At 36.5% G+C, this 72,089-nt stretch overlaps 2 protein-coding genes and 1 non-coding gene across 3 annotated transcripts; all 3 read right to left on the bottom strand.

Annotated features, from left to right (window-relative positions):
- Nucleotides 1-20,878: 20,878 nt before the first annotated feature.
- LOC111910695 (protein CROWDED NUCLEI 4) lies at nt 20,879-25,769 on the bottom strand. Its single transcript, XM_052770636.1, has 8 exons — nt 25,453-25,769; nt 24,917-25,126; nt 24,591-24,844; nt 24,234-24,504; nt 24,077-24,160; nt 22,567-23,996; nt 22,351-22,450; nt 20,879-21,311 (listed from the first exon to the last, which is right to left on the bottom strand). Exons 1-8 carry the CDS (start codon nt 25,648-25,650, stop codon nt 21,243-21,245), a joined length of 2,616 nt encoding a protein of 871 aa, XP_052626596.1. The 5' UTR covers nt 25,651-25,769; the 3' UTR covers nt 20,879-21,242.
- A 32,020-nt stretch (nt 25,770-57,789) lies between these two features.
- LOC111910696 (uncharacterized) lies at nt 57,790-61,125 on the bottom strand. Its single transcript, XM_023906526.3, has 10 exons — nt 60,648-61,125; nt 60,346-60,532; nt 60,108-60,241; nt 59,895-60,007; nt 59,528-59,651; nt 58,828-58,992; nt 58,590-58,745; nt 58,407-58,486; nt 58,128-58,177; nt 57,790-58,047 (listed from the first exon to the last, which is right to left on the bottom strand). The coding sequence occupies exons 1-10, from the start codon at nt 61,017-61,019 to the stop codon at nt 57,908-57,910; spliced, it is 1,521 nt and encodes a 506-aa protein (XP_023762294.1). The 5' UTR covers nt 61,020-61,125; the 3' UTR covers nt 57,790-57,907.
- A 6,162-nt stretch (nt 61,126-67,287) lies between these two features.
- On the bottom strand, nt 67,288-67,394 carry LOC111910700 (small nucleolar RNA R71). The gene has a single exon (XR_002856606.1). It is a non-coding gene; the product is annotated as a small nucleolar RNA R71 (small nucleolar RNA).
- Between the last annotated feature and the right edge of the window lie 4,695 nt (nt 67,395-72,089).

Below are 72,089 nucleotides of genomic sequence, written 5' to 3'. Positions count from 1 at the left end.
CAACCATGTTTGCAAACATGGTTGGGGGTTTAAGCTTCTGAATCACGTCATGAAAGGAGTCACTAGGCAGATTTGGGTTGCTTTTGCATGCATGAAAGGTCCCATGTGCCATATGAGCTTGTTTCATGTCCTTTTGAACTCAAAGTCCCATGCAAGCACGTAAAGTTTGTAACTTTACGTGCTAGATCGATTGTAGAAGCTTGGATCTATCTTTTGATCAAAGGAAGTTCATCAAAAAGCAAAGATTTAGGGAATGTACGTAACCAACTTGGCGAGTTCGTTCTTGGAATCAGCGAGTCTAGGGGGTTCTGTCCCATTCTGTTGAGGGTCGAAAGGACCAGTTGAGTATGGAAAGTTTTAAGGGAGTATCCGGGGAGTGACCCAACGTTCTGGACTAAGCCATTGATCTGGAAGTTCATGGGACTCGACGAGTGCATGAAGGTGCTCGGCGAGTCCAAGGCAATCTTCATAGAACTCGACGAGTTGTTCATACAACTCGGCGAGTCGAGGACAGAACGTGTTCATCGGATGAAGATTAACTCGACGAGTTGTTCATACAACTCGGCGAGTCGGATGAAGGACCATTGGGTATCAGTTAGGAAGTGAACTCGTCGAGTCAATGCCTAACTCGATGAGTAGAGACGGGAGTAAGGACAATCAACTGGATATGGACTCGACGAGTTGGCAAGCCAACTCGGCGAGTCGGGTCAACTAGAAGCTGACTTTGACTTTGGTTTGGAATCGGTCAGGGGTAAAATAGTCATTTTACCCTAGGAATAGTATCAATGTCTGATTAAGTGTTTTATGGAAATATAGTTGGGGGATCACCGGAGCAGCTGTTAGACATTTGTAGATCAGCTTTTCAGCAGCCAGCCTTTTGAGGTGAGTTACCTTCCAGTAAGGGTGGGTCTAAGGCCACAATGCCGGCCCACCAAGTAGGAGTATTTTAGAAGATGATTGTCTTTGTGATAATTATCTTTGTATGGATATGTATTTGGTTATGAGATATATCTGTATGATATGTTTCGTGTGTGATAGGGATAGTTTTCCCTGATAGTGGTCCTTAGGACCGAAGGGTAGGTCAGTACTCGGACATGCCTGATTGTATGCTTATACCTTGTTGTTGTATGCTAGTAGTAGGGGGTGGAATAGACCCAGTTACCGGTTGAAAGATACCGATGATGATTACCGGTTGTAAGATACCGATGAAGACTACCGGTTGAAAGATATCGATGATGATTAACGGTTGAAAGATACCGATGGTATTGTATGGTATGTGGTATGATGGGGGAACTCACTAAGATTTGCGCTTACAGTTTCAGTTTTTGGTTTCAGGTACCTCTTCGTCTAAGGGGAAGGAGCCGGCGGCGTAGCTTGACATCACTCACACATCTGATTTTCCGCACGAAGTTTTCTAGGATTGTACTCTGATATGATATTTGTCTATGACATGGGTTTCGAACATGATACATTGTTTTATGAAATGTCGTATTGGCACAGTATTTTCTAAAGAATGTTTTTATGAAATAAATAATTAAAATGAAATTTTTGGGCTTCAATTTTGGGTTGTTACAGTTTTGAACTGAATTTTTTTAGGTTTAAACCGTGTTTCAGTTAGAAAAAAAAATATGTAGTTGGGTATATTGAGTTGAATCGGAGTTGGATCAATTTAGACTGATAAAGGAATCATTTTCTTTTCACAACAAACATTTGAAACTCCCATGATTTTTCAAATTATTTCTAATAATATTGTAAATAAGTTACATAATTTTATATAAATATAAAACAGCATCTACCTAAACCTAAAATTATAACTGTTTGAAAAATCACTTTGATTCAAAAGCACAAAATATATACAAGCCGGGTTTTACTAGAAAAAAATATATAGTTTGCTATATTTAGTTGAATCGGTCCGAGTTTGATCTATTTGGATCATAAAAGAAACATTTTCCGTTCATTACATACATTTGAAACTCCCATGATTTTTCAAATTGTTTCCAATGATATTTTAAAAAAAAAGGTTACATAATGTTATATAAATATAAAAAAACATCTACCTAAAAATAAAATTATAATTGTTTGAAAATTTGATTTGATCAAAAGCACGAAATATATACACAGATTATATTTTATAAATGACTTCTTTTTATAATGAACTTTTGAATCTTGACAATACATATAAACAAGCTTTCTATATTAAGTACCTAACTGAATTTATGATTTTAGAATTGAACAAAAAGTTATTCAATAAGAACTTACTTTTTTGGATAGCAACTTACGAGATTATAGAAAAATGGAACTATTGAACAATAAAGAAAGGGTAAACAAGAGAAAGGGTGTTTTACTAAATAAGTTGAATATTGTTTTATTAAAAAAGAAAGCGTGTTTTATTACAATGTCGTCATCCCACATCGATGGTGAGAGTAAACAAGAGAACGTTTCCTCTTCTATAAATAGGAAAGGTTGTGAAATATTTCAAAGGGACCAAACCATGAGAACTTCCTTATGCCTACCTTTTTAGGATGTTGAGGGTATTCTTTGGTGATATTGTCTTTATTGGAAACTGTCCATTTAAGTTTTAGAATCCCGAAAATGGTTTTGAACAAGATTTTTTAGGTTCAAACAGAGTTTCAGTTGAAAAACCGTTATGTAGTTTGGTATATTGAGTTGAATCGGTCTGAGTTTGATCAATTTGGACCGATAAAGGAAGCATTTTCCTTTCAGCACATACATTTGAAACTCTCATGATTTTTCAAATTGTTTCTAATAATATTATAAATAAGTTACCTAAACATAAAATTATAATTGTTTGAAAAATAAATTTGATTCAAAAACACAAACTATATACAAACTGGGTTTCAATAGAAAAAATGTTATGTGGTTTGGTATATTAAGCTGAATCGGTCCGAGTTTGATCAATTTGGACTGATAAATGAAGCATTTTCCTTTCACCACATACATTTGAAACTCCCATGATTATTCAAATTGTTTATAATAACATTATAAGTTACGTAATGTTATATAAATATAAAAAAATCTACCTAAACATAAAATTATAATTGTTTGAAAAATCACTTTGATTCAAAAGCACGAAATATATACTCGATTATATTTTCTAAATGCATTCATTTTATAATGACATTTTGAATCATGAAAATACATATACACATAAAGATCAAGAATTAATCTAATCAATTATTAGCACATAATTTCTATGATCTTCTAAACTCATATGTTTATGAATGTTCATATCAAAAATTTCAAGAGCATAAATAAACCACATAAAAAAAACTTGAAATTTTGATAATAAACATTTATTTGGATGAGAATAAACATTACCATTACATCAAAATCAAGTTTTATGAACAAAAAAAACTTGGTGGTAATAATTCTAATCCAAAACAGGCCAAAAACTATTTTTTTTTTACTAATAGCATCAAGTATCAAGAAAACAAACCAGGCTCTGATACCACTATTGAGTTTTTAGCATTCTAACACTCCTATGGTGTACATGCAATCCTAGAAACCTTGGATCTATGTTTGACTAAGATACATGAAAATAACTATTTTTCCAAGGTTCTCAACCTAACTAGCATGGCATGGGGTACTTGAATCAAATAAAGCTAGTAGAGTTACTTACCTTTTAGTAGTGGTGGATTGCTTGAAGTTTGAGAGCCTAGCACCAATAATGTGGATGCCTCAAATGGAAATCAAAAATCACCACAAACTTGGAAACTTGAGAGAATAGCAAAACCTCTTCTTGAAATTGGCCCTCTTAGTTCTCACACATAAACTAGTGCAATTTCTAGAACCAAAGCCTCTTTTATATAGTGTGGTGGATTTGGGTTACATCCATGTAAACCCTAATACCCATGTCTTTTCATTTCCATGAGATCCATGGGTTAAAGCTCCATGGATTATCCATGGACTTTCCTTTCAAGCCTAGCCCATTCCAAATAAGCATTAGCCCATATTTAATTAGTCATACTTTTGATCACTAAATTAATTCTAAATTAATTATAGATCAATACTAATTAAATAATATGATTTTATATTAATATATTAGAACTTATAACATATTAATAAATCATAACTTATACTATTCTCAAAAGATTATCCATAAATTGTTCGGGTGAAGTGCAACCCAAATGGATCATGCCGGGTCCGGTCAAGTACATACCAAATATAGTTATGGACTTAGACACTATATCCAACAGAAAGCGCTTGATCGAAAAATGTGCAAGCTGCAAATTTCACTTTGCATTCCTCAAAACATCCGCAAATTTAGAAAACCGATTCAACTTTGTCTATCCACCACTTTAAAGTTATCATGGCTCCAGTTCCATTGAAGAGTCGAGGCTTGGCATTTGTGAAATCTTTGTAGGTACAGACCTTTGCAGGTCCTTGGTTCATTCCTTGGTTCGAGCTTCCAGTTCCTTGCCCGTTACCGCCACCGTTATTTCTGTTGTGAATGTGTGCCAGTGCTGCTGTGACTGTAGCTGAAACTGCTGCTTGAAATGTAGCAGAGTTCACCTCTGGTGGAGGCGGTGGTGGCGGTGTATCTGCGTTGTTGTTCCTACGCATTTTTCTTTGAGGTATCTTTTGTCATAAGCACAGTGAGACGATAACACATATTATATTTTGGTCTCGAGATCCTTGAGTGTATAATGGTTTCGGTGATTCGGTTATGCATATAAATGATTTCATCTAGTATCATGAAATATGGAAAATAGAACACATAGCAGATAACAGCATCACGATAAAACATATAACTGTTTCCACTAGTAATAATCCTTTTAGTACATGAAAAATTACCTTTATAAGGCATACAATACATAATGGAAATATAATCCGACAGCATAACAACTCCATGAGTAGTGTAATCACTTAATCATGAAGTCGCTAGTACATAAAGTAGTACATAGAAGGAAATCATAATAGTAATAGTAATGGATGAAGTCGGTCCTAGTCGCGGTGAGAAGCGTCTGGTAGGGTAATCAAATGCTAAAATGTCACGCCACAAGGTCAGCCAGCTCACTCATTTCCCTAGTGATCTCGTCCCTCTCCTGCTCTACCAGTACTGCTCGAGTTTCCGCTGCGAAAAGTTGTTGTCTAAGGGTGGCAACCTTCTCCTCTAAGGAGCGCATCCTATCAGTGGAATCCTCTGGTGCTGCGGGATGGTCATGCATCATCTCTGAAGAGTGAAACTCACTAGGGGCTTCCTCAATGTCCCTTACTTCTTCCGTATCCTCATCGGATTTCTCGTACTCCTAGTCTGTCTCCACATACTCCTTAGGTGCTAAACCTGGATCTGCCCCTTGAACCATACGAGGCTCTCCCTAATTAACCCATTGGCCACCAAGGCCTGAGAGTAAGGGATGCCCTGTTTTAACTCTTCCATGATGAATGTGCGAGAAACGGAGGGGTGAGAAGTGTGTGAGGAGTGTTTATAATTTAGCATTCGAAAATACTTCTATAATATTTTAATTGTTAAGTTTGTTTCTAAAAGCTCTTTGGATCATTAGATGGTAAGTTTTGATTCATTGACCATCACGATCATTCCGAACACAAGTTGGTCGTATTTTAAATAAATGTAGTTGATCAGGCTACATTTACCCCCAATACGACAACATAATTGTCTGGGTTTAACCGCGATGTCTAAATCCTCCAAAGACTTTTTATTTCTTGTTGTTTTAATACTCTAAAATGCACATATAGGCATGTATTTTATTTTTTTCAGAGTATTTGAATCCCAAAGTATTTATAGTTGCATATCTTGTATGACTAGATATGCCAATTCACTATAAACATTGCTCTGATACCAATCTGTCACACCCTCAAACCGAAGGACATCGGCGGGAACATCCGGGGGTCGGGTGACTTCGTCTTGGAATATCATTACAGTGGATATAAATGAAACATGACAAACACCATCATCATACATTCAAAATACAACCATCATTGTTTACATCAAGTATTGTATTAAAAAGTTACAGGCCAACAACATAAAGTATATGATAGCAAAATGAGTACAACAAAAGTCCTTATGATCCTGAAGTCCATCTCCTTAACGATTTCCTAGAGAATACAAGTTAGTTTGAAAACGTCAACATATATAATGTTGGTGAGTTCATAAGCATGTTTGAGTAAAGTGTTTTGTATTCCTATGTAAACACCATAAAATCCGATATTTTCTGAAAAATGGTTTGTTTCCGATCTTGTATTAATGTATGTGTGTTAACGTTTGAAAATGTAAAAAGTGAGTAATCCCAAAAAATCTGATATTTTCTGTTGTAAGTATAAGGTATTGAACAGTTGTTTGTTTTTCCCAGACAATCCGATATTGTCTGCTTGTAAAATGTTGTGGTCTTAGCACCCTAAGACCAAGTACCATTGTATGTATGTTTCCATGTTACCAAACTGTAAATGTATTCTGTAAATTTTAAAATAGAGTTAGTTTCTCTGTGAGTTCGTTATAACCATACTTGATATGACTAATCTGCCTATCATGACGTTTTTCAAACGCCGACTTGTTTAAGGAAATGTTTGTCGCCCTAAACTAGCCTCGTGTAACTGTAGCGAACAACTCAGGCATAGGGTGTTAACCCCGTATAGATCTATACACAAACTCTCGCTCTCCCACCAGGAGACTCTGGTTATAACTACAGGACTTAAGGTTGTACGCTAGATAGGTACGGATGAATATGTGTCTCACAAGAAATTTAACTAAATTTACGCGAATATTGTATCACACTATTTAACATAGTAAATAATGTTTTTCCGAATATGTTGTATGTATACAAGGCCCAACATGTATATAAATGAATGTACAAAATCATAAGCATGTAAATGGACTATATGGACCCAATTAAACATGTAATATAAGTTTCAGGCCCAATAACATGTAAAAGGACAGCTAATGCCCATTAAACATGTATTGTATATTCCAGGCCCAATAAGCATGCAAAAGGACAGCTAAGGCCCACTAAGTATGTATATTATATTCCAGACCCAATAAGCATGCAAAAGGACAACTAAGGCCCACTAAGCATGTAATATGTATTCCAGGCCCAATATACATGTAAAAGGACAACTAAGGCCCACTAAACATGTATATTATATTCCAGGCCCAATAAGTATGCAAAAGGACAACTAAGGCCCACTAAGCATGTAATATGTGTTCCAGGCCCAATAGACATGTGAAAGAACAACTAAGGTCCACTAAACATGTATATTATATTTCAGACCCAATAGAAGTGAATTTAACGTATTTAACCCGTTTGTTATTGTATTGTTTATCACTGTTCCATTATTTACCAAAACGACATAAAAGGCCCACCTTTTGTAATATTGACATTTTTGGTCCATTAGACAAAAAATTTACAATTTAGGCATGTTTTTGGTAAAAATGACACTTTAGGTCCCTTAAGACCAAAAGTGTATTTTTTTAGGCCTAGTTTCAAATAAAATAGCATTTTTAACCAACTTTTGTTAGAAATATCATTTTTGGCCCAAAGTTTATGAAGTTTGGCAATCTCAGCCCACTTGTACAAAAATTGACATTTTTGGCCCAAATGTATAAAAGTTTACCTTTTCGATCCAATTACATAGAAATGTGCCTTTTCGGCAAAATTTTATGAAATTGACGTTTTCGGCCCAAGTGTATGAAATTTTATGTTTTCGGCCTAAAAGCCCAAAATTTATCCTTTTTTGCCCAAGTTTGATAAAATTATCATTTTCAGCCCTTATAACCGAAAAATAATATTTTGGGAACAACTTTGTTTAAAATGACACTCAAGCCCATACAAGTCCATAAAACTTACAATCTTAGCCTCAAAACCGTGAAAGCCCAATATGAGGCCCATTTGTGAAAATTTACACTTTTAGCTCTTTTAAATTTATAAATACCATAAAGTTCTATTTTTATTCAAATAAAAACCTTTCAAAACCGTAAGTTACATATTAACTTCACTTTTTTTATTATTTTGTCATTTTTGGCCCTCTTATGCAAAAAATTTTAGTTTTAAACAACCTTGTAGTGTTCTAAACCTTTTCTTTGCATAAAAAGTTGTATCAAGTGTTATGTTCTACAATTATCATCATATTTTAGTATATTTTCGAGTTTATGAAGTTTATACCACTTAATCATAACATATATCATGAAAAACACACATCATCATGCATATGCACATAGATCTACATAAAACAACTTGTATTCTCCTCCACAACATAGTAAAAACCGAAAATAGGGGGTATGAACTCACTTTGTTTGATGGATTCAGTTTTGGTGAAGAAGTGAGAGGGATTTCGGTCGTAGAAAGCTCCCTTGAGTGGATCTCGAACTCAGGAAGTTCTAAGATCATAAATCACGAAATTGAGTGTTAAGAGAAGTAAGTTTATCATGAACATGAAGTTAAAAATCTTAATGAGATGTAACTTACCAAGAATAGATGGTTTTTGATGAAGTATTCTTGGACTCACACAAGCACACACGAAAATTTGGGAGAATGGATGGATTTTGTTTGGAGTTCTAGAGAGAAATTGTGTGACTTGGAAGTGAAAATGGAGGTGGTGTTAGGATGCACCTTGGCCGACATTAAGAAGAAGGAAGATAGCGCTTTGAAATGAGGTTATTAAATGAAGGTTTAGAAGATTTGCACCTTGATATATGTGGGATAATTAGCATGGATAACCATAAAATAATAGTGATGTGTCAAGCCTTAATTAATCACACACACACACACACATATATATATATATATATGAAACCGAGAATGGGAGAGGAAAGGGAAGAAAAAATACACTTTGGTCTTTGAACATGCTAGCCATCAAAAAACATATGGCCCAATAACAATTTTCAGCCCATTGGGCCCACGTTCGTTTTTACGGCCCAAGAGAATGGGTTTACGGCACAATAATTGTTCAAGAAAGTTGTTTACGGCCCAATAAGGCCCATGTAAATAAAGTGAGTCATTTTAGGCCCATCATGGCACAAAATATTATGGTTTAATGAATATGGGTCCAGCTAGAGCCCAAATAGGGTGCCTTGCCCCAACATACCGAACTAGAAAGTTTATTGGCCCATTAGGCCCAATAAATTCTGAGATGGAACCGGGACATTAGGGTCACAAACCCATTGTTGAGTGTATGAAATGTGTTGAATTAGGTTTTGAACTTCACGAGTGAGTATAGGTTCAAATAATTGTTTTTATATGATATTATGCATAACAACAAGTTACACAAGAGTTGATTACATGATGACAAAATTTCCTAGCTAGAAATGCTAGTTGTGACATACCACTCCCTCTAGCCTTAGAAGAAAGGATAATTGATTCGTATTTTCAAAGATAATCAAGGGCTTGGAAGAAAAGTGAAAAAGAGTAAAGAAGAAGCAACTCTTGTTAGGATCTTATAAGTATGTGACGGATCGCCAAGGTCCATATATTAGCCGTTAGTTGTTTATGATCACCATATTAGTCGTTGAACCCTTTGTTACTATTAACACAATGTAGCTCATCTCTTTACTCGTTGATGTTTCGGATCGCCATATTGTAGATCCGTGAAAAATGGATACAGATTGCCAGCGTGGCTTGCATTAATTCTCCTATCTGGTTCGATTATAAATCACACAATTCAAGTTCATCTGACGTTTAGACGAATCTAATTCGGTCCGACTTTTTGACCATCTAATTTACCCGATCTAAATTGGACTCCTTTTGCCCCACCATAGTCGATTACTCCAATTGGTTATGAGTCATGCTACAAATTAAAATTTAGTTCCGACCATTGGTGAATAATATATAAGTCCATACAATTAAATGACATTTGGGTGAGTTAGACGACCCAACCTCTTTAGGAGAGAGTCCGCAATGGTAGCATTGATGTTGCAAATGTTAGTAATAGCAACATTCGTGTGCTTATTTTACTCATCTTGTATGTGCTCAAATTTCAATTTCCCAACTTAATTTGAATTGGATGACCATTCTCGATTGTTGATATAAAGTTCCCAAATTTGATTCCTTTTAGAGAACATACTTCACTTTTTTACGTTGTTTTCCTTAGATGTATATTGTGTATTGAAACCACTACAATCCAATTAAAAAGAAGATAATTTCACCAACAACACATAAAAACACGTTGACCAGAATCTTCTTTGAAGTTTTCTTAGTTGTTGTTGAGTTTTGCCCTGAAGCTTCGGTCCTGTTTTCTAACAATTCTAGCCAATACTTTGAACTTGGGATTGCTTTTAATAATATTGGATTAAATTCCAATGAAGATGGATTGAAAAGTTCCAATCTTTCAAGTACATAACACTCAAAATTCAAAACAGAGGGATCGCAAGAAAAGAAAGAGGAATTGAGAAACTGAGATTTCACATATGATGCAGAGGAATTAACAAACTGTGATTTCATAGATGATGCCACAGATAAGTTCACGTGTGATGTAGAGGAATTGAAAAGTTCTGATCATTTGTTCGACTAACAGCAGACTGAGGTGAGTTTGCTCACTATACTATAGGACACTAGGATATGTTATGTGCTTGTAGTCTTTCCGACTCCTGTTGTATGTGTTATATGTATGTTTTCCTATTTTTTATATGTATGTGGGGTGAAATAGACCCAGTACAACCTAATGCTGACATATGAGTGGAAATAGACTCGGGGGTGAACTAGACCCGACATGGCTTGGGCCGACGCATGAGTTGCAATACAGTCGGGGATGAAATAGACCCAGGAGTGAAATAGATTCGACACAACCTTGAGCTGGCAGACATGTATGGTACGCGGTATTTTGGGGAACTCACAAAGCTTCGTGCTTATAGTTTTTAGTGTATGTTTCAGGTACTTCCGGATCAAAGGAGAAGAGCTCAGGATGATTGCATAGTACACACCACGAATTCCATTTTATTTGACCCTGATGTATTAAGATGATTGATTGAAATACTCTGATTTTCCTTTATGGTTTTATGAACATGTTTTGGTTGATGATTTTATTATTACAAAAACGAAATATTTGGTATTGAATTTTTGGGACGTTTCAAGTTTCTATCAGAGCCTTGGTTTGAGGGATTCGGGCATACTCTCGGGTATGTCTGAACTTAAACTGAGGGTTTGGCGGATTTTTCATAAAAAAATGTTTTATAAAAGGAGTTTTTCTAATAAAAGAAAGTGGTGTGGTGGGTGCAATCGACCGACCTCAAGTAAGTGATTCCCAGAATACCCATACATGTTTGTTATGTTATATGTTATGAGAATTGCATGCTAGATTAAGGCTAAGGATCTGCTCAGGATTTCATGCTAGGAGAGATGTCTTTATATGCCTGATTGTTTAAGATTTTAGAATTACATGCAAGTATGGATTTCCAGATGATTGGATGGATTGGCCTGATATGTGATGCCTTGTAGCCTAATAGGAATTAGATGTTATAGTATATTACGAATCTTTCTAGATAAGAAGTGACTGTGTGACTATGGCTTAGAGTGTTATTTCAAAAACAATGTTTGCTTTGTGCTTTATGGGACTCTTGATGATGTGAGTTAACTATTAAGTGGATATGATAAGTCACATGTTGCATAGGCTAAATAGTCTCAAAGTGATGGATTTGACCCGACTGCGCAGCTCTCGTTTGAGTCTAACCATTGTAGGAATGAGTCATTTACTCGGAGGATTATCTAAGCTTTGGTGCATTTAATTGTATTCATGAAGTAGCTAACTGACATTATTGGGAGTTCTTCAACAGCTGATGGCAGAGTGAGGTCGGGAACCTAAGAGAGCCTAGTGTCATGGGACGACTCTTACGACTAGTCTATCTCGTGTGCCACTTAGTTTTTCTTCGAATAAGTCATGATACTTTAATGATCTTAGATGTATCAACAAAATCAAAAAGCAAGAGACTAACACTTCAATAATGCAAAGAGTGTTTGTATTAAGAGAACTCAAGAGACTACAATTTCTCGATCATTGGCTACAAATGAATCTGCTCCTATTTATAGGGTTCTTACACCTCCTCAACGGAAGTTTCTAGATCCCGATATCTCTTGACTAATCCAGACTCTTCTAACTATGTACATGATATTTATAAGACTCTAGAATATGCCATGCTAGTTTATGATGTCCTAGAGATTTCTATCATATTCCGTATTATCTAAGTTGTTCTTATATGATCTAGCGTGTTCTAGATCGTTCCAAGGTCTTCCAAGTTATTATAGCTTCCACAAAAAGAAATACGTGATTTTGCTAGGGAAGGGCGCTATGGAACGTATTTTTGTTGTTAATCTGCAACGGAATGTCTTATGGAATGTCGTTCCATAGAAAGGTTGCTACAACATTGTCTACGGAATGTCGTTCCATAGCAAGGGAACACACAAACACCTACCCAAACTAAAAACGTTTAAGTGGGGTCCGGTTTTGAATATACTACTTTTTTCTTTTATATATAATATTAATTATTTTGTTACATATTCTATATTATCGAGGGATTTGTTTTCAAAGAAAATATTTCTTTGGTTTTATTGACTCCTTTTTGTTGGGACATTAAGACTTGCAATCGATTCGATCTGATTTCTAACGAAATTTTAATTCAATACCATAAAAATTCAATTCTTCCATCTTTATTATAAAACCCATTCATCACCAACTCCACCTCCATAACCAGTGCAACCCTCATTTGTCCGGAACCACCATCCTTGGCTGCCATTTCGCCTGAAACCACCTCCGGCGCCCGCCATTTTCGCCAGAAAAACGTAGGTGACTTCTTTATGGGGGAATGTTATTTTTTTCACCGGAAATCATAACAGGCGGCGTGTATTTCATCCAAAACCAAGATATTTGGTGAACACCAAAACTCCGAGTAGTACTTAAACTCCAACACAGCTCATGTAATCGTCCTCTTCCTTCTCTTCTTCTTCTTCTTTCTGTTCTCCTTTTCCATTTTCTGAAGACAAACACCAAAACTCTATCGTCATTGTCAACTACCAGCATCTTCGTCACTTCTCCCCCATCCACTGTTCTCCTCTGGTTCTCATTCCCCTATATCTTATGACTAATCATTGAAACATGTCTTATAATGGACGACAATGGTGGAGCTTCTCTAAAATCCCGCTCTTTAAAGCCATCGTCAACATCATCCACCATTGGAGCTTCTTCCAAGTCCTCCTGAACTTGTTTTTGAAAATTAGGGCTTATGTCTAACCGTTCTTCTATTCCTCTATATGGTGCTCCGTCTCATTCACCTTCTAAAGTTAATTTTTGGTGCTCTACTGTGTTTGATTGAACTTCTGCACAATGGATCTGACCACCACCATCGTTTTCACATACAATCACCATTCGTCACCACAAGGAAACCCTAGCCCTAAAAAATGTACATCGGAACCACCGACGAAGTAAGAAGGTTTCCGCTGGTGGTGTTTTCTGGAGATGAAGAAAGAAGGATGGTTCCGGTTGTGGTGTTTTCTGGTTACCGTGATGAGACTAGTGGTGTTCGAGGAGGAAAACATGTGGTCCATCAGTGGTTCTTAGTTAAATTTTTGGAAGCAATCTTCAAAATCCCTAAATCAAAACTGAGTGTTAGTGTTTAGAGAATGGCTACCAAGAGAGATAGAGAGAGAGAGAGAGAGATGGAGAGATAGAGAGAGGTGAGGTAAGATGGCGTTACTTTATTTTTATTTTTTAATGGAAACAGCAATAAAAATTAAAAATAAATAAAAAAAAGAATTATCAAATGGCATATTCGTCATTTCATGTTGGGTCTAGACCAAAAACACATAACAATTCCAACTATAGGGACCAAAACCGCATAAGGTATTCGAAATTGGACAACTGATACACCACCAAACTTTTTGGGACCAAAACTACAGAATTTTGACAACCACAGGGACCATTTTTGCAATTTTTTCTAAAGACTAATTCAAAAAAGACAAAATTGCAAGAATGCTCCCTGTGGTATGTCAAAACTAGCATCTTTGGTCCAAAATGGGTTTGGCTCGCAAGGATGGTCCAATAGTTTCGTTTTGTTGCGAGTTTGGTCCAATTTCCTATGAACTTTTTTATAATGACGGATTTGCCCTTATATTTTAATTTTCCATTTTTATTTTATTATCAGTAATTAAAAAACAATTAAAAATAAAACAAAAATAAAATACTCTCTCTCCCTCTCTCTCTCTCTTTCTCTTTCTCTTTCTCTTTCTCTTTCTCTCTCTACAAACAAAATTAATACAGATCTGGTAGTGGATTTGTAAAATGAAGAACCCTAACTTTTATCAATTTTGTTCAATTCATTGTATGAAGTCGAATAGACTAAACACATACACACTCATATATGCGTATGAATCTCAAGAACACTCGGTTTTTCCTGAGTTCAAGAACAAGAACATCATATTCACGAACTAAGAAATCGATTTCTGATGAACTGCCATCACCACCATCGGAATAAATTTCTTCTATGAATTTCCCAACTTAAACCCACAAGCACACAAGGAACTCAATAAACAGAAAGATGAAGGTAAATTGCACCCCTTTTATCCCTCTCCCTGAATCACAGACACCATATACCCTAAATGAGTACAGGTTAAAGAGATTACGATTTACAGATGAAAGGGATTACGCTTTACAACCTATAAATTTTTGTGTCCTTTCCAATTATTGAATCAAATGCCAATCATGTCCTTCTCTCTTGTTCTTCTCTGAATTGGTGTATGTATCAATTTTAGGCATAGAAGATGTGACAACCCGGAATTTTCATTTGGTCAAACCCTAAAAGTCAATCACTTCATATTATAAGTCTAGTTCACTTTTATTTGTTTTTAGGAAATTAAAGTTCGTTTGATTATTTTAATAATTAATCTTTAAACGAACGGGTGAACGGATAGGCCGTCTCGAGTCTTGAAATTTCGAAACCGCGAATACCACGTAGCTTAGAAGTTCACGGCCAAACTTTTATGTTTGGGCCGTAAACTACCCCAAAAACCATAAATCATGCTTAAACATGAGTTTACTCCCCAAAGAACATCACTTCTCATTTTCACCCTAAAGAGTAAACTCCAAACACTCTTAACTATCATCCCGGTTTTCACCCGATTTCCCGAAAAAGTAAGTACTTCTTGGCTTGATTAGTTGATGTATCATAACTACTAGTGATTATACATCTTTTCATCCATCCATTTTTGTGTTCTGATTAGATTTCCAGAACACCAAGAAACACACTAGTGTTCTTGGACTTTTAGTTCATTTCAAGCTTCCACAAAGTAAGTACTTCTATCCTAGAGTCATTTAAAGCTTGCTATACATCTTAATATCAAGGAAATGTCCTAGGAACACCAAGAACAAGGTGTTAACGGTTTTGGGAGGCTCCCAAAACCATAAACACCAAGTAAGGTGCAAAAGGGTGCCTTAGGGTGCCTAGATGCTTCACAATGCCTTAGCGACTTGTCTAGATCCTTCCTTGATGAGTTTATCACACAAAAAGCAAAAGAATCACTCATTTATATGTGTTTACGGTTTAGGGATCTCCCAAAACCGTAAACACCCCAAAGTGGGTATAAATGGCCCATACTCCTTCCTTTTGCCTAGAATCTAACCTAGGCTATTACCTTGAAGTGTTTAGAACTTGAAAACATCAAAATACCATAGTCCATAAGAGTTTACGGTAGTAAACTCATGGAGAAATGGTCCATGGACCGTAAACTCCATTTAGGAGTGTATTGATGCCACACAACACTTTCTAAGGCTTAAACATGAAGTAGGAATGCTTGGATTGGTTTAGAAGTCTTCAAACAACAAATGGTCAAAAAGAGGGTGAGTTTACGACCGTAAACCCTTTTTCTAGTGACCACAAAACCATAAACTCCCTAATGGAGTGTTCCTTGAACCCCAAACACACTAGCCTTTCCCTACAACACTTAGATGCAATCCTTGAGACTTATAACACTTGTATAAGGTGTTAAGCATGTCCTAGGGTGTCTTGACTTTGTTTATTAGTTGTTTAAAGACTAATTGGATACATATATGTGATATTATATGTTAACTAGGATCATAGAGTGTGTTCAAGACTTCACTTGACACCTAGCAATCCTACATCTTCAGTTCATACGTACCACTCACTACAGGTGAGTTCATACCCCTTAATCAATGGTTTAAATGTTTTTAAATGCTTTATGGGGGGATAAAAGTTAAATACTTATAGTTATTACATCAATCACATGTGATTAATAACTACAAATCCAATGGTTTTTCTTACTGCTCAAACTGTTTATCAAACTGTTTTACAAGCTATTTTACTTATCAAATACTTCTACTTAAGTTGTTTATATACTTATTATCAAATGCATGCCTATGTATGCATAGTTATATAAGCAATGTTTAAAAGGCTTAGGAAGGCCAGCTCGCTTTATTTCCTTTTCCCCGTTGGGATGTGGTCTGGTAAGGTATCGGGTATCCGTCCGAAGGTCGTTTAAATATTAGTTATATATCATGTGTACATATATAGTCATAAAGGTTCTTCCAGACCATTCAATACCCTTGGGTAGCAAGGGTATACTTCCATGTTCATACGTACCAGTTACATCACTAGTAAGTTACCATAGGGGTAGCATAGGAAGATACTAATACTATTACTAGAACAATGATACATACAATGAGTCAGTTCATTCATGAGTCAGTACATTACTATACATGCTAAATAGAGAGAGAACATATATTACAGCTAGCACACGCAGAGCATTTCAGTACATACAGGCTAGACAGAGAAAGAGTACACTTTCAGTTAGCACATTCATTACATATACATTCATGCAGTTATGTGAACCATTGAGCGGGTCATGGCACTTCCTGCCATGACCACTTTTGTATCCCGAATCTCCTTAATTGGGGAGCGTATGAGTTTGCATATAGATCTATATTGGATTGACTATCCTACACCTTGCTGCTCGCTACAGTGGGACTTGCAAGTCTACTGGTGCCAAATGTCATTTCTTACGGCGTCTTACATCGTCATTTTACTAGAGTCGGTAGCAGGATACAGGTCGATCACATGTTACTTTGAACACCTTTTGTTTTAAGGTAGTTAGTACAACGGTAGTCACTTATTACAAATACTACGGTACTATTATATTTTCCCATTACATTCACTTTGTGAATATTCACACGATGCACGGTAATGTAAAAACTATATTTTTGGTTAATGATAGTCAGAATTTGGATAACACACACTCTAACAAGAGACATACACACAGACACTAGATACCTTGGTAGAATGCTACAATTAGTAGGAAACATAGGGTTTTCTAGGAGAGTTCAAACACTATACAAAACATCTTACAAATGCTTTCATACAAGCACAGACATTAATATACTTATGATCTCACCAGCTTTAAGCTGATACTCACTTTCAAAATAACTTGTATTCTCAGGTCACCAGGTGCAGGTGCCAGGCTTTTGAGAAGATGGAGTTCGTTCAAGACTCATCTTTTATTTTGATATGTATATTTTGGTGTCTATATAACTTGATAGAACACACATGTATGAAATTATATTATTAATGCAATGGATGATGTTGTTGCTTGTTTACTACTATTCATTGTTGTGATACTGTACATGACATCCTCCGCCCCAGAATGTTTCCGCCATTCACGGTTTTGGGGTGTGACCGAAGATGACTCTTGTAGAAGAACAACGATAACAGTGGCATTGTAGCTCTAAACGACAATGAGAGAAACGCCAGGTATAGTGGTTTGACCTAGGAGGTGATGGTGTTGTTGGTATTCGTCGGAGATGTTACCTGGTTTAGGTGATGGGCGAGGTACGATGGATGATGGCCACGTATAATAAGTGATGTTGAGGGTCAAGCAAGAGAAAAGATGTGTTTTCCGGCGATTGTATTCTCACATAGGTCACTGAGAGGTTGCAGCATGTTTGATTTTGAAATTGTTTTAAACTGATTTCTTTGAACTTGTCAAAGAAGACATATCAGATAGGCAGGGGAGGGATGAAGAAGATGAACTGTCCTTGGGTAAAAAGAAAAAAAAATATGGGGGGAATACGGTGGAGAGAGAGAGAGTGTGAGAGAGAGAGAGAGAGGGTATTTTATTTTTGTTTTATTTTTAATTACTGATAATAAAATAAAAATGGAAAATTAAAATATAAGGGCAAATTTGTCATTATAAAAAAGTTTATAGGAAATTGGACCAAACTTGTAACAAAACGAAACTATTGGACCATCCTTGCAAGCCAAACCCATTTTGGACCAAAGGTGCTAGTTTTGACATACCACAGGGACCATTCTTGCAATTTTGTCTTTAAAAAATCCCAATAAACTAGGGATCATAACATTGACTACCACTATTTATTTTGCTAAAAATTCATATTTTCTTAGAAATTCTGATTTTTTTAAAATTCAGATCCTATCAAACAACCTTTAAATTAAGTATCATAAAAAATGATGACTTCTTCACACTAATATGAAAAAAAAATATGTGTAATTTTTTTATTTTTTCAAAACTAATTTGCATTTCATACAAACATAGGACATGCCATGAGAATAAAATAAATAGGGTAGACAATAGTATAATGCATCTTTTGAGACAAAGAAAATGCCATGAGATATGAGAGTAGCCGAAACCCAAGGAAATGATTTTGGCAGATTAGAATTTAAGATTAACAGTTTTGATAATAAGGATTAAGTTTTAAAAAATTGAAGTTGAACTTTTCAATTTTGGCATCAGATTTATATTTTAGGTTTGGAACTTATTTGTAAAAATAGTCGATTTAGAAATAAGTGTGGCAATCCCAACCCAAACCCTTCAACCCAACTCGAACTCAACCCAAAGAATAATAGGTTGGGTTGAGGTTTTAAACTCATAATTAAATGGATCAACGTGTTTAATTAAAGGGCAACCCACCAATCCATTTAATATTTTTAAATGGGTTAGAGTTGAAATTCCTAGCCATTTACAACTCACCAAACTCACCAATCCGAGTTGAAATTCCTAACCCGTTTACAACCCACCTATCCGTTTAATATTTTTAAATATTTTTTAATTTATAGTTATTTAGTATTATTATATAGTTGATCATTATATTTTGATTTTTTTTTATTTATCAAAAACCATGGATTATTTGATTTTTAAAGGGTTTTTTGTGAAAATTTAAACACGACAACCCGAGTTTAACTTCTTTAGTAAATAGGTTGGGTTTGAAAAACAATAAATATGTCAACCCAATTTCAACACATTTAATTAAACATGTCAAGAAACTAAAGGACTTAATTTGTTAGTAAAAATCTAAGCTTTGGTCTAGTTGCAAAATTTAGAACCTGATAGGAATAGTTTTCACAAAATAGCGAAGGCTTAGATCTACGACCCCTAACTCCTATTCCCATCTTCACTTGTCATTATTTCATCTAAAGTAGGGATGAGAGTGGGTCCAAACCGGGACCGGATGGACCCGGACCTGGACCCGGAAAACCCGGAACCGTTTAACGGAATTTTGTAGAACCGGAAACCGGACCGGTATATAGGAACTGGTTCCGGTTCGGTTTCAGGTAAGGTGGGTCTAGAACTGGAAAACCAAAAACATCAAAGTGGATAGGTTGGAACTAGATAAAGTGGGTTTAGAACCGGAAAACCCAAAAAACCGGAATTTTTCGGCAATTACTTACTACTTAGTGGATTAAACTTTGAAAATTTTCATATTGATATCCCGACTTCGGGTGACCGTAAGTTATTGAATATGAATCGAAAATTGACAAAATTATAGTCTTAACTCATGTACAAACTCTAAACTATACTCCGGAAAAAAAAACGCATGTCAACCTGACTTTAAACGAAGCATATATGCATGTGTTAATTTTTCACATAATACAAAATACAAAAACAAATAGTTCAAAAGTTAAAAAATTTCAACTTTGATATCCTGACTTCGGAGGACTGTAAGTCATTGAATATTAAACCAATAATGACAAAATTATAGTCTAAAATCATGTACAAACTCTAAGCTACAAGTTGGAAAAAACCGCATGTCGGTCCGACTTCAAACGAATAAGATATGCATGCTTTAAAACTTTCACAAAATACAAAAATGCTGAAAAAGTAAAAACTTTCAGCTTTGATATCTCGACTTTGGGGGACTGTAAATCAATTAATATCAAACTAAAAATAACAAATTTATAGTTTAAAATCATCTAGAAACTCTAAACTACACATTCGAAAAAACGTATCTCAATCCGACTTAAAACGAATAAGATATGCATGTTTTAAACGTTTCACAAAAATCGGTTCCGGTCCCTAAAAGTGGTTCCGGTTCCTAACGGTTCCGGTTCCGGTTCTTAGAACCGGTTTACCCGGACCCGATGGACCCAGACCCGGATAATGCCAATTTTTAAACCCGGAACCGGAAAATTTCATCCCTAATCTAGAGTAGAAGAGGATATCAGTATTTGGTTCTCGGATTCTCGGTGGAATCCATTGATTCAATGAGTTTAGTAACAGATTTTTTAGTGTTTTATTTTAAAAACATATGCTGAAGTTAATCTATTTATTTAGTCATATTGAGATTTATGAAGCTTAAATTGATGATGAATCCTTCATTAGTTCATCTACATCCTAAATTGACCATGGAATTCGCGTTAAGATGTGATTTGAATGGAATTCTCATTGTCTATTATTGTATCTATTGATATGTATCAATTTAAGAATAACAATTCGTTATATCTCATCTAAAGTTGTCAATGACAATATTAGATCATTTAAACAAATATATACATATATCCCTTGATGATAACATACCACACACAATTTTTCATGGCATATAAAACACAAATTAGCTACATAAATCAAATAGGCATATTATATTATAATTAACGCATATAAACATGTTCAACATCAAATAGTCACCAAAATCCATACCATTAAAACCAAAATATTGTCATCTTACACAAATTTAGTTAAACAAACAAATAGCACAACCAAACACCAAATCCAAAACCACCATTTACAACTCCCAACCAAAACCCTTCTATAAGACTACGAAACATGTCAAAGTCAACTATTTGAGAGAAAAAAAGTCAACACTCGAAAATTAGGGTTTATAGAAAGTTAAAAACCCTTCCCTTCTATAAGGTGAAAATATCATCAAACCTACTTTACCTCACAACACCAAACCCTAAAAAGGAAACCAAACCACCATTACTTGATATGTACCTAAAACCCTAAAATATATATATAATAAGATTGGGTTATTATGCACATAAATCACTCTTGAATTTGTCCTTTAAGCTTCTTCGTGTCATTTGATTCCAGGTGGCTTTTCTGTTCTCCCTCCTATTTAAAAATAATAATAAAAAAATAGTGTGGTTAAGGATTTGTTTGGTAATGGTTTGATGGAATGGAATTGAATGATGGAAGGAATGGAATTGACATATTATGGGAATGGAATCTGGAAGAGTTGTTGCATTATGCATTCCATGATTATTTTGGTTGTGAGCTGTAGACATGTACAAATGGAATGAATTGTGTGTCCACTTTTTTATATTATATCAAGATACAAGTTTAAAAAAATTTGTGAATTTTTTCAAGGGTTTTATGAAGAAAAATCTCATTATTTTGGGAAATCTTTTGATAAAGTCCTAAATGTTTTTTTTAACAGGAAAGTCTCATTATTATGGGAAAATCACATAATCTGTCATCTCCTGTTAAAATAAAATAAAAAAATAACTTTTTCGTTAATTTTGGCAAATTGTTAAATAATTAGGACTTTCCTGTTCAAAAAAAACATTTAGGAATTTATCAAAAAAATTCCCAAAATAATGGGACTTTTCTGCATAAAACCCTTTTTTTAATAAAAAATAGAAGTAATATAAAAAAATAAATGCATCCCAATTCCCAGATAATAAAATAGAAAATATATATTCTCGTTATTTTTAGAGCATAAAACTGAATTTTAATTAATAATCATTATTTTTTTTAAAAAGGTATCTGTCACTAAATATTATATTAATAAAAGTTTAATATCAGATAATACAAAAAGTGAAAAAATTAATAAAATAGACGGAATCACATACACATTGGTTCAAGAACAGCCCATTCCATCTATCAGATTAAACAAAATGTTTTTTTCATTCCGATGGAATGAACAATTCCATTCCTTCCATGATTACTAAAAAATCATAGATGTAAGACTGTCATGCAAATATGCTATGAAGAAGCTTTCAAGTAAAATGAAAGGAATCACATTCTTTCAACAACCAGCCATTCCATTCCACACCATCAAAGCGCTTTTTTCCAAACGGAATGACCAATTCCATTCCATCTTACCAATCACTACATAAAGCATAGATATAAAACAGTCAAAAAAAATTACCTGACTATTTTCAACAGTATTTTTACTACGAACAGATGTCACTTCTCGAATTTTAATAATTTTGTCAATATACACAGTAGTCTCCTTGGTAGAATCCCTCCTACAAACTCACAAAAGTTATATTTTAATAATTATAAACCAGTTTAACAATAAAGCATATAAAAAATAAAATATATATATATATATATATATATATATATATATATATAAATATACCGAGGGGTAATATCGTCCGGTTGTTTCTTCCTTTTCTTGTTACTCTGTGTTTGCTCCAACAAAGTACTTGCACACCTTTTAAGCCACCCAAAAGGAGCAGAAAGAGGAGGTGTTGACCCATTATTATTTAATTCATTTTTAAATGAATTAATTTCCACAATTTCATTTCTTTTTTGCAGATTTGGATCACATTCTTGAATTTCATTTTCAGTGATTTGAAAGCCAACACCTTTCACATCTTCTAGTTTCTTCAACTCTTCGATCTTTTCAAGAATCTCTTGTCTATCAGAATGTAAAAGTTCCCTCTGTTTTTCCAATTTTACCCTTTGGTCTTTTAATTGTTGTATAGAATCATTCAATTCAGCCCATTCTTTATCCCTTCTTTCATGATCTAAAATGATTTCTTTTCTTTCCTTTTCAAGTCTTTTCATTTCAATGTTGACTTGTTCAGCTTCTTTTCTTGCTGTTTCTTTTAAAGATGAAATGTATTCGAGTTCTTTTTTCTTTTCTTCTTCAAAAGATTTTTCTTTTTCCTTTAAATAGCTTTCTACTTCTTCACGTTTCTTTTCAATGCAATTTTCTAATTCTTTTTTCTGCATTTCAATATCCATGACAAAATCAGTTCTTTCTTTTTGGATTTTGGAGAACCAATCAGAACGTTCCTTTTCGATTTCTCTCATGAACTTTTCCCTATCGTTCGAAAGGGTATTTACGTCTTTTTTGTATTGTTCCCGAATCATGTCTTTTTCTAATTTCAAAACATCGCGTTCTTCCTTCAAGAATTTCAAGATTGTAACTCTTTCTTCTGCGATTTTCTCTGATTCCAATCTTAATTCTTCTCTTTTTTCATCGATTAATTCCCATTCTGTTTCAAATTTTGCTTTTTCTTTTTTTAATTTTTCTGCTTCACTTTCAAATTCGTGTTTTTGAGCTCGAATCATGTCGATTTCCTCTTTTAACCTTCGTTCCAAAATCATCAGCTCGTTTGTTTCGTTTCTCATGGCTTCCACTTTCTCTTCTGCATTCAAAATCTCCTTGCTTCTTTCATCCAATAACTTTAAGGATTTTTGAAGGTCAATTTTCATTTGATTTACTTCTTCTTTTTCCTTCTCTAATATACTTTTCTGCAGCTTTAACTCTCGTTCGACTTCAAGGACAGTTTTGTCTTTTTCCTCAACAGCATTCGTTTTTTCTGAAAGCTCCTTTTCCTTCTCACCAATGGCTCTCGATTTCACCTCCAATTCATGCTCTTTTTCAGCAAGTAAATCCTCCCGTTGACTAAAGTCAACTTCCCTCAACTCTGAAGCCCTTCTTTTGTTCTCAATTGTTTCCTCCATTGCTTTGAGTTTTCTTTCTAATTCAGCTTCAAATTGGGAACTCTTCTCTTTCAAAACAGCTTCATGATCAGCCAAAGCCTTTTTAATTCTCTCCTGAAAAAAATACAAAAACAAATTTAGTAATTCCAATTTAAAAATATACATCATTTGGAGTAAATTAAATAGTAACTCACAGATTCCTTGTTTGAAATTTCCTCTTGCTGTATACGCAACTCTTCATACTTCTTTTTTAACTCATTTTCCTTATTTGTGATATCCTGTAAGCAATAAAGAATGAGTAGGAGTATAATAAGTTATTATAAAAAGAATGAATGAATATCTGAACAAAACCTCTTCTTTAGAATCCAAGGAGGCTGCTTTTGTATCAAGATTGTGTTTTTCTTCTTTAAGGGATTTACATTCCTCTTCAAGGCTTAATTTTGAAGCCTGCAATTGCTTTTCATGGCTACTTATTTCCTCAATTCTACTCGAAATATATTCTTCCCTTTGATTTAACAAAGCTTGCCCCTCAAGTAATCTTTCTTGTGATTGTTGCACAGATTTCTGCCTTTCACATAAAGATTGTCTTTCAAGAAGAATTTCCTTCTCTTTTGCTTCACACCTGTATCATACACAGAGCACCAAATATAGTTAATTCTGTGCTATATAAGGCAAAAAGTATACATTCATAAAGATAAGATAACATACTCTGATTTGAATGAATTCATCTGTCTCCTAAGATCATCTTCCCTTGCTTCAACTTCATGTAACTTTCTTTCAGAAACTCTCCGATATCTAGAAGCTTCTGCATCCAAAGATTCTGCAGCTTGCATCTTTGAATTGGCTTCAGTCATCTTTTTTAAGGCGTCTTCCATCATTGTTCTTGCTTCAGCTAATTTAATTTCAGCTGCAACTTTTGCCTCAGCACATTCTGCACGCATCTCATGTAATGCTTTTTCAATCTAAAAAAAGAAAGATACTATTTTAGTGAAAGCCAATAAACACGTTATGAAAAGAAAATATTGTATGCGTACATTGGAAACACATTCTTTCTCTATTCCTAGAGCTTTCTTCAACTTCTCTTCCCTTTTCTTTGCTTCAGCTAAAGCAGACAAATGGGCAGCTTGGTTGCTCTTGAGTGTCATTTCAGCTGACTCTGCGGTTGATTTCATCTGTTCATAACTCGTAATCCATTCTTTTTTTTCAATTATCAAAATGCCCATTTGATTTTGAAGGTTGTATATCTGCATCAAATTCACAGAAACAATGGAGGAATCCAATTAATAGTTAACATCCAAGTAAAAGAGGAGTTGGAAGGTTTTCTTGAACATTAGGGTTTGTACGTTTTTTCACAATACCCCCACTAAAGATGACTAAGCATCCCGATTTATGTCGCAAATTAATTCAAGCTTTAAAACTCAATTATCACTATGCATTAATGGAATTCCTTCCAAAAAGAGAAAAACAAAACACCTAATTACCAAAGAATAACATATACGTCGAGCAGTGAATATAAACAAAGCCAAAGCCAAGAAGAATATTAATCAAGGTGAATGGCAAAAGAGAGGACCTCAGCTTCGAGTTTAGCGATGTGAGCGATGAGTGAACCTTTATCCCTTCGCTTAATCGATTCTTCATCGAAGCCAGCTTCACGAAGACGCTTCCATATGGTTTCATCGCTCAAAGGGCTTTTGAAACTCAAAACCCTAGACGAATTGTTGGGTGTTGTGGGAGTAACTGCAAATCGTCCCGAATGAGGACTCGCCATCCGATCTGAAAACACTCGAACCTCAAACCGAGATCGATGATCTGTTCGACGATTCTCTTTGGATTTTCGATTTTCGATCGTCTTTACTCTTTTTGTTCACAGCTGATTGCAGCTTACTTTTCGTTCCTTTATGTTATTATTCAGAATAAACATTTATTGCCAAACGACGGCGTTTGTAAAGCGGTAAATAAATTCAATTTCTTTTCGTTTTGGGGGTACGGATTGTTCAAAATTCAAATGAGAAAGAGATAAATCTTGTTTTTGAAAAAATAATAGTAAAAATTACCTTGAGGAAAACGATATATTCTAAGACTAGTAGGAGTGGACAACTCTCCTGTTATTGGGGCTAATAACGTCTAATAACACCCATGAACACTGCCCCCCTTTAATGTTATTAGGTGTTAAAGGTTTGTGCGTTGCTTCCCGTAATCACCACCACTTTCCATTAACGTCGTTTTTTTCTTTTTATCAAAACGCCGGTGCCCACACCCACCAGTCTTAGTCAACCATCCATATCTCTTTTCTTAATTTTGTATCGATCCCTCTTGTAATTTGTATTGATCTCCTTGTAATATTTGTAGGACTTCATCTTTATATCAATCATGTATTTTCTCCTAATATAATTGAAAAACTAAACGTATGTTTTGTGAAATCCCGGAATTTAGGTCTAAATATGTAAATTGTTTGTTCACCGTAAACCACATTATAGTCAGTGACGGGCACATAATGTTTTAATAGGGGTGTCACTCGTATTACAAGTCGATGCACCTAATAGAAAAAAAAAATACACTACGTGCCGGAAATTGAGCAGTAGCTCGGGACCCCCCGGGCTCCACTAAGGTCCACCCCTTATTATAGTGCATTTAGGATACCTCAAAACGCTTGAAAAATTAACCGTCATCATCAGACAGAAAATGGTTCAAAAATCGGTGAGACCCAATGCCCTAAAAATCAAGTTTTTGTATTTGACCTATATTGGGGCCATGGATGATAAAATTGGATAGAACATGTTCTCAGGATTCCGTAGATATAAAAGAACGTTCAAAATCGAGATCGTATATGAAAGTTATGTATGTTTTAAGTTTTTAAACAAGTATATACATGATTTTATCCGGTACCAAACACTACACGGCTTAGTTTAAGGTTGCTACACACCTCGTAAATTAAGTTTGAGCACGTTTTTGAACTCAGGTTTCGGTCTAGTATTTGATTTTACTATTCCAGTATTTTTCATCAGATTTACGAAAATTGACGAATCGGAAGCCCGATTGACGCAAAACTTCAAACGCAGTTTTACGGAGATCTGTATATCAGATTTGATTGCTATTCGAATATTTGAAATCATCACAATCGTGACATTTTCCTGGCACTTTCGAAATATTTTGACAAGCACTGAAAATGGTGTCACGTAAATCGAGGCAACTTGTGAGTAGGTTAAATAAAATAAAAAAAAGTCAGCGCACATTTTTCTCCCACGTGTGCCTTTGACCATGATGGGTCAACATCTCACATTTTGACTTAGTTTGCCTATGTCCTACTACTCCCTCTCTTAAACTCTATATGTCACTCTCTCGCTAACAAATTTTCTTTCCTTGTCCTTCCTTCCTTCCTTCTTCTTCTTCTTCTTCTATAGAGCAAAGCAACTGTCAGTTCGGGGGTGGAGGACGTCATGTTTAGTATCACAAGACATGCATCATAGTAAGCAAAGTAATGAACAACCATTTCATTAGAAAGAAAGTGTTTACAATGTATGTGTTCACAAAACATAGAGTACATAAGCAAATAACAAAACAAGACTTGGAGCTATACTGCTCCATCTTCTGAATTCCCAGCGTGAGTACCTGTCTACTAGTTTTCTGAGAATACAAGTTATTTGAAAGAGTTTATCAACAATTAAGCTAGTGAGTTCATAAGATTTTAGTGATGTAAGTAAGTTGTAGAAATTTGTTGTGAAATGTAGTTGAAAAATGTAGTAAGTTGCAAGTTATGTAAGTTGCAAGTTATGTTTAGAAAAGTTCACTTGTTCCTCCATAAAATCCTATATTCCCTGTTTTGATGAAAGAAAAGTAAAAATGACTCTACAATCCTTTCTATGAGTACTAAATGGATACAAGTTATATAAAACTCATAGTAAACAAGCAATCAATTATGTGTATCTGCCCTAAGCCCACAACCAAACAAGGAACAGGAAATGAGGTGGATGACACACATCTCATTGGTTGTTAGATCCTTGTTGTATATAACCCTGGTGTATTCCTTTGGTACTCATGAAGTTAATTGTAATAGTTCCTTTATAATTTATGAAAAGATTCTTTAAGAAAACCCTTATTTCTTATAATAAAATAGTAACCACAGTAGTTCCATCTATAATCACTTAGTTTATACTAGCTATATATAATCTAATATCGAACACATAGTTAATTGTGTGAATCTGCCCTAAGCCCACAACCAAACAAGGAATAGGGAATGAGGCGGAAGGCACACATCCAACTACCTATTGGATATAAATTATATATAACCTTCGATGTATAAACTAAGGTATTGTAGAGTTAACTACCTAAGGTCCTTTAAAATGATGGATTATTAAAATGGTTTAAACCCTTTACTGGTAAGTTTCTAGTTTTGTATATCCAAAGTTCTAATTTGAAAAGTATGTTTTGTACTAGAAAATTATGCATTGAATTAGTGTCCTATGACCTGACCCATACCTGGTACCCCTTATGATGACTTAATGTATACAGAACATATATATAACTAATATCGAATGGATAATAGGCTGGGTGAATCCACTCTAAGCCCACTACCAAACAAGGAACAGGAAATGAAGCAGAAAGCATACATCCTATTACCTATCGGATATTATTAATATATACCTCTTGATGTATACCTTAAGAATCATAAGGTTAGCATTATGGTCCCCTTCTACTAAATGTACTAGACCCGACTGTTTTGTTTGTTGTTTGAAAAGACGTAAGTTTTCCCTAGTTTATAACTATCTTAACTCGAAAATAGTTTGCATTAACTTTCAAGTGGAACTGTCACTTTATGAAAGTAATGGGAAAATACAAGTACCCAGTTGTCTTATGAATGACATACTGGTCGTACTAATTACCTTAAAACATATTTGTTTTATTAAGGTCATAATGTGAAGGCTAGTTCCCATACTGTACGCTCTCCCTGTCAAAAGATTATGGGAACCAAACACGATTTCAGCAAACCAGTTGCTAGGCCGTGTAATCCACATTAAGGTTATGTGATCATGTATACCCAATATAATTATCACATTTTGTTTAGAACAGTGCGTTAGTGATTCATTGGTATAATTAGATCCTGTAGTTGTCCCATGCTATAGCACCTTATTATGTTTGTTTTGTTATAGTATCTTAGTATGTTCTTTCTGTTAGCATGTATTGAATCTTCCTCCCTGTTTCTCTTTATTGTGTCTTCTCTTATGTTATCGTGTATTGTATCTAGTATGAGCTGACTCTCTAAACTATACCCATTATAGTTTACTAGTCTTTAACTTGAACTGTTTTTGAAAAGACTCGCTTTACTACCAAGTTATGCTTGTACTTTAAAATGGAGTTTTGTTAAACTAAAAAGTAACATAACTTTAAAAGATCTTTTGAAATGTTTTGATTACTTATAAAAGACATAAGTAATCATTTAAAGATGTTTAACAAACAATTATACAATTATAAAATGTGTTCAACTTGTATTCCCCCCCCCCCTTAAAAGCATTTAAAACAGTTTAAAAGATTCATTACGGGGTATGAACTCACCTAATGTGGGTGGATCAAACGAATACACGTGTAAGGATGAGAAGCTCCACGAATGATGTCCCGAGACTTAACAAGTCCTAAATGACATATAATGACATATATTGGCATGAATATGGGGTTTAGAAGCAACCAAATGCAAGGAAACACCTTATGGGACTAGGAAACACTTAGACCAAGTGTTGGAATCACATGTGATTGACCTTAAGGGTGTGGAATGGAACTAACAAGAGTTTACTACCATGGGTTTACGGCCAAAGGGAGTTTACGGCCGTAAAATCATGGTCAAACATGCATAAGTGTTTGTTTGAAGGCTAGGGAAGCTCGAGGGACTTTTGCTCTACTAAAGGATGAGAAAAACCCACTCATTGGAGAGTGTTGAGGTGTTTACGGCCCAAGGGAGTTTACTCCTAACCGTAAACTCTCTAAATGGTCACATTTAGGGTCTTAAAGGTAAGGAGTCTCAGGGGTTCAAGTGTTATAAGGTTAAGCAAGAGTCTAGATGTGTTTAAGGTCCACAATTTGACCAAACTTGGAGTTTACGGCCAAGGGTGTTTACTCTTGGGCTGTAAACTCTCTAAATGATGAGTTTAGTGATGTTTTCAAGGCTCTAAGCATGAGTTCTAACTAGATAACAAGTGTAGGGAAGAGTACTTACGATATAGAGGCTTGAAATGGTCGATCTTGGCCAAGAACACTAGTGTGTGTTCTTGATGTTCTTAGTGAAACTTGAAGATCTAAGAAAACATGATTTTCATGGATGAAATCATGAGATGATGCTAGTTAAGAAGGATTAACAACAAACTAGAGCAAGAACACTTATGATTTTTGAAGATCAAGGATGAAGATCAGGACGATAGTTGAGAGAGAAATGGAGTGTTCTTGAGGAGGAAGTGAGAGAATGAAGAAAAGTTGAAGAATATGAGGTTATATAGGGGATTTTACGGCCCTCCTTGAGTTTACGGCTGTAAACTCAAGTGCTTGAGGCCGTGAACTCTTCTTGATGAGGTTAAGGCTGGATTAGTTCAACAATGTCTCTAACAGGTAATTTCTAACACTTATTCCTTAAGTGTACTAGGCTCAGAACACTCAAAACAGGCTCCAAATTGTGGTAAATGATAGCAGGAGTGAGTCTGTCACTGAGTTGAGTTAACTAACTGAGCTTTCAAAGAAAAAATGTTCAGGTTGTCACAGCAACCCAACATGTGCATCACTGTTGCTGCTGGCTCCTTCATACCCCTCGTTCTTACTCCACTACTTCCCACTGCCCAACACCACCTGCTGTCACCACCATTTTGGTCGACTAAGCCCCACCGCCATAAACCACCACTTCTCCCATATTTCTGTCGAGCAAGGCTGTCAAGCCCCCCTCCCCCTGAACTCACCAGTTTATTGCTTCCCTTCTTCCCTCGTCGTGAACCGTCGGACGCCAAAAGGAACCGAGTAACGGAGTTGCAACCCACCACCGATGAAAAACCACCCAACACCCACCACTACTGTTTCTGTAAGCCTATACTCTTCCACCACTCCGACCACATGTCACCGCCCATCTTCCCCTCCTTATTTGTTCTCTCAAACTGAGAAGCAAGCAAAAGTAGTAGAAGTCGCCGGAGCCGCCAACCACTTTTATTGAGCAACCCTCCATCGCCACCTCCACGTGCTGATGCTGTTGTGGAAGTCCGATCAGGCAACACCACCCCCTTGTCACTGCTATAGGTATCAACCACCACCATCGTGTATTATTTTGTTGTCCCACCGATGGCTTCCAGCCGAGAACCAAGAGACCCAACAGATTGTTGGAATCAGGCCCTTTATATTCACTTCACTGTAGCAACAATCAATATAATATACCTCTGTTATGTTACGTGAGAAACCAAGAAGAAGAAGAATTGTTTATCAACTCAAAACTGCTGCATATATTATTCAGAAAATAAAGAGGCTTTTATAGCCTACATACCCTAACGAAACTAAAACAAATCAAACTCAAACAAAGGAACTAGTAAGCCCACGTGTTCCCATTTTCCAGCACTAATACTTGGTCCACATGACCCATTCAAGACCCATTCAATTTATTTTACTAACTAACAAAAACAAAATACTAATTAAATAAACCTTTCAAGATTAAAATACCAACATTCACCCACTTAATCTTGATTTGGTTTCCATCAAATCAATGCCGGTTCTTCATCTTCAATCAAGTTTGCTTCTTTGTCCTTTTCATTCCACTTAGTGCACTCATAGCTAAAGTGCCCAAAGTCTCCACAATCATAGCATCGAATTCCACTCTTGTCACCTCGACCTTTTCCTCTTCCTCGGCCTCTTCCATCTCTTTCAAAGTTCTTTCCACGTCCTCTTCCATGTCCACTACTATCACCATGCCTTTGTTCACTTACCATCATGACTTGACCTTGCTCTTCCTCCTTTTCTTCATGAATTTGAAGCCTTTCTTCATAGGCTTTGACCCTTCCAACAGCTTCTTCAAATGTCATAGTTTCAAGGTCAGAATATTGTTCGATTGGAGCTACTATTGGCAAGTACTTCTTTGGAACCGAATTGAGAAACTTCCTTACAATCACCTCCTCTTGGCAACAATACCACTTATTTTGCCCGAAAAGTCATTGATTGACTCATTTTCCTTCATCTTAAGCATCTCCAATTCATTCCTTAAGGGTTGCAGCCTTGCTTTTTGCACCCGTTCAGCTCCAATATACCTAACCTTGATTGATTCCCAAACATCTTTTGCATTCTTGTGTTTAGCAACCTATAAAAGAACATTCTCTGGGAGGGTTTGAAAATTTATGCCTTTAGTGGTATAATTCTTCTTCTCATCAACTGCATCTTTGGTTATTGCATCCCAATGTCCATATGCTCTCAAAACAGTTTCAATCATAATAGACTAAGTAGTATAATTGGTTTCAGTTAATTTAGGACATTGAAATGGTATAACAGTACCTTGAGCCACAACCTCTTTTGATTCCCCTTCTTTTGATCCTCCTGCCATGCTTTCTGTCACAGACTTCGATCTCTTTTCTCAAGCAAATCTACAGTCTCTTTTGCCTCTTTTTTTTAGTCTTCGGTCTGATTGTTAAGCAGTCGGTCCTTTGCTACTTTGTTGGTCCCTTCTTTTCTTTTTATCTACCTTCAACGGTCACTTACTGGCAGCGGTCACTTTCTGCTTATATGTCGTAGGCGAGTTCTTGTTAGTCTTCTCGCTAGTTCTTCCTTCCTCAATTCGGTGTTCTTCACATGAAATCGCCTCTCTCTTATTCTAAACGAGCCCTAGGCTCTAATACCAAATGTTAGAATCAGGCCCTTTATATTCACTTCACTACAGCAACAATCAATATAATATACTTCTGTTGTAACTCCCCGATTCTCAAGTATTGCTTAAATAAGATTTATTGGGGTTAAGCTCTACTCGACGAGTTGGTTGACCTACTCGTCGAGTAGCAGCTGGATGAGATCGCGAGTTAAGTGACCTACTCGACGAGTCCATATTGGGACTCGGCGAGTAGGAGCTGGTAGATGAAACCCTAAATCCTGGGCTTTTCACCTCTATTTAAAGGAGCCTTAGCCTCCTTTGGCCTCTTTGCAGTCTTTGAGAGCCCCTTAAAACCTTAAATATGTGTGTGAGTGCCTTTTGTGTGGTGTTTGAAGCTTAGAAAGAGAATATTGGAGGAAGAAAGCTAGGAAGTGCAAAGGAATTGAAGCAAGGAAGGCGTGGGAAGCAGGATTTACCTCAGCTAGCATCCTTTGGAGGTATCAAAGTGCCATCCTTACTTCCCTTTTTCCCTTTTGTTGAGTTTCTAGGGCTTTTTATGGATTTTCAAGTTGGTATGATGAGCAATGGGCTAGATCTGAAGTTGTAACTTCAGATCTGGACCCTCCTTGGACTCTAGAAGCATAAAGTCATGGTTTTATTTGTAATTAAGGTCCCTCTTGAGCATGAAGTTCCATTAAGAACTTAACATAGGCATTTAGAGCCTTTATAGCCATGCATGCACGTAAAGTTTGCAACTTTACGTGATAAACATTCCCTACAAGCTTGGATCTATGAGTTGGAGCCGCTGCATGGCTCACAATAAGTCTGTATGGATAAAGGACTGAATGGACTCGGCGAGTCGCAAAGTTACTCGACGAGTCACATGAAGATGGATGTGAACTCGACGAGTTGGATGAACAACTCAGCGAGTCCGATGAAGATTGCCATAAACTCGACGAGTTGAAGAACAAATCGGCGAGTCAGATGAGTTTTCTCTTGGATATGTATGAGTGTGTATCTGTCGAGTTGCAAGGAGGGAACTCGAAGGGTGGCCTTAAAGTTTGATCGAGAATCAAAGGAACTCGACGAGTCACTCCGATGACTCGGCGAGCTGGAATGTACTTCAGGGAACCCGGCGAGTAGCCAAGGGTACTCGGTGAGTTAAGGTCAACATGGACTGTTGACCTTGACTAAGGACTTTGACTTTGACCAGGGGTTGACTAGTGGGTTATGGAGTACCTTATAAGGTTAAGGACTTATGAGTATGTTGTACTATGATAATAAGTGGTGGAGCCTGTGTCAAGTGATCCGAGAGTTGGAGTTTACCTTTCGTGTCGACATCTGCGAGGTGAGTTATCCTCACTGTATCGATATGGTCTACGGCACCAAGGCCGACCCTTTAATTGTTATTGTTATGGTATGCTACAAGTGGTTATGATCTGTTAGATCGGAATCAAGGTAGACAACATGTTATGCTTTTCTGATCCGTAGGGATTGGTATGTTAGTGACCTGCTAGGTCGGTACTCTAGTTACAGGAGAATTCTATGACTGATGATCAGTGTGACATACATGTTTGATGTTTGTATATGCCTATATATGATAGTATGCGCACATGGTTATTTTCTTGTGGTTGGGTTGAGGCGGTCTTGCTTTGTGCTGAAGGCCAATATACTCTCTGAGCGGTCCGGGGAGACTGTAGGCCCACGTGACGGACCAATCATGCCGAAGGCTCGAGATAGATTCAGACAGACTGTTGGCCCGGTAGGGCGGTCCAATCATGCCGATATGCATGTTGATTTTATTGATTATTACTGATATGGTATTGTCAGTGTGGTATTGGTATTTTGGGGGTAGCTCACTAATCCCTCAAGCTTACAGTTTTCAGTTTATTGTTTCAGGTACTTCAGGAAATCATGGCAAGGCGAAGGGGTGACCGTACCACTCCCCATCCTTATGTTATGATTTTTGGGACACTCTGATGGAAAATGATTTGAAAACATTTTGTAAACAATACTATTTGGTTTTTTTATTTATGATTGAAAAAGTTTAAATTTGGCGTAAAATTTATGGATGTTACATCTGTTATGTTACGTGAGAAACCAAGAAGAAGAAGAATTGTTTATCGACTCAAAACTGTTGCATATATTATACAGAAAATAAAGAGGCTTTTATAGCCTACATACCCTAACGGAACTAAAACAAATCAGACTCAAACAAAGGAACTAGTAAGCCCACGTGTTCCCATTTTCCAGCACTAATACTTGGTCCACATGACTCATTCAAGACCCATTCAATTTATTTTACTAACTAACAAAAACAAAATACTAATTAAATAAACCTTTCAATATAAAAATACCAACACAGATGGGTCTCGTTTCAGCTTCATGTATATGTAACGTGATGGAGTAGAGACGAATATTGTGCAAAGTTGATTTAAACATAACAAATCTACCCCCCGATTTGTTGGTCCTTACGACTTAGGCCCTTCCCTTGGAATAACTCAGCAATCAAGTCCAAACCCCTGTGGATTTATCCAGAAATCATCCCTCCACCAGAAACCTTAACAAACGTAGTCCTAGAACTCCAAATCAGCTTCAAATAGTGCACTTTTAGTCCATGCCTTGAAAATATATTGCAAGATCAGTGCCTTAAGGATGATTTTAGCAAAAATCAATCCCTAGGGAATTATTGGTGTTAACAAAAACCACCTTATACTTAATGATTAATACCAAAACTACCTTTTTGGTTTTATTAGGTAATATAAATATATATGGTGGTTCGTTTTAAGAGCAAGGAACAACGGTTAACAATTTTTCACAAGTTTCACACCACGAACCGAATTCACGCTACGAAATTGAGGTTTTACAGCCCCCTTTTTAATATTTTTACGCTTTGGGAGAGAATACATGTGCTATATATACTTATTTTTCATGAAAAACACTTACCGATTTCAAAACTAGTTTATAAATATTATTTTGTTAAATAATACTTCATTTATAGATAAACTAGTGATAATTATGTTTTATGTATATATGTTATAGTTGTTTTTAAATAATGCAAATATTTTTTTTAAACGGCAAACTATCCTACTCCTATTTTAATCCTAAACACCACCTATGTCTCCTAGTGAGACTTGAACCCATGACCTCTCATTTGAGAGAGTCACTCCTTACCTCTAGGCCAAAAGCCCTTTGGTGCAACTAGTTAAGATAACATATTATTCTATTACAAAAATATTATGATTTTATGACAAAATATGTTATAAAACTTATGTCATTAAAAGTTACCATATTTGTAGTATTTTAAGTTCACATCATATAGAGTTAGGTTCAAATGTTTCTAGCAACTATTGTGTTCCTAAATGCACCAATCACAATTTAGCAAATAATTAAATAATTAATTAAATCAAAAGGGTATTTCTGGGTTTTTGACACATTCAATTAATGGGATCATTTAATTAAATCCATTCAATTAAGGAAACAAAATAATTAGGTTTCACCTAATATCTCTTTTATCTGACATCTTATTCACCAGAATATGCTATTCTTCAGTCGCAATACCCTATATACCATCAATCCCCTTTGTCGAACCCTTCACCGTGTTTATCACAATCGCCGACAACATCCACCATCGTCCATTACCACTCCATGAAACAAATCAGACCTGAAAATAATAAAATACATGGAAGAAAGGGCATTTGTTTCTTACTCTCAAAAGTTTATGAAATGGAGAGTGTCAGCAAGAGTGGTGGTGCCGCCACCGCTGGTGGTGGTTTGTTGCTAGTAAACGAATCTTCTTCTAATGTACAGAAGGACATGAAGCGATTTCAGATAGAATTAAAACCTGATGAAACAACGATTGTTTCATAGGTTAAGCTGCTTAAAGAATTTGGCATTCCCGTTGACCAGTCTCCTCCTCCATCACCTGAGTCTCCAGTAAGAATTCTCCTTGTTGGTTTTATGTATATAATATTTTGATGATTTTGTTGTTGAATTTTTGTTATTTCTCCATTATTAGGGTTAAATGATTGTTTGATTTTTGCAAATTTTGTAATTTTTTTTTGATTTGGACACAATTCGACATGCTCTTTGTACAAAGGAAGCCTCAATGTAATAGAATTCAGCAAGGGAGCCCAAAATTTCTCGAATGGGAGACAAATTTTACAAATTGATTACAACTTTTATTTAAGGGTGGAAAATTGCTTAACTTGTATATTATTTTGCATTAAATTATGATACATGATGATGCAAGTGTCACAACTGAAAATTTTGAGCTATGTAATCTATACATTCAAGTTAATATGAATCAAAAACTTCAATCAAACACAACATGCTAGTACCACAAATAGTCATCAAACAATTGGAGACCCTAGAAGTCCTTGTTTAAGTCCCTTTTGGGCTAGGACTCCCTTATTGGATCCAAAGGGACCAATAAGCTTCCAATTAGACTATCATGGGCTTAGAACCCTAATTGGGCTCTAATTGGACCCACACTAAACTATTGCAACATTTTGGGCCATGTTGGGCCTAGAATGAAATAAATTAATGACTAGGAACCATAATTAACCTAATTTGACCCTAACTAGTCATAAAAATCACCTTTAAATTTATTTGGACCACAAATCACTCAACTTAACCATGAAAATTGGGCTAAGTATTTAAAGCCCAAACATTCTCTTTCCCTCCAACATTTTCGGCCCAAATCAAGCCCAAGAGAAAGGTTTGACTTTCACATGCCACCTCACTATTGTCCATAGGATCTCCATGCAAGATATTCCCTTTTCCCATGCAAGCATCACTTCAAAATCACCTCACTTCTCTCCTCTCTCTCACTCTCGGCCACATCTCAAACACACACACACATTTCACAAATTCCCTCAAAGAACATTCAAGAAAACTCTCTCATTTCCTCCCCATAAATTCGAGATTTCAAGAAGCTTTCAAGGAGATCTTTCAAGAAAAATCATCATCTAAGGTAAGATTATGCATAGATCTATGGTTTAAATTCTTTTGTTATCAAAATCCTTTCCTAATCTATGCAAAAATCGTGATCTTGCACCCTAGAACCATCTCAAAACTCGAGATCTTCATCAAAGGGAGCCAAGGCCAAAAACACTTCATTTTCCTTCCATTTTCCTTGCAAAACCGAATCAACACCCCAAGGTGAGCTTCATACCCCCTATTTTCTGTTTTTATGAGTTTTGTGGGGGGGGAATACAAGTGAAAGTGTAGATCTATATGTGTTTTGTATGCCTTGTATGATTTCCATGCTTATATGTATGCTTTTATGTGTTTTTATGTTGGATCTAGCCTTAAAACTCATCAAAACCGAGATATATCTTGTGTTAAATGATTTTAGCTTCAAATATATTTCTAAACACAAAGTGCTTCAAGAAAAATGGCTAAGTGGTTTAGTAATAATTTTCTTTGGGTTAAAAACACAAATTTTGGGCCTAAAATGTGAAAAATGCAAAAATAAGGGCCCAAATTGACATTTCACAGATTCTGATGGATGAAGTGTGCCAAAACAGTTTCCATAAATAAATTTCTGGAAATATACTCATTTAGGGGATTAAAAACATAAATTCCAAGCTTAATGGGCTAAAAATGAAAATTTCGGCCCAATAAGGCCCATTATGTGAATTTTTCTGTTTTGGAGGGCCAAAACTGTAACTTTCTGTAAAACAGTGGACTATAAGTGTTCCAAATCCTTTTCAAAGGTTTAAAATGCTTTTTAAATTTAAAAAGGACCAAAGTTGCAAAAATTTTCCAATTTGGGCCAAAATTGTCAAAGTTGCGAAAAGAAGGGATTAAAACCGAGAAAACTGCATTTTTAAGGACTTAAACTGTTTTTATGAAAAATATGTTGAAAAATATTAATTTCAATAATTTTTGGTGTTAAAATGTCAAGAAAAATAGTTTAAGGACCAAACCGGGTAGTATTTAATAAAAAGGGTTGAAAATGTAAATTTTACAAATAATGAGGGGCTGAAAACAGGAATATTTCAAGGCTAGTTCAATGTACACAATTTGATCAAATAATGGCACCGCGACTATCGACGAAATACAATGCATTACAATACCCAAAAGTCGTTGTCAAACGAATTGGCTCGGTCTCGAGCCAATAGAAATCTACAACTACTAACACTACGACACTACGATTCATACAAGTAACGTTTGGTAATACATATACATGCGAGTGTGCACAGACGTCTACGCACCATCTTTGGGCCCCACAAGTGTAAAATCTTGTTCGTTGAGCCTAGCTAGCCCAATGACCTGATCTTAAGGCCCGAAGACATTTTTTTTACGGTGTGTTGGGTTTTACCGATCCGACACAACGTAAATGGACTTTCAATGGCTTGTATACCACCGGTCCCCAAGGGTCCTTTGGTATTGCTAGTAAAGTCTACATTTCATGCGAGGCGGGTCGGGGACCCCTCGTACATTTTATCCCCAACCGGCTAATGGAGTTACCGGGGTCTTCGTGACCTCTTTCTCTTCGGATGTGGGACTACACCTAGTCAGGGCGATTGGATAACGCGATTAGTACTGACGATGCCTTCGGAGTCGTTAGTATAACTATAAACTGGGCGTTTGTGTAACGCGGGTTTGTAGTAAATAATCCTGCTCGAGAACCTTCCAACGTCGCCTGGGACTGACACTATACGCTATGCAATGGTTTCAATGTAACATCACGTAATTCAAGGAACTAGGAGAACATCGGGTTTTCCTAGGGTTTTCAATACTTACAAATTTGAAATGCATACATTTTCAATGAACAATTTTTTTTACAAGTATAGAAACAAACAAGCATACCTATGGATCTTCACAAATGTTTTCAAAAACTTATCTTTTCAGAAAATATCGGATTTTCTGGTGGTTTTTCAAACAATACAAACATTCGATTTCAAACACTACTTATGAACTCACCAACATTTCATATGTTGACGTTTTTCAAAATACTTGTATTCTCAGGGAACCAGTGAATCAAGGGAAATCATATTCAGTGACGGTTGCAGTTTATTTTTGTATGAATTGAACAAATTAATTTTTGGGGAATGTAATGTTTAAACAATGTATGATATGTAAACACTACTGGTTGTACTATGTTGATGAATGGTGACGAATGTTGTTATGTTTCATATATATTCAATGTTATGGTATTCAATTGAGTCACGACAGCCCCCGGACGTTTCCGCCGTCTGGTTCGGGGGTGTGACAGGTTGGTATCAGAGCTTTGTTTATAGTGAACTAGCATGTCGAGCCATACATTGATATGCAACTATAAACCAAAAAGAGGGACTAACATAACTCTGAACAGAACAAGTAAATAAAACACACTTGCTTGCATTAGGAATGAGGATCCAACGCTGAATCAAATACAATAACACTGGTATCTCGGTTAATTCGGGACTGTTCTTAGTGATACCAAGGAGTGAATGTAGCCTGATCAACTACATTCTCTCCAAGGTAAAATTAACACACGTCCTGATGAGATCGGGATAGCCAGGGAACCTAAAACTATACCCCTTATCACCAAAAAGAGAACGTCTGTTTAGTTTGCAATAGTGGAAGAGGCATAGGATAATATTAGTGAACTTTTACGTGGTCAGCTATGTGTTGCAAATTTATGATTGTATGCTAAATGATAGAAGTACTTAGGTTCGTGCCATACACCTAGTCAGTAGGACCACGACCTCACAGAAACCACGTACACCCAACATCTTTCCGTTTCACGACAGAAAGATGCCTCGCCCAGCTACTCGCGGAAATCCCGAACCAACCCCGCCCGAAGTTGACTCCACTGCTTTCCAGGCAGCCGTGTCTGCTGCAGTCACAGCGGCTATGGCACAACTTCACCGAGGGAACAACGGAGGAGGTAACGGGCAAGGATCCGGAAGTTCGAACAACGGGACGAACCAAGGACTCACTAAAACGTGCACCTACAAGGATTTTGCGAACGCTAAACCCCGAACTTTCAACGGTACCGGAGGAGTGATCGCCCTAAAGCGATGGATCGAGAAGGTAGAGTTGGTATTCGAGATATGCGAGTGCCCCGAGCAGATGAAAGTGAAGTTCGCGGCCTGCACTTTTGTGGACCAAGCACTCACTTGGTGGAATGGTCATGTGGAAGCTATGACACTCCCTGTCGCCAACTCTATTCCCTGGGCAGAGATGAAAGAGATGTTGACGGCTGAGTACTGCCCCCGAGGCGAAATACAGAAGATGGAGTAGGAACTATGGAATCTCACGGTGCAGAATGGGAACATCGATGCTTACATATTGAGATTCAGCGAACTATCTCTGTTGTGCCCGGGTATGATCACATCAGAGGGGAAGAAGATTGAACGATTCATTTGGGGACTGACATCCCCCATTCAAGGGAATGTGATAGCTGCGAACCCTGAAACTTTTGACAGTGCGAAGAGATTGGCAAAGAGACTATATGATCATAACCACAAAAAGGGCGAGACACCGGTAGAGACTGAGAAGAAGAAGGAGAGTGATGGTAAGAAAGGATGGAACAACAAGAGGAAGGGGCGCCAGGGTCCCGAGACCTCTAAAAAGCAGCAAACGGTGGCAGTTCACGCTGTCACTGCGCCGGTACCAGTCACATCACATGCTCCAGCCTCAGCTGCTTCAAATACTTCAAGACCCTATTCCGGTAATCATCCCAAATGCAACAAGTGCGGTTTCCATCACCAAGGAGAATGTAGGGAGTTCCATTGCACCAGTTGCAACCGAAGGGGACACACTGCAAGGTTCTGCAGGACTTATCCTTCTCAGAACCAGAGTCAGGGAAACAACCAGAACAACAATAACAACCACCGCAATACCAACAACACCAATGCCGGCGGCAACAACGCAGGGCCTAGCCACACCTGTTTCGGGTGTGGAAGGACGGGACATTTCCGTCGAGACTGCCCTAACAACAACAACAACTCAGGAAACAGAGGAGCAGGAAGAATGCTGACTATGGGTCAGAGTGATGCAGTTCAGGACCCCGCAGTTGTGACCGGTACGTTCCTCCTAAACCACACTTATGCATGCATCTTATTTGATACCGGAGCGGAGCGAAGTTTCGTAAGCGAGAAGTTTAAACATTTATTAAAACAACAACCCCAGAAGCTAAATGAAACCTATACGGTGGAAATGGCCAATGGGAAGACCGAATCCACTAGGGAAATCTACACTGGATGTACCCTAACCCTTAACCAACACGTCTTACGAATAGATCTGATGCCAGTGTCAATTAGGAGTTTCGATGTGATTATCGGCATGGATTGGTTAAGCCCCCACCATGCTGAGATTTTGTGCCACGAGAAGGCCGTTCGTCTTCGTCTCCCGAATCACGAAACCCTAGTAATTTACGGAGACAAACCTAGCACGAATCTTCGTCTTATCTCGTGCATCAAAGCACAAAAACATCTGCGAAAGAACAACTTAGCGTTCTTGGCCCACATAGTAGACAAGGCCAAAGAAGAAATTAACATCCAAGACATTCCGGTAGCGTGTGAATTCCCGGACGTGTTTCCTGAAGATCTTCCAGGAGTACCCCCAGAGAGACAGGTTGAGTTCCGAATCGACCTCGTTCCAGGAGCAACTCCTCTCGCTAAATCACCATATCGATTGGCACCTGCTGAAATGCAGGAATTGTCCAGCCAACTCAGTGAGCTTCTGGACAAGGGATTTATCCGACCTAGCTACTCGCCATGGGGAGCTCCGGTGCTCTTTGTCAAGAAGAAGGACGGATCTTTCAGAATGTGCATCGATTACAGAGAGTTGAATAAACTCACTGTTAAAAACCGCTACCCACTCCCACGAATCGATGATCTATTCGACCAGCTCCAAGGAGCTAGCTATTTTTCTAAAATAGATCTACGGTCCGGATACCATCAACTCAAGGTCCGAGAAGAAGATATTCCTAAAACCGCTTTCCGAACCCGCTATGGACATTATGAATTCGTCGTAATGCCCTTCGGTCTAACAAATGCACCCGCCGCATTTATGGACCTAATGAACCGAATCTGTCGACCGTTCTTGGACAACTTCGTCATTGTGTTTATCGATGACATCCTCGTCTATTCTCGAAGCAAAGAAGAGCATGGCCAACATCTCCGATAAGTCCTAGAAACGCTGCGATTGGAAAGGCTTTACGCCAAACTCTCTAAGTGTGAGTTTTGGCTACGGAGCGTGAATTTTCTAGGTCACGTAGTTAGCCAAGATGGAATTCATGTGGATCCCTCTAAGGTCAAAGCTGTGGAAGGATGGGCAACTCCGACTACGCCCACAGAAATTCGTCAGTTCTTAGGCCTAGCAGGCTACTATAGGAGATTCATCCAAAACTTCTCTAAAATCGCCAGGCCACTTACCTTGCTTACGCAAAAGAGTGTGCCATTCAAGTGGACAGACCGACAAGAGATTGCGTTTCGAGCCTTGAAGCAAGCTCTTTGTAGCGCTCCTGTACTATCTCTACCTGAAGGAACGGAAGATTTTGTAGTTTACTGTGACGCGTCAAATCAAGGCTTAGGTTGCGTTCTCATGCAACGTGGAAGAGTGATAGAATATGCGTCCCGTCAACTAAAGACGCACGAAGTAAATTACACAACCCATGACCTAGAACTGGGAGCTGTGGTCTTCGCCCTAAAAATTTGGAGGCACTACCTGTACGGTACAAAGTGCACCATCTTCACAGACCACAAGAGCCTCCAGCACATCTTGAATCAGAAGGAGCTGAACATGAGACAACGAAGATGGGTGGAGTTGTTAAACGACTACGAATGCGAGATCAAGTACCATCCAGGCAAGGCCAACGTGGTAGCTGACGCATTAAGTCGGAAGGAGTACACAAATCGCCGTACGAAAACGCACTCGATAACCATTCAGTCTCATCTGACCGCTCAAATTGCATCAGTCCAGGCAGAGGCTATGAAAGCGGAAAATAGAACTAGCGAGGCATTACGCGGTATGGAGAAGAACCTGGAAGTCAAAGAGAATGGGGTATACTACTTCATGAACCGTATTTGGGTCCCAAAAATCGGAGGATTCAGGGAGATCGTTATGAAGGAAGCCCACAAGACACGATACTCCATTCATCCTGGTTCGGACAAGATGTATTTGGACATTAAGCAACACTATTGGTGGCCTAACATGAAGGCGGAAATCGCAACTTATGTTAGTAAGTGCCTTACGTGTGCCAAAGTAAAAGTGGAATACCAGAAACCTTCCGGATTGTTACAGCAACCGGCAATCCCTGAGTGGAAATAGGAGGGGATTTCTATGGACTTCGTGACCAAGCTGCCCAAGACGTCGGACGGATTGGACACCATATGGGTAATAATCGACCGACTGACGAAATCTGCCCATTTCCTGCCGATCAAAGAGTCCTACAAGATGGAGAGGCTGACGCGTTTGTACCTACGAGAGATTGTAAGACTTCATGGAGTGCCAAAATCCATCATCTCGGATAGGGACAGTAGGTTCACGTCACGCTTTTGGCAGTCGCTCCACAAGGCAATGGGAACTCATCTTGATATGAGCACCGCGTATCACCCACAAACGGACGGTCAAAGCGAACGAACCATTCAGACGCTCGAAGACATGCTTCGTGCATGTGTGATAGACTTCGGAAAGTCTTGGGATACCCACCTACCGTTGATCGAGTTTTCATATAACAATAGTTATCATTCGAGCATTAAGGTGGCCCCTTTCGAAGCACTGTACGGGCGTAAATGTAGATCACCGTTATGTTGGGCTGAAGTAGGTGACACCCAGCTAGCAAGAACACATACGTCGGATAGGGCAATGACAGGACCGGAAATCATTCGCGAGACCACAGAAAAGATTGTCCAGATCAAAGCTCGATTACAGGCATCGCGTGACCGGCAAAAGAGCTACGCTGATAAACGGCGAAAGCCCTTAGAGTTCCAGGTCGGTGATCGAGTATTGTTGAAGGTCTCACCCTGGAAAGGGGTGATACGTTTCGGAAAACGAGGAAAGCTAAACCCACGGTACATTGGACCTTTCGAAATCGTCGCCCGAATAGGTCCGGTAGCCTACAGACTACAACTACCCGCGGAGCTAAACGGTGTACACCCCGTGTTTCATGTTTCTAATCTGAAAAAGTGCCTATCAGATGAAACTCTCGTCATTCCTCTTGACGAAATCGAAATCAATGAGAATCTCCTGTTCGTCGAAGAACCAATCGAAATCATGGACAGGGAGGTGAAGCGTACTAAACAAAGTCGCATCCCGATCGTGAAGGTACGGTGGAACGCAAAGCGTGGGCCAGAATTCACGTGGGAACGCGAAGATCAAATGAAGCAAAAGTACCCTCACCTATTTTAGCATTCTCAAATCTAGCTTTCAAACAGAATTTCGGGACGAAATTCCCTCTAACGGGGGGATGATGTCACAACTGAAAATTTTGAGCTATGTAATCTATACATTCAAGTTAATATGAATCAAAAACTTCAATCAAACACAACATGCTAGTACCACAAATAGTCATCAAACAATTGGAGACCCTAGAAGTCCTTGTTTAAGTCCCTTTTGGGCTAGGACTCCCTTATTGGATCCAAAGGGACCAATAAGCTTCCAATTAGACTATCATGGGCTTAGAACCCTAATTGGGCTCTAATTGGACCCACACTAAATTATTGCAACATTTTGGGCCATGTTGGGCCTAGAATGAAATAAATTAATGACTAGGAACCATAATTAACCTAATTTGACCCTAACTAGTCATAAAAATCACCTTTAAATTTATTTGGACCACAAATCACTCAACTTAACCATGAAAATTGGGCTAAGTATTTAAAGCCCAAACATTCTCTTTCCCTCCAACATTTTCGGCCCAAATCAAGCCCAAGAGAAAGGTTTGACTTTCACATGCCACCTCACTATTGTCCATAGGATCTCCATGCAAGATATTCCCTTTTCCCATGCAAGCATCACTTCAAAATCACCTCACTTCTCTCCTCTCTCTCACTCTCGGCCACATCTCAAACACACACACACATTTCACAAATTCCCTCAAAGAACATTCAAGAAAACTCTCTCATTTCCTCCCCATAAATTCGAGATTTCAAGAAGCTTTCAAGGAGATCTTTCAAGAAAAATCATCATCTAAGGTAAGATTATGCATAGATCTATGGTTTAAATTCTTTTGTTATCAAAATCCTTTCCTAATCTATGCAAAAATCGTGATCTTGCACCCTAGAACCATCTCAAAACTCGAGATCTTCATCAAAGGGAGCCAAGGCCAAAAACACTTCATTTTCCTTCCATTTTCCTTGCAAAACCGAATCAACACCCCAAGGTGAGCTTCATACCCCCTATTTTCTGTTTTTATGAGTTTTGTGGGGGGGGGGGGGGGAATACAAGTGAAAGTGTAGATCTATATGTGTTTTGTATGCCTTGTATGATTTCCATGCTTATATGTATGCTTTTATGTGTTTTTATGTTGGATCTAGCCTTAAAACTCATCAAAACCGAGATATATCTTGTGTTAAATGATTTTAGCTTCAAATATATTTCTAAACACAAAGTGCTTCAAGAAAAATGGCTAAGTGGTTTAGTAATAATTTTCTTTGGGTTAAAAACACAAATTTTGGGCCTAAAATGTGAAAAATGCAAAAATAAGGGCCCAAATTGACATTTCACAGATTCTGATGGATGAAGTGTGCCAAAACAGTTTCCATAAATAAATTTCTGGAAATATACTCATTTAGGGGATTAAAAACATAAATTCCAAGCTTAATGGGCTAAAAATGAAAATTTCGGCCCAATAAGGCCCATTATGTGAATTTTTCTGTTTTGGAGGGCCAAAACTGTAACTTTCTGTAAAACAGTGAACTATAAGTGTTCCAAATCCTTTTCAAAGGTTTAAAATGCTTTTTAAATTTAAAAAGGACCAAAGTTGCAAAAATTTTCCAATTTGGGCCAAAATTGTCAAAGTTGCGAAAAGAAGGGATTAAAACCGAGAAAACTGCATTTTTAAGGACTTAAACTGTTTTTATGAAAAATATGTTGAAAAATATTAATTTCAATAATTTTTGGTGTTAAAATGTCAAGAAAAATAGTTTAAGGACCAAACCGGGTAGTATTTAATAAAAAGGGTTGAAAATGTAAATTTTACAAATAATGAGGGGCTGAAAACAGGAATATTTCAAGGCTAGTTCAATGTACACAATTTGATCAAATAATGGCACCGCGACTATCGACGAAATACAATACATTACAATACCCAAAAGTCGTTGTCAAACGAATTGGCTCGGTCTCGAGCCAATAGAAATCTACAACTACTAACACTACGACACTACGATTCATACAAGTAACGTTTGGTAATACATATACATGCGAGTGTGCACAGACGTCTACGCACCATCTTTGGGCCCCACAAGTGTAAAATCTTGTTCGTTGAGCCTAGCTAGCCCAATGACCTGATCTTAAGGCCCGAAGACATTTTTTTTACGGTGTGTTGGGTTTTACCGATCCGACACAACGTAAATGGACTTTCAATGGCTTGTATACCACCGGTCCCCAAGGGTCCTTTGGTATTGCTAGTAAAGTCTACATTTCATGCGAGGCGGGTCGGGGACCCCTCGTACATTTTATCCCCAACCGGCTAATGGAGTTACCGGGGTCTTCGTGACCTCTTTCTCTTCGGATGTGGGACTACACCTAGTCAGGGCGATTGGATAACGCGATTAGTACTGACGATGCCTTCGGAGTCGTTAGTATAACTATAAACTGGGCGTTTGTGTAACGCGGGTTTGTAGTAAATAATCCTGCTCGAGAACCTTCCAACGTCGCCTGGGACTGACACTATACGCTATGCAATGGTTTCAATGTAACATCACGTAATTCAAGGAACTAGGAGAACATCGGGTTTTCCTAGGGTTTTCAATACTTACAAATTTGAAATGCATACATTTTCAATGAACAATTTTTTTTTACAAGTATAGAAACAAACAAGCATACCTATGGATCTTCACAAATGTTTTCAAAAGCTTATCTTTTCAGAAAATATCGGATTTTCTGGTGGTTTTTCAAACAATACAAACATTCGATTTCAAACACTACTTATGAACTCACCAACATTTCATATGTTGACGTTTTTCAAAATACTTGTATTCTCAGGGAACCAGTGAATCAAGGGAAATCATATTCAGTGACGGTTGCAGTTTATTTTTGTATGAATTGAACAAATTAATTTTTGGGGAATGTAATGTTTAAACAATGTATGATATGTAAACACTACTGGTTGTACTATGTTGATGAATGGTGACGAATGTTGTTATGTTTCATATATATTCAATGTTATGGTATTCAATTGAGTCACGACAGCCCCCGGACGTTTCCGCCGTCTGGTTCGGGGGTGTGACAGCAAGGGATGTCTTTAAGGACTTGTTTCCTGAAATGAACAAGTTTTTAAGCCCATTGTATTTAATCACAACTCTTGAATTCTGTATTCAATCATAACTCCTGAATTTTATAATGTATTCTATTAGAATTTATTTATATAAATGTATTTTGTTAGAATGTTTGAGAATAATTGTTAACAACAAGTATATTTGTTTAACTGGTAATGAATTTGTGATGCTTTATGGTTGACTTTATAGTCTCTACTACATTCTGTCAGAATTTATAGTTTTTATTTATCTACTATATTCTGTCAAACTTTATAGTCTTTAATACATTCTGTTAGAATTTATAGTTTTTATTCTCTTAGAATGCATTGAATTTTTTAATTTTTGAAACTTGATTATGTTTTCTTTGTGAGTTTAGGTTTTGATGAGGCTAACATTGATGTGGAGAAGGAAGAAAACATAAAGAACGAGAGTGTATTATACCAGAATGTGTTATGCTACAATGTATAAAGTGTTGCTTAAAAATACGATTCTCTTAGAATAGATTAGTGTATTTTTGTTAGATTTTGATGTTTTTTTTTCTTTTTTCTTTTAGAATGTTGTTATTATTCAATGAATCACAATCAAACAATGTAATTATTTGGTATATTATTAGTTCAAGAATTGATTTTGTGTAGTCTTTTCAAAATGTATTTACTAGTTTATAGTTGGCATTTTGTTATTCTGACAGAATAAAATCGAAAAATATATTTACTAGCTTATGGTTAACATTTTATTATTCTGACAGAATAAAATCGGATTTTTAATTTTGAATTAATTTAAAATATTCAGATTTTTAAAAATAAAGGAATTAATTATCCCTAAAAATCCGAAAAATTTCCTTTTTTTAATATAGGTTAATTGACTAAAATGCCCTTATGCTGAAATTTGTGTGATTATATGATACATGTTATCTTATTCTACTATCATAGACCCTCAGATCATGATGTTCGATTATATTTTATCCAATGGTCCAGATCTGTGCATTCTAGCACACAATAGTTACTAGAAACAAAATAACCTAACCTCTCTCTCTCTCTCTCTCTCTCTCTCTCTATATATATATATATATATATATATATATATATATATATATATCAAAATCATTTATTTACTTATGTACACTACCATGGGATTCCCCACTTATTTGAGAAAGCATTATACATTTTTATGAATTTATCGAGCATACTCGACTTTCCATGATAAACCTTAGTTAAATGCCTTATGAGTGAGACATTATTCATTTACCTAAGTGCAAAAATACTTAGAAGACCCACACCACTATAACTATTAATCTTCGGAGCTGAGATATGTATGTATCGATCTATACAGGTTGACACCGCCACCCGTGGTTGCTAGCTACAACCTTAACCGATCAATCGAAGCGGGTGATAAATATTTTATTCATTTCTACAACGTCCAATGAAGCGTTGTAGGTGGTATTTCAGTAACATAGTTCGGTTATAGGACCAACTATAAGAATTAACTAGATCTTATTATCTAGAAATTACGGATTCAATTTCTCTGTTTCTTTACTTACCGTTTATAACTAGATTTGTTGAGTTTTTAATATGTTTCCCCGAAAACAACCATCGGATGCTAAAAAAACGTGAAAAAAAAAGAACAAGATAAGGCTAATATCTTTGATTATTGATTAACTAACCAGTGTTATTTTAAAGATGTTGGTGGCTTTGTAAAGTTAATATGGATCGACAAATCCCAACTTATTTGAAAAGGCTTGTTTTAATTTGTTTTGGGCAATTAAAATCCATTATATTTGAAATAGTCTTTGATAAGATTTGATTCAAGAACACCTACATATTTTGGAAATGATTTTTAAATAAAAACGGTTTTTTAGATGCCGGTTCGAGAAAGATAGATTGTCATCTTCTTACTCAAAATGAATCTACCTAGGGTATTCTCACTATGCAAATCCATTGCCTAACTTGTTTTGACATATGCTTAGGTTGAAAATAGAATCAACAAGTAGAAGACTTTATCTTGGATTTCGAAAAGACCACAACTTATGTGGTGATCTTGAATTTGTGTTTTGATATGTTTTTTGTTAACAACCCCACTACTTTAACATTAAAAACGTTTATGTTTTGGGACAATTTTAATTCTGCAAACTTACTTTGAACAAATTTGGATTTTAAAATCGAAGTTTTTTCTTAAAGGTGTTTTCAGTTAGACCCTAATGATGAGTGTTATATCCCGCTCCATTACACGGATACACACATAATTAAATATCAAATTTGTAATGGTCATATGATATTTTTGTCATTCTTATTTTTATAAATATATACATAATAGTTTTATATATTTTTTATTTTCAAAAATATATATGTAATAGTTATCTTTTTTTTAAGTTGTCTGTTTATCAAATTTCTATTTTTGTTACAAATCAAAATGGTAATAAAAATAATTCAAATAAACACTTGACATGGGTGGTATTTCAGTTTTTTATGACATACATTGTTGTAGACTGAACGCGAAACTTCAAAAAACCATAAATTTTTCATACGAAGTCAAATTTAAGCGTTCGTTATATCCATGGGATTGTCATCTTGACTACCACAACTTTTGTTAAGATTATTTATCCTAAATAATTTTTTTATTTTTACACTTTATTTTATCTCTTCAACAACACATTTATAATAAGATTTTCTATAAATATTTCATACTTATAGTATTTGTTGACATAACATTCATATGTCAAATAGATACTTATATAGCTTGTAACACGTATAACGAATAATTATCCTATTCGAGGATGATGGTCTATGATTTTATGGTTTGGGCTAGGCATTCTTTTGTATAGGTCTTGGTAGGATGATGGGGAGTGTTGTAGTAATTATAGCTTGGTTGTGGGTGTGTGCTGCCGTTCCTGTGTGTGTGGCCGTACACGCTTGTGTGCTGCTACAGGTGGTATAAATAGTTTTAGTTTGTGTCAGTGTGTCAGAAGTGAGTGACGAATGAACAATGATTTATCTGTGTGTACTTTCAAGGTGTACTTGACATTTATGAGTTATAGATGCGTGCATGCTTGATGTTATTTCTCTTCTACTTCTTATACACTCTATTTTGATTGTTATTACTTCACTGATTACTGATTTGGATCTATAGTTTTGGGACTAACAATTGGTATCAGAGCCAATTCGGTATCAATTGAAGTATTTTTGACTGTGCAGTTGAAGAAATTTATGGTTTTTGAGATACATTCATACTTTTGAATTGAAGAACAGCTACTAAATCATTGTGTTTACTAGTTTGGAATTAAAATTTGTCCAAAATATCCATTTCTTTTGATTGTGCGGTTGAGTTTTTGAAGGTTTGCGGTTGGAACTTTGAAGGAGTACGGTTGCATGTACGGTTGAGTTTGCTGTTGTGTGTGCGGTTGAGTTTGCTGCTGCGTGTATGGTTGAGTTTGTTGCTGCGTGTACGGTTGAGTTTGCTGCTAGGTGTATGGTTGTGTATCTAATGTTGATTTAATTTTTTATATGGGAAATTTCTTAATTTTCTAATTTTTTTTTATTTTATTTTTAGAAAATCATGGGAGACTCTGAGTTCGCAAAAGTGCACAACTTGGCCATCTTACTAGAAGATCCTCCTATGGCCCATCTCGATCTCAAATTTATTGTTGATGGTCTGAGAAGATGTTGCTTGGTCTCTGCTCTCACATTCAGTCCATCAATTTACCAATATCTGATTAAAGAATTTTGGGGGAGCGCTTCTGTAAAGAGGAACAATAACGATGAGGAATATCTTGAGGCATATATACAAGGAAAGAAAGTTTTAGTTACGGAAGACATCATTCGAGAAGCCCTACAAATCGATGATAAACATGAATATCCAAGAGAGATTAGTGATAATCAGATTAAGGAAGTTCTTGGGAAAATGGGCTATGAAGGAACCTTTCCACCAACCCACAAGAAGTTGTTGCCACCTTGTTGGAAATATCTGGCTCATGTTTTTGTGAGTTGTATTTCAGGACGCAGATCCGGTGCTAACGAGATATCTCTGGCGAATACTGGTGCCATCACTGCTTTGGCCTTTGGAGTAAACTTTAACTTTTCAAAATTTATCTTGCATGAGATGATTTTGAATGTTGAAGGAAACAAAAGGGACAAGTTTCTGATGTATCCAAGGTTTATCCAACTGATCCTTAACGTCATGCATCCTGAGATTGAAAGGAAAGGAGAGACCCTAGATATCAAGTCAGTCGGCCCAAGTGCTTTTGGTTTAATGAAGCAAAAGAGATCAGGAAAGCTTAACTTTGAAGGAAAATTTCCTTTAATCAGATTTGGTATCTTTGCCGAGGAGAATGATCAGTCAGAACCCAACGAATCTTCTTGTCCTACATAGACCGACGATGTGGTCATCTCTACTTCTGAACCTGAAATTGAAGAAGGTTTAAAATCTCCTGTGCCCAGAGTTGCATCAGAACATGATATGATACAGATTGGGGAAGATGAGAGTGATTCTGTTGGAGATAGAGAAGAACATGAAGGAAATGACGGATTTCTAAATGATATGGACTTCTCAAGCCTTGACAATGTTGCCATTCCCCTCAACTTTGATTTTGAACAGGAAAATGAACTTGACACAAATCTAGATCTCTCTGACAGGTTTTTCGAAAAGGTCGATGAAGTTGCTCAAACTGCAACCAAGACTAGGGCTGCAAAGAAGACTCTCAATTCTATGCCTCCTTCGTCTACCTAAATGAAAGAAAATTCAAGTCAACAGGGTACAAATTCAAGGATTCCTCCCCTAGACTCTGCTACTCCTACATTTATCTCAACACAGGCACATACCTCTCTGCCTCCCGTACAAGGAATGGATCAGAATTTGAGGCAGGGAGTATTCCCTCAAAACCAGTCACCACCTGTTTCATCCACTATTATCACCACAACTGTTGCAACCCCACCTCTCCAATCCTATGAAGGTCCAAGTACCATGTATGAGACAGGCGAACCATCTAGTGTTCCGACATATTCTCCAATGAGACTGTCGCTTGATGAGGCCTCTATCAGACTCGCCAAGCACCTTGCTCAACACAGTCCAACCTCTTCCTCTCTTGGCAAAGGTATATCTTTCAGAGAAGAGCATTCAGGTGATGACAAGTCTGCTGTGTCAAAACTTCGAGAAGAGATTGGTGTTCTCAGGCAAGAACTGATTGAAAAGAACATTCAACTGGATCAACTCACTTCTCACGTAGAAGAGCTTAATGAAAAGGATGAAGAGAAGTCAAAACAGATTAAGGATTTACAGACGAATCTTGGCTCTGTGACTGCCTTCTACTTTAATTTGAAGAATGTTCTGTATGATGCTTTCGGGGATAAAGTTAAAGCATTATTTCAGCAGTCGCATGGAATTAAGGATCCTCCCATGACCTCCACACAATCTACTTCAGGTGGCCTTCCAGTTGATCCTCCTTCTTCTAGAACAACTACAATTGTCAATAGATTTGAAAAGGAACCGGAAGGCAGCAGAGCCCGCATCACAATCAAACAGGGAAAGAGGACTGTTATGGCTAACAAAAGCGAAGGGTTACTTTTCATGAAAAATTCAAACGAAAATCAAAAGACAAAGGATACTGAATTAACTGTGACGGATCTTAAAAAACGAAAATTTGGTGATGAGTATGGAGATCGCTCTGGGATTAGAATGTGGGGTTATGATCCTGAGTCTAAGCTATGGGTGGTTAAGAGGAATTTTGGTCACTCAGAACACTACAAAAACATCCATGATTTTCACTCATGAACAAAGGTCGATCTCTCTGAACTCTCAAGAGCCCCATTCCACAATCCCTCTAATAATCTAAGCGCTACGAATTTCCATCAGTTCCTGATCAGACAGGTTAGGGATAACTTCCCATCAATGAAGACGGCAAAAGCCATGGTTGTAAAGGATAAAGATATTCTTGATCCTGAGACTAACCGACCAATGAAGATCATGTTGTGGCCTGCTACTAATCAAGTCAAAGAGATTTCCATTCCACAACATTTTCAGGAGGGATATCTTGATGATATGGAGTTTTGGGCTTTTGATGACGAAACAGCAACTGCAGCTATCAAGTTCAAAAACAGGGAGACTGTTCTGAGACTCGTCTGCGCAAAGGATCTTTTGAGATTTAGGGAGAGAGACATTCGAACCCTAGCTCGTCACCAAATTATTTGCAGAAAAGATGTCATGGAGGTTGATGCGAAGGAATTCACTATAATGGTCGCCTCTATCATAAATGGAAAGCTATGGATGGGATCCATGGGAAAAGCTGACATGAAGCTATCCAAAGCTCTTGGAGAATGAAGACCTGAGTTCATGCTAGCCACAAACCAAGGGGGAGATTGATGGTCTATGATTTTATGGTTTGGGCTAGGCATTCTTTTGTATAGGTGTTGGTAGGATGATGGGGAGTGTTGTAGTAATTATAGCTTGGTTGTGGGTGTGTGCTGCCGTTCCTGTGTGTGCGGTCGTACACGCATGTGCGGCTGCACTCTTGTGTGCTGCTACAGGTGGTATAAATAGTTTTAGTTTGTGTCAGTGTGTCAGAAGTGAGTGACGAATGAACAATGATTTATCTGTGTGTACTTTCAAGGTGTACTTGACATTTATGAGCTATAGATGTGTGCATGCTTGATGTTATTTCTCTTCTACTTCTTATACACTCTATTTTGATTGTTATTACTTCACTGATTACTGATGTGGATCTATAGTTTTGGGACTAACAGAGGATTTTAATTATTTAATAAAAATGAATAATTATAATTAAATTCTCTTAAACGTCCAACCCTAGCTTACAGACTTTACAATTCTCCTCCACTTACAATGATTTCGTCCCCGAAATCACAAACTCAGCGAATTAGTGCGATCACCGCCACTCGCTTCTAGTTTTCCCAAGTAAGAATTGTCTCTGTACTGTGCCCCTACGATACTAAATTGACTCACTCTATTGTCTTATGCTCAACATAATGTTCTAGGTTCCTTTATGACAACTTATTAGCCCGTCGACCTAGTTTCGCTATCGAAACATTAACCCTGTTGATTCAAAATTTCATCATAACCAAACAACACCTTTTCACTAAATTTCCCCACACAACCATTCCTATTATCTTTAAGGATTAAATGATAAAGTTCACGAACTAGACTATTACGTGTCCCTTTTCGGGTCTCGACTTTGTTACCTACAATTGTTTTCGTATTATCACTAGTATAAGTATTCTCAAGAAATCAGAGAATAATCAAAACATTTACTCATTCATGATAATGATTCTATAAAACATTCTTTATTCATGTGATGGTTCACAAATGCCTAGCCTATGATGTAGGCTTGGGAGATGTTTGTTTGGAATACGCTCCTTCTTTTATCCTCCTTATTAGTTGTTTTTGGAATATGCTCTGTCATAACTATATGGTGTATATTTGAAATATGCTTCTTCATACTCAAGTCCTAGCAATCAAATTGTGAGATTTGACTTCTTAAAAGAAACTTGGGTTTTGGGAATAGTTGCATCTTGCATGACGTTAATACTTTTATTTACTTATCCTATTTTTGTACCAAGTTGATCTTTGATTATTGATTAACTAACCAGTGTTATTTTAAAGATGTTGGTGGCTTTGTAAAGTTAATATGGATCGTCAAATCCCAACTTATTTGAAAAGGCTTGTTTTGACTTGTTTTGGGTAATTAAAATCCAATATATATTTGAAATAGTCTTTGATAAGATTTGATTCAAGAACACCTACATACTTTGGAAATGATTTTTAAATAAAAACGGTTTTTTAGAGGCCGGTTCGAGAAAGATAGATTGTGATCTTCTTACTCAAAATGAATCTACCTCGGGTACTCTCACTATGCAAATCCATTGCCTAACTTGTTTTGACATATGCTTAGGTGGAAAATAGAATCAACAAGTAGAAGACTTTATCTTGGATTTCGAAAAGACCACAACTTATGTGGTGATCTTGAATTTGTGTTTTGATATGTTTTTTGTTAACAACCTTGCTACTTTAACATTAAAAACGTTTATGTTTTGGTACAATTTTAATTCTTTAAACTTACTTTGAACAAATTTGGATTTTAAAATCGAAGTTTTTTCTTAAAGGTATTTTCAGTTAGACCCTAATGATGAGTGTTATATCCCGCTGCATTGCACGGATACACACATAATTAAATATTAAATTTGTAATGGTCATATAATATTTTTGTCATTCTTATTTTTATAAATATATACATAATAGTTTTATATATTTTTTATTTTCAAAAATATATATATGTAATAGTTATTTATTTTTTTTAAGTTGTCTGTTTATGAAATTTTATGTGTATAAAAAGAATCATTGTTTGTTTGTTTTTATAGATGCTACTTGTGCTTAAATATAACTAATTAAATAAGGAAATTTTATTAAATATATTAGAAATGTAAAGATATATTAATTAATTTTTTGATAAAAAAACCTATAAAAAATCGATTATTCATAGTATTATAATTTCATAGAATTTTAAGTAATAAAAAAGAAGATGTGGAAGAAAAAAGATTAAAAAAAACTAAAGATGAGGTAAATTATTATTCTTCTATTTTATGATATACGTATTCTAGGTTAATAATCTATTTACAAATTACATTAATATAATATTATAGTTATTTTCTTTAAATCAAAATCCTTTGGTTGTGTAAAGCAATGTTATTATAGTTAATTTTGGAACGATTTTCTAATAGGTTATTTGTTAAAAATTATGTATTTTAATGAATATGTTTAAGGCACTTTGTAAAAATAGATCAAAATATAAAATATGGTAAGTCAGAGTAGTCCCTATCTTGCTTTTTGAAGAAGCTTTCATTCATTTGACTGCTTAAAGATTAAGCAAATTAGTGCAAACTTATCAAATGCTTCACGATTTTTGGAAGAACAAAAATGTTGCACTATCATAACAAAAAATCCGTTGACAATTTTTAATATGGAAACTTTTTTATTGTACTAGTGGTAGTAATATAAGTTAATTAAAATGTTTCATTGTTTAATTTTCAAGATTCTGCATATGCACAGTTGATCAAATCTTGAAGGAAGCAACATCTGAAGTCTACAAAATACAATAGTGATAGATGATGTAATAAAATATGAAAGGCTGATGTTATAATCAACAAATAAATGCAAATGCGTTGCTATTTCTATCATTTAGTGGTTTAACATCTTTGATCAAAAACCATTATACAAGCAGTAATCTCATGGGTAGTTCATGACTTCCTCTTCCATTCAACTTATGGTTTTCAACCATAGTCTATGATAGAAGCAGCTATAGCATTTGAATTATGTAAGAAAAAGTTTTAGGCATGCGACAATAAAAACACATTAATTAATTATTGTACACATACGATGAACTAAAAGAATCATTCCATCATGATGGCAATAATTAATTCTTGAAAATGAGGTGATTTTGACTCGAACCAATGCAAAGAGTCGATTTTGAGACTTACCATTTACATGAACTTTGTGGAATAAACATTAAATTTTGAAACTTATTACCACTTAATTGTTGTTTCCTCTTGTATGCTTCACCTGGTGGCGTTTTATGTAGAGGGTGAATACGACACATTAATCCTAGAAATCATTTGCATTCTTTGTACTTTTCTTATACATTAATTGTCAGACATATAATCCTAGAAATCATTTGCATCCTATGTTGTACGTGAAATTTTATTAATAAAAATACAACAAGTTATATACATACACACGTGGAACAAAAGTTTCCCTTAGAAGCCTATACAACATTTGTAACTACCAACAAAAACCAAGAATCTTTACATGTTAAAAACGGCTTTCTTATTGTCGTAATAATCATTGATCCAACCCTGAATGATTTCAACTTCAGACTCCCTTTGATTCACCAACCAATCAGGATCATCTCCTGTGGCTGCACGTAGATCCAAATGATGTGCACCTGAAGATACACGATCAAATAAGAATTGTTTTTTTTTTTTGTTTTTTTTGTTATGAGACAAAATGTATGACACGGGTTACCTTTTTCTGTCACAAGAGCAACTACGCTTTCTGACACGTTTTCCAAAACACTGCAAAAACATATACCAATTAAATTAGTTATTTGTTTTTCTTTTTTTACATCTAAACAAAATATCATAAAAATAGGTAACAAGATATTTGTTTTTGTTCAAATAATCCATTAAAATAATGTTATTTTGTGAACACAATGTTCAAGTCGCTGACCTTCTTACCTTCTTATAGTATTTATTAGAAAATAAAATAATGATGATAATCACTTTGTCTTGAAAGTTATAATACCTGCCACCGCTCCAAGGATCCAAGAGACCATTTGAGAAGATGATGTTGCTTCCAAATTTTTTCAACACAGATTTGTAATCCTACACATACAAATTATAAAACCACAATCTCATTTCCTTTTCAAATATATATTAGCTTTATAACAAAAGGAATTTTTTTTTTTTTTTTTAAATTTATTCTTACATGTCCACCGAATTCCGTGGTAATCCAAGTGGGCCTAGGAATGACCCGGAATTGATTCCAACATTCCTCCGCATAAGAAGTGGAATTATATTCCCATTCCGGAAACATGCTCGAGTCTCTGTCACTAGACATCGGCATCACCATTTCCGTGCATGCCTGAAAGAAACATTGTAATTGTCATCATTTTGTTTCCAAACACAAACATACATACATACATACATACATACATAGCACATACCTGCCAATTCCAACCATTCATGCCATGGGGATCATCATCCAATTGAAAGCAATCGGCTTTTCCGGTGTAATTGTAATACACACTCACACCTTTAAAGATACCCTCCAAAACACTACTCCCACTCCCACTCCTATCATCAGGGGAATTGTCTATCTCTTTGCAAACCTGTCAATTTCAAACACACACTTGACTTGGTATGATGGAATGGAATCAGAGGGCAGGAATGGATTGGCTCATTCCAAATGAAAGAAAGTTTGTATCTTTAGCCAGTGTTTTTATTTTTCATTCCATCATGGAATGGAATGGAATTTTGAATGACACAAATCTTTTTCATTCCATTATGTTTAATTATTTTATTAAAAATTCATTAATTCTTAGTGAAAAATGTATATTTTATTCACACATACGGCTAAATGCAACAAATAGCATGCTACTTTCATTTATTTGCTTGTTATAGCATCTTAATTTCATTTCATTCTGTTACTATTTACATTCTACTTTCAAGTTTCTTTCTTATCAAGACATTGTACCTTCAAAATTGCCTTTTTTTTTTTTTTTATGACATTGCTATAATTATGCGATTTATCGAACAGAGTTTGAAAATCAAAAGGAATGTGAAATTGCAAATAATTCAGCCTTTATTTGATAACTCAAATTCACATTTCACAAAAATAACAAAAACTCAAATATATCAACTAACCTCTTTTATAGGGTATGCAGGCAATGGCATTAGGAATTCTGTTGGGTATGGATAATCCACCATTGCCAAATAACTATACGCTGAATCCAACCAATCAGAAAGATCCTCACTTTTATTTAGTTTCCTGAAAATTTATTTATATCTTCATTTCATCAAATAAAAACACCCAAATGTAATAAACAAACAACTTAACAAAGAAAGTCAGGGGTTGCTCTTTCTTATTTCTTATTTCGTTCCATTTTACCACTCATTTTCTAGAATATTTTTACACATCATTTTATAAAAATGTGTAGATAACTGATACATAATAATGGAGAAAAAAGAAAAGAAAAGAAAAGAAAACAGGGGTTGCTTTTTATGTTCTTACCCACATAAGTGGAAAGTTTTGGCAAGATGATCAAGACCATTTGCTTTCTGACCCATCGAATTTATTATATTCCAAGATTTCTTTATTGTATCAAAACAGCTTCTGCTTTCTCGCTATTATATTTATGTTACAACAACAAATATATATTAAAAAAAAGGTTAACTTGAAGAAAATGCGAAGAAGATGAATGAGGAATAAAGTATTTTGACAGACTTTGAAATCATTGGAGACGATATCATAAAACGTATCCAAGGGCACGATATCCTCAAATTGAAGAATCGGAGCAGAAGAAGCAAGTGCGCCGATTGCAATATGAGGATACTTGAGCCTCATCCATGCTGCCAACACTGTTCTCAATTACACAAAAACCAGGATCCGAAAACATGTATAAAGATCAAATCTTTTGATGAGATTGTTTAATTTTTGTTGGAATTGTTGGAAAAGATCTTACTTCCACCGTATGATCCACCGAACAAAATTACAGGGGAAGCTTCGGCAGACAAATTTCTCTTCAAATCGGTGATGAGAAGAGCGTAATCAGCAAGTGCTTGTTCGGCTGTTAGATAAGCTAAAGTAGAAGCGTTCTTGTATGCCTCTTTCTGGCTCCCATACGGCATCGATTCACCATAATATCGATGCTAAATCAAATCACGCATGTTTTGATAAAATTGAATCAATAACTAGACTGAAATATGCATTTGAAGCGCTGCAAATGAAGAAATTAAATTAGTGTATAGTGATTAGGGCTTTTACTTCAGGGAAGACGACCATGGCACCAAAACGAGGGGCGAGTTCCCAAACGAAGCCGGTGTTGACGGCGAACCATTCGATGTCGCCTTCATTGCCACAATAAAGGAAGATTGGGCCCAAACGATTAGGGCCGACCCAGTGATCGGAGTTGATGAGATAACGTTGTTGGAACTTGGGAAGATCATTGAAGCTAAAATGGTCAAGCGTCTGATCAAAGTATCGTGTCTCGTAACTGTACTTCAGCTGAACAAGAACGTTTTGGGTTTTGAGAAGACGTGAAGGTTTGCTGGGAAACGGAGGTGGCCGGCGAGATTCCGGCGAAGATGAAAGTAGGCAGATGATTAGGAGGAAGAATAAGAAAAAAGGTTTTGCCATGGTGGTGGAGGGTGGCTGGCGATGAAGAACAGAAGTGAAGTGAAGTGGAGTGGAGGGTTCTTTTTATAAAAAGAGCTAAATTTTCATTAAATTCAAAGAAAATTAAAGTTAAAAAGCTAACAAGAAAATACATATTCATGTTATCTTCCAAGATAAAACAAGAAAAAGAACTTACTTTTTCTCTTTATCTATGGCATTCAAAGAAAAATTAAAGTGAAAATGCTAACCAGAAAAAACATCTCCATTTTATCTTTATCTTGATGATAAGACAAGAAAAAGAATTGTTCTTTTTATCCATGGCTTTTGTTTTTTGATTTCAAGACCAAGATATAACAAAAAATACGTACTTTGTTTCCTCTTATATTTTGATGTTTAAGTCAAATAGTTTAAATTATATGTGACTATCTTATACAATAAATCAATAATCATTTTATGCCACAAAGGTATCAGAAACTAGTGAAACGAAAATAACTATACAATATGGTAATTTAAATAACAACTAACCTCTTTTATAGGATAAGTAGGCAATGGCATTAGGAATTGGGTTGGGTATGGATAGTCCACCATTGCCAAATAACTATACGCTTAATCCAACCAATCAGACAGATCCTCACTCCTATTTAGTTTCCTGAAAAAAAAATTATTATATTTAAGAAAAAAAAACATATTTGGGGGCTTTACACTTTACACACAAACAATAAAAAGACCACAAATTATTTGTAAATAAAAGAAAGACAGGATGAAGCATTTACCAGTTGGCTGAAGCAGAAATTTCAGTTTTTTACAAGGTATCAATTTCCGGTCAACCGGAAACGGTCCCAGAAATCCTAGAAGCTGTACAAGGCGGAGAGTGGACGGAAGTTGCAGGTCTCGGCGTCTGGTATCTATCCGACGCCTTGAGCGACGGAGATGACGGCGAAGTCGGAGGTGGGAATGAAAGGGGTTGGACCTTTGGAGGGGGGAAGGGAATGTTATGGAGCGTAGGGCGTGAAAAAGTGGTGGCAGGCTCGGGATTGGCGGAGGTGGGCGGCGGTGCTACGACTACGAACACCATCATCACCGCCACAGACTTGATCGTCGCTGCACATTTTGGAGGGTTGTCAAATCGGCGGAGCTTTTACCCTGGCTTTCATCATGCCACCCGAATCAATCAACACTTGATTGGGCTTATTTTTTTATTTTTTATTTTTATTTCAAATTTCATTACAAGTTACATAATTAAAAGTAAATTAACTATAAAACACAATAATTTTCTAAAAACTATACTTTACTTTAATTTTTTTCCAATAATTTCCACAAAAGCTCTCGTCCAAGTCTCCACCAGTTTAATCATTATTGTTTTTTACCACTTCGGTTTTAATGTCATCGTTATTTCTCTAAGATTAAACACAATTATAAGTTCTAATTCATTTTTGTCTTTTTATACATACATGTATCACATATAATAATGCAACTCATATTTAGATAAAATATTTATATATTTAATACACACATTCATATATCTGATTGGATCAATTCAGTAAAAAAACTTTTTTTACGTCAATTATATTCTCTGTGTTACCTCCAACAAAAATGCATGTATCATCATATTATTTGGCATATTATTTGGGATTCTAGGTCCTTTACACATTCAAGACAACAACAACATTCTATGGTTTTGGGATCAAACATTGTTTAGCTACCATCTTAATATGTTGAACATATTGATAAACACTTGATTTGAACTCGATGAGAATTTGATGAAACATAAGGAAGATTAAATAGATATAACATGTTAATTGTTACATCAATGGTTCCTTGATACCATCACTTGATTTCTAATGAAGATTGAGTTTGCCACCATCATTGATAATTAATTTATATCTCAAAACGAGAGAGGTGTTAGTGGGAAGCGAGACTTCAAAGGGAGGGGATATATTGTCGAAGAGATGACTTTTACAAGAAGGGTAGTGTTGATGGGAGGGAAGCTGCAATCCTGGGTGTATCATTAGGATGGAAGCTTGACCGGAGGAAGATGCATACACATAGCTTGGGATTTTTTCTCATTCAAATATGTTAAATTGGTGAATGATTTAGAGTCATTCAAATATGTTGAATCGATGAATGATTTAGAGTCAATCAGGGGTGCTCCAACCAATAAGAGGTTGTATAAAACCTAACCAAATGATGTGGCTTTGGCCGATTCAGACGCAACCTTTTAACAGACCCATTAAAAGATGAACAAACAGTCCTTACTTACTCTATATACATTATGTTTGACGCTTGCTATTTGATTGTAGTGTCAATTGATAAGGACCCTCACATGTAAATTTGACCTTTTCAGGTCAACTAGTTTTTTGCTTATTATTTACAACACCAATAACTTTCAAAATGAATAGTGTAAGGCGATGTGTTAATAAAACCGAATCATTGATATCATCCTCCTAATTGTTCAGAGAATATATGGTTTCTTAAATGTTTAGTGGCTTTTAATATGTTCATGGTATAATGTCATCTAAAAATACAAGGGATGTGGAATATTAAACACTATTTAACCATCTAAATATGTATATCCACACATGAGAGAATACAATTGTTCGTCTAAGAAGACCATAATTGTCCGTCTAGGGTTTTCTCATGATTTTCTTCTACGATCCTGAAATTGATGGGTTATAATTGATTATGTTCATAATTACACGCAATAAAGTTATTCGTAAAATAGATTATTTTAGCATGTTGGTGGGTGATCTCCATTGATTTGTTATTTTGTTATGAAAAGTTAAAGATGATTTTTTGCTATGATTTATACAACAAAATTTATAAACCTTCATAGATTTGTTACTTTGTTGAGAGTTTATAGTATAACTAAAATATCTAACTTATTATGTACAACATGTTAGAATGATTTAAACATGATTGGTTAAAACAATTTGTACTTGCAAAAGAACATTTAACTTTATTAATGAATTTATAAAGATAAATTTGACATTTCTTCTTATAAAATGTTATTTCAATAATTTACCCATAGTTAGCAAAAATCAAATAAAAAATAGCATAATATGTAAAATGAGTTTTACAAGACTTTTCATATGTTTATTGTATCATTTAATAAAATAGTTTTTTAAATTGAATTGCATAATATTTCAACGGATTTTATAAGTTAAATATGAATTATTGCATATTTTTTTGATAATAAAATCAAACAATCATTTTGAATAAATTAAAAACAAATATATTCACCACCAAGTGGTTTATTGGTCCTATCATTATTTTTCTATAAAAAATACAGTTTATTTTTTATTTTTTTTTAACGACACTGTAAGTCTGTAACAACCATAAATTTTACGCCAAATTTAAACTTTTCAATCATAAATGAAAACTACATAGCATTGTTTACAAAATGTTTTCAAATTATTTTCCATCAGAGTGTCCCAAAAATCATAACATAAGGATGAGGAGCGGTACGGTCACGCCTTCGCCTTTCCACGATCTCCTGAAGTACCTGAAACAATAAACTGAAAACTGTAAGCCCGAGGGCTTAGTGAGCTACCCTCAAAATACCAATGCCATACTGACAATACCACAACAGTAATAATCAATTCAATCAATCATGCATACTGGGCCCTCGGCCTGACTGGACCGCCCTATCGGGCCTACAGTCTGTATGAATCCATCCCGAGCCTTCGGCATGACCGGTCCGCCACATGGGCCTACAGTCTCCCCGGACCGCTCATAGGGTGTATCGGCCTACAGCACAAAGCAGGACCGCCTCAACCCAGCCACAAGCAAATAACCATGTGCGCATACTATCATATACATGCATATATAAACATTAAACATATCTGTCACATTGATCATCAATTATAGAATTCTCCTGTAACTAGAGTACCGACTTAGCAGGTCACTAACACACCAATCCCTACGGATCATATGAGCATAACATACTGTCTAGAAGGCCGGCCTTGGTGCCGTAGACCCTATTAATATAGTGAGGATAACTCACCTCATAGATGTCGACACGAAGGGTAAACTCCAACTCTCGGATCACTTGACGCGGGATCCACCACCTACCATCATAGTACAATATACTCATGAGTCCTTAACCTTATAAGGTACCCCATAACCCACTAGTCAACCCCTGGTCAAAGTCAAATTTCTTAGTCAAAGTCAACAGTCCATATTGACCTTAACTCGCCGAGTACCCTTGGGTACTCGCCGAGTTCTCTGAAGTGCAATCCAACCCGCCGAGTCATCGGGGTGACTCGTTGATATTTGCATATTTAGCCTCATAATAAGTATAGATTTTTATCATTTATTAGCTAATTTATTGCATATCATGGACAAAAGATACTTAAAAGTGTTTGAATTGTGTTTTCAGTCCAAAAGCGAAGCTCGGAAGCAAAAGGAAGCAGGAGAAGCGGTTGGGAGTTCGGGAGTTGAACAAAGAAGAAAAATGCTTAAAATACAAGGGACTCGGCGAGTAGGGTCGACTACTCGGCAAGTAGCATCGAAGATTCGAGAGGATAAAGACTCCATGACTTACCGTGTACGGGAATTAAGGGGTGGACTCGGCGAGTCGGTTCGAATCTATAAAAACAGTTGTCTAGATCGACATAAGGTATTCTGGAACCCTTAGGGAGAAGCAAGCTGCGAATCAGAGCCATGAGAGATCTGAAGAACGAAGATACAACCTAGAATTCAATTCCGAAGGAGATTTGAGGCAAATTCTCATCATTCTACTTAATCTATTGTTTTCAATCATGGTTAGACAATTAGAATTCGTTTTATTGTTGTTAATTACCTCAATCATGAGCTAAAACTCTTAAACTTCTATTTGGGGATACAAAATTGAGACTATGGTTTGATTATTGATAGGATTAATTCAATATTGATGATTTTGTTGATTTTAGCTTGTTAAAGAACCTTGTGTGTGATTGATAACTATTTTTCTGTTGATAGGAAGATAATTAAATAGTATGAACATCTTTTAATTATCAACCTCATATGTTTATGTGACCACTTTATCATATGTCTAGGAATAACGAACGTGAAACTAGAATTAATAGACAATTAGGTAAATTCATGTGTGATCTTGTTTGATGACCATCAGCAAGAGGTTAACTAAACGACCAAATTGGTTAGCTATTACAAGTCTAAATTAATCCGAATAAATAATCTAGTGAATTAAATTAAATTAGACAACTGATCCCTGTGTTCGATACCCTACTTATTTAGTTGTACCACAATTGATAGGTCCACTGCCTTTGTGTGTTCATTTTATAATTAAAAGTAGGTTTAAAATTAGTTCGTTTCACACACATCAAGTTTTTGGCGTCGTTGCTGGGGAACGGTTTTAAATTAGCACTAATTTCTATTTTTATCGATCCTTTGTGTGAGATTTATCTTACGCAAAGTTAAATTCTTAGGTAATTTAGTAGTTAGTATAAGTTTTAATAAAATCCGTTTTAATAAGTAATTAGAAAATTTTCTGTTTTTGCCTTGAACTCGCCGAGTGCACTCGAAGCAACTCGGCGAGTCCATCGCTGTTCACAATTTTAACTTTTATTTTATTTTTGTTCTTTTCACGTGTTTTTCTTGTTTTATTTGCAGTTGTTTCATGACCCGAGGATCTAATACACCTCTGGTCCCTCCTCTCGAAGACCCGGAATCCGCACTAAGGAGGAACAAAGGAAAATCCGTTGGAGAATTCGTCTCTTCAAATAATTCTCCACTACAGAACCTTAAGTCCGTTTTCAGCAAGAAGAAGAGCAGTAAATCAGGAGCATCCAGCGCCTTTGTAGCAGTCAAAGACCCGATTAAAGAAGACACCGAGTACGAGACCGAGGAAAAAGAAGAACCTACATACGAGCACGAATCCGATTTTGAGGACGATTTAGCTATCAATATGGCTAATATCGATGAAGTCCCCATGGGGGAATGAAAGAAGAGGATGTGTGACGATACCGGCCTGGGAATTATGCAACCCGTAATTCCCGCTACTGCTACTTTCGAGCTAAAGGGCCACATACTCGCTCAACTTAAGGAGATTCCCTTCTATGGAAAAGACCACGAAGATGCTTACAAGCACTTGGATGAGGTAAATGATGTGGCTGACTACTTCAATGTACCTAATGTGCCACGCGAGACCTAGCTACTTCGTATGCTTCCAGTCACATTCAAGGGTGCTGCAAAAGATTGGCTCAAGTCACTTCCCCCCGGGTCGGTCACCACATGGGCTAAGATGAAAGAGGAATTCATAGACCATTTTTGCCCGCCTTCTAAAATAGCCAAGTTGAAGAAAGCTATTGCCAACTTCTAGTAACAACCCGGAGAGTCCATTTATGAGGCGTGGGAGAGGTACAAAGGTCTTCTCAGAAATTGCCCCCACCATGACCTTAATAGCCAACAAGAAGTCTCCATCTTCTATGATGGAGTCAATGTTACCACAAGGCAATTGCTCGACTCACAAGGTCCGCTCACAAAAAAGGCACCCCCGGTAATCAAGGAATTAATTGAAGAATTCTTAAAACACTCTAGAGAATACCACAACCCAAGAAATGAAGTAAGTCGAGGGGTAGTGAACTCGGCCAATGATGGCATGGCGGCGATGATGGCTAAGCTCGATAGTTTAGATAGAAGGATGACAAAAATGGATCAAACAATCCATGCTATTCGAGTTGGATGCGAGAACTGTAGAGGACCTCATCTCATGAAGGATTGTGACTTCGATGAAAATGGAAACAAGAAGGCGCAAGTGTTCTACTCAAGCGGCGACAGATACGACGAGAATTGGCGGAAACCCAAGAAGGAATGGCTCCCGTATGAAGAATACAAATAGGAAAAGGAGGAGAAATACAAGCAGAAAGAGAGGGGTTTCTATCAAAAGGAAGAACCGGTTGTGGAAAAGAGAGCCGACTTAGAAGAAATGTTCACAAGATTCATAGCCGCGTCCGAGAAAAGACACAATGATCATGATGCTGCAATACAAGAGACCAGAACTATACTTAGGAATCAGCAAGCATCTATTCTCAACATTGAGAAACAGCTAGGACAACTTGCACATCAAGTGAACGAGAGAAGACCGGGTGAACTTCCAAGTAAAACCGAGAATAATCTGAGAATGGTGAATGTGAATGCTATAACCTCAACTAAGGTGCATGCAGAAAAGACAGAAGAGTCGAGTTCAGCTAAACCCGACCAGACTCGCCGAGTCCCTCTTATGGACTCGACGAGTCCATGCCCTGAAGACAAATCTGTTGTTTCCTTAAAGCCTTACAACCCTCATCTGCCATTCCCAATCAGATCCATACCTGATGACAAGGTTAAAGCATACAAAGCTTTCATGGAACATGTCAAAGCCTTTCAAGTCAACGTCCCATTTGTGGAAACAATGCTTCAAACACCCAAATATTTGAACTTCCTAAAGGGTCTCTTTGCTGCTAGAAAAGATTTGGCTGAAGTCACAGAGATAGTATTGAGTGAGCTACCAGAAAAGAAGGGCGATCCGGGAAGCATCACAATTCCTTGTCAATTTGGAAATATACTTGCTACTCAAGCGTTGACCGATTCGGGTGCAAGTATTAACTTAATGCCTTTTTCTTTCTTCAAGAAGCTGAATTTACCGGAGCCAAGGCCTGTGAATATGAAGATCCATTTAGCGGATAAGACGATTATTCGTCCAATAGGTGTTTGTGAAGATCTCCTCATTAAGGTGGATAAATTTATATTCCCCATGGACTTTGTAGTACTTGATATGGAAGAAGACCCCGATATTCCAATTATTTTGGGGAGATCATTTTTGAATACCGCATGCGCATTGATAGATGTATGCAAGTCCACACTAACATTGAGGGTAGGAGATGAGTCAGCAGTGTTTAAAGCACTACCAAAGATTAAGCAAGAAGAAGCAAGAAAAGAAGAAGTTTCCTTCATTGATTTGGGTGATGAAATACTACAAAAAGAACTTGCACTCTTGCAAGAAGAAGATCCAAGTAAGTTTTTGCTATCGTATGAAGAAAACTTTGATGCTAATAAAGACTTAGAAGAGATGGAGAGGTTGCTTGGGGGAGTTGATTTAGAAGAAACAAAGGATTTTATGGAATACGCTCTGACTCGCCGAGTCGCTTTGACAGACTCGACGAGTCCCGTCGAAAAGTGCAAAAAAGAAGACAGCCTTGACTTGCTTGTTACCGGCTCCTTGCATGTTCTGGACATGAAGATTTTCCCTAATTCTTTAGAAGGTCAAGCAGCAGAAGGCGGAATTGTTAAAGCATATGGTAATTTTCAACACGTTCAAGTAGCGTGCCTCGATACAATAATGCAAGAAGATGAAGACATTCCACTTGAAGAGGAGGTAAGCTTTGGAGAAGAGGAAGATGCAGCGGTTAGGAGAGATGATGTTGATAACCCATTCATTAAGTCACGTATTTTTTGGATATAGTGTCTAAGTCCATAACTATATTTGGTATGTACTTGACCCGACCCGACATGGTCCATTTGGGTTGCACTTCACCCGAACAATTTATGGATAATCTTTTGAGAATAGTACAAGTTATGATTTATTAATATATTATAAGTTCTAATATATTAATATAAGATCATATTATTTAATTAGTATTGATCTATAATTAATCTAGGATTAATTTAGAGATCAAAGATATTACTAATTAAATATGGGCTTCTATATTTATATAGTGTGGGCTAATGCTTATTTGGAATGGGCTAGGCTTGCATGGAAAGTCCATGGATACTCCATGGAGCTTTAACCCATGAATCTCATGGAAATGAAGAGACATGGGTATTAGGGTTTACATGGATGTAACCCTAATCCACCACACTATATAAAGGAGGATTTGGTTCTTGAAATCAAGTTAGTGAACACTAGTTGAAGTGAGTAAAGCAAGAGGGCCGATTTCAAGATAGTAGTGACTATTCTCTCAAAGTTCCAAGTTTGTGGTGATTTGTGATTTCCATTTGAGGCATCCATACTATTGGTGCTAGGCTCTAAAACTCCAAGCAATCAACTACTACTACAAGGTAAGTATTTCTACTAGCTTTATTTGATTCATGTTCCCCATGCCATGCTAGTTAGGATATGAACCTTGGAAAATTGATTATTTGCATGTATCTTAGACAAACATAGATCCAAGGTTTATTAGGGTTGCATGTACACTTAGGAAGTGTTAGAATGCTCAAAACCCATCAGTATTACCAAACCTCGAGCCTGAGTTTTGACCAACTATGAAGTAATGAAGATTAAAGAAGGAGGAGTGCAAAAGAGGGTGAAAGAGAATGGGGTAAAGAAGAAGAAGGTGAGGAAAAGGGAAATTCATGCAGCTAAAGATGATGTTACAAGGAAAAAGAGAGAAGAATTGAGACGGGCATACAAGAAGAAGATACACGCTTACAAGACAAAGTATAAACCGCAAAAGATTAGGCGTGCATTCCCGATGCAGGAAAATGAAGAAACGTAGATGGGAAGGAGTCCAACTAACGACTCCTTAAAAAGAAGCGCTTGGCGGGAGGCAACCCGTTATTAGAGTTTGTTTTCTTTTATCTTTCTTGTTTTAGTTTTGTTTGATTTTCATTTTCAGGATTTTATTTTCATCATCTAAATCATCACTCATCAAGTTCTTCACTTTTTCTTCAAAATTCTCGAATTCTATCAACAAAGGTACTTAATTTCTTCCATAATTCTGTTAAAGCCATGATTTTTAGATGTTCTAAGGTGTCAATTTCATAGAATACCCGATTTTGAAGATTAGTGAATTTTTAGGGTTTTGATTTTGTATTAATTGTGTTGTTTTGGATGGTTATTCTTGCTCTAATGCATCTTAGGAACGTCCATGGACAAAACCCTTGAAAAAATTTCGAGTTTTTATGGTCGAATTTCACTCGACCCGTCGACTGACTCGCGCAGTTCGTCCGACTCGCCGAGTCGTTCATGGACTCGACGAGTCTAGTCGGGGACCCAGATGGATTTTGTTTTAATGTTTTTCTATGTCTTCTGGGTTGTTTGTTCTTTGTTTTGCAGGGACCATGTTTTCAAGAGGACAAAGCTCAAGTGGAAACCAAGGACATTTTCCTTGGTTGAATTTCCCTCAGATTGAATCTGCTTCAACGATGACAAAATGGAGGAAGAGGCTGGCTGATGTCAGGAAGAAGGAGGTTTATGTACCTAATAGGATTGACTGGGATTGGTTAGAGAATGTCCGATATGAGGAAGAGTTGGCGCCTTACCTTTCTAAGGAATTTACTTACAATGGGGAGTCAATTATATGTGATGGATGGAGCCGGGTTTTCAGAATTCAAGAGTTGGTGTTTCGAGAACTTTGCTGGGAATTTTTCTCCACGGTATCTTTCCGAGGAGGAGACGATTGCTACCACCCTGCGAGTTTTAGTTTTTGTCTTGGGGGCGAATTCCATCAATGTTCTATCATTGATCTTGCATGCCGGTTGGGATTTATGACCGACCATTGGTCACTACTGCTGTCTTTCGCGCCTTCTTGGAACAATCTCATAAGGTGTTCCCCGACGGTGTTACAAGTACTGGTTGGTGGAACACAATCGCCAACAAATTATATATTCTGAAATCAGCTCAAGAAGAGCATTAGGTCACCCACACACTGCCTCATACACCACCTTATCTCCAATACAATCAATCAAAGGAAGGACGACGACAAGGTTTCCAACCTTGACGTATTTTATCTTTGGAGTATCATCACGCCCGACACCTTCTGCAACATCCCATGGTGTTTGGCCTCTTACTTGGCGGAGGGCGCGGTCAAGGGTCGCAAAACCTCCAAGATTAACGGTGGAATGTTCGTGACCCGGTTAGCCAACTCCTATGGGTTGATGACCCCGGTGCATGGAACTTGATGACAATGATTCCTGCCCCTCCTTTTAATCCCATTCTTTTTCGGAGGGCAAGAATTATTTAAGATTATGGCGGTGGTCATTATGCTATCCCGCATGACGATCCGGTGGTCGTGCCCAAGGCACTGGGAAGGAGGGTTAGATCGAGACATGAGCAGGAAGTGGAGGAGGAACCGCTGGTGATTCCGGTGGACAATGATGAAGTACCAATGGATT

Source organism: Lactuca sativa, chromosome 4 (assembly GCF_002870075.4).
Source record: "Lactuca sativa cultivar Salinas chromosome 4, Lsat_Salinas_v11, whole genome shotgun sequence".
Classification (NCBI taxonomy): domain Eukaryota; kingdom Viridiplantae; phylum Streptophyta; class Magnoliopsida; order Asterales; family Asteraceae; genus Lactuca; species Lactuca sativa.
This window is presented reverse-complemented; position numbering and strand designations above follow the sequence as displayed.

Excerpts from the sequence above, each read along its gene's own strand:
- LOC111910695 (XM_052770636.1), bottom strand. The coding sequence starts at position 25,650 with ATGGCGAGTCCTCATTCGGGACGATTTGCAGTTACTCCCACAACACCC. Across the intron at positions 25,127-25,452 it reads TCGCTAAACTCGAAGCTGAG|ATATACAACCTTCAAAATCA; the intron begins GTCCTCTCTTTT and ends AATTTGATGCAG. Across the intron at positions 23,997-24,076 it reads AAATTTCAAACAAGGAATCT|GAGAGAATTAAAAAGGCTTT; the intron begins GTGAGTTACTAT and ends TATTTTTTTCAG.
- LOC111910696 (XM_023906526.3), bottom strand. The coding sequence starts at position 61,019 with ATGGCAAAACCTTTTTTCTTATTCTTCCTCCTAATCATCTGCCTACTT. Across the intron at positions 60,008-60,107 it reads TCGTCTCCAATGATTTCAAA|CGAGAAAGCAGAAGCTGTTT; the intron begins GTCTGTCAAAAT and ends TAAATATAATAG. Across the intron at positions 58,048-58,127 it reads TGCTCTTGTGACAGAAAAAG|GTGCACATCATTTGGATCTA; the intron begins GTAACCCGTGTC and ends GTGTATCTTCAG.